Raw genomic sequence first — 72,089 nt, forward strand, 5'->3', positions numbered from 1 at the left:
CTACATGTTTGTATAAATGAAATTTCATAATATGAGTTTATTTCTAAAACTCTTGAACCTCAATCTTTCCAAAATAACTAAGAGTTGTCTCTTGCATCATGAAAATAGTTGTCTCTTCTCACGATTTATATGTAACGAGCTCGACTCGCCACGTGGACCCAAAGTGCTACTTTAGTGACGTCAATGTACCTGATACCTTATTCATCAAATATAAAACACACATACACAACGGAAATAAAATATAAAATCCTCAAATTACATTACTAGAGTTCTAACTATCTTTATACACAAATATATCTACTTTCACATAATTACATTCCATAAAACTAAACAAAAATAAAATCTTTATCTACACACTACCTACATAAAATTTACACCACTAGCCCGGCTCCTCTAGCCTGTTAGATTTGATCTCTAGGATTGTCTGAAAAGACAATTTGTAAAGTAGGGGTGAGACACAACTCAGTAAGGGAAAGACTAAATTAATGTCAGTGTGTGGCCAGCATGTATTTAGTGTACAGAAAAAAACTAGTTCACTAAATAGATAAACACATTTATGAAAACATTCTTAATTTACACTCACACACACAATTAGCCGAAGATAGGGAAGATTACCCGCCCATACAAGTAGCTTCCCTCTGCTCTAATACCATTACTTCTACTAGGGCACTCGCTTTTCTCAGCAAGCCCTCGAAATTATCTTATTAATTATTAGTATTCACATAAATTAACAGATATGTATATAAGACACTTCATATGACAAACACGTCATTTACTCCCCCCATGGCATGGGTTGTGCCGCCCAAAGGCTGGACTAAGTCTGGATGATCAACCCAAACAAAGTCAAAAGACAACATCCTTTGCAAACACATCTGCAGGCATCCCCAGTAAAGCTACAGGTCCGACACCCTTACTTCAACCTCACGCAGGCAGTCGGTTGGACCCCCTACACTTCTATCCAGAACAGTGTGGATGCACACGGTCTAACTAGTAACGGTACCGTGCTCACAATACACTGGTCCTCGGGGCTCCTAAAGCATATCATGCAATTTAGATAATAGAAATCACCATTTAAAATATCAATTCACATATATTTCCTGTTATTCCAAAAACCTGGTTCCCGACCACAAATACAATCCGACTTGCAACCATTTAAATAAAACTCTGGCCCTCGACCGTCAAATAGTAATTCTGGCCCTTGGCCAATCAAACTATACCCGGCCACTAGCCGTTATTTCAAAATCCTGCATTTCATAAACAGTTCCAATATTTTCGCAAGCATTTCTAATATTTCTCAAACAATTCAGTATTTCAAAATCTCAAATCTAGATATACAATAATTCATATCAATTAAATCATATGTCACATGATTTTCCATATTTTAACATTACCATATAAACAAACAAGTTTTCCGCCGTTCATTTTATTCAAAAATACCATACCATATATCCTAAGTTTGTAAAATTCATTTCGAACGGTTAGTTTTCAAAATAGCCTTTAAATTCCCAAATAAATAAATATCAATATATATATATATATTTATATAAACATAATAATTAACTTGATTCAAATTTCATAAGATTACTGATTTAACTTAATCCCCTTACCTGATTCCTGAAAAAGCCCGCTAACACCTCAGCCTACGCCCTACGATGTTCAAAATCCCTAATACCCTGAAATTCAAATTTCACTACATTACTCATCACAATCCTTAGAGTAACTTTTCCTAAAATTTTCCTAAACTCTGAATACCCTAAATAGCCTAATAAATTCTAAATTATTAAACTTACCCCCGATTTAAGATTTGTACCTCGAAGCTCCAATTTGAAAACCCGCTCCAGCTAGATTGTAGAGAATCTCCTGATAATTTCTGTTCGTTAATTGGACTCATGGTTTAAGAGAAATTGAGGTAAGTTTGAGAATTGGCCTTACCCTAGGAGATATGTCTACGCCACTCCCACGACAGATCCGTTCAAGTAGAAGTGTCGATGGCGGCGAATAGAGCCCAAATGTATTTTCGGATTTCCGATCAGTTAAATATCAGAGATGAGATTGAGGAGAATGGGAGAGAGAGGACGAGGAGACGGAGTGCTACCTCTGTTTTTTTTCCTTTTACCTGAAGGATCTCAAGATCCTTCAGCTTATGATATATATATATATTATATTTCATTATAATATTATATTATTATTATATTATATTATTTAATTAATAATTATTATTATTTAATTTATTTATTTATTTATTTATTTTTATTTGAATTTAATTTTTTTAATATTAATTTTTTAAAATTTTTTTTTAGATCACTACACATAATCATGTATTCAAGTTAGCAATTTCTCAAAAGCCAACAGGTATTTTGCGAAGTACATCTAGTTTTTCTTTTCTATATTACATTTGTGATTTTATTAATTTTTACTTTATTTTAAATATATATAATATATTTAAAAAATATCTTTACAAATAAATTCTCAAAAGTAAATTTATTTCTACTTAATATAATTCACACTATTACTTTATAATTAACAAGAATACATATCATATAGTAAATTAACATATGATTGTGAATTTTATTAATAATATTTCAACATTTTTAATTATTATTTTTATAGTTAATATAATTCATATTGTTATTGTTTAATTAAAAAATATATAGTATGATGCATATGTTTTAAATTTGTGTTAATATTGGTACTATTATTTATATTAAATCTTAAAATGATTAAATGGTAGTATTGTCCAAGAATTTCAACATATATATTGCGAAAAAAAAAAAAAAAATCTAAGCAACACACATGCCCAAACAATAATTCATTTCAAATATGGAATGCAAAATCAAAATAAAAATGGACAACAGTAATATATACAAATAAATTAAATACAAAATCCAAGCTCACAATGTCAATCGAAACAATAATTCATTTTAAATTAAAACTCAATCAATAATTCATTTTTTTTATAATACCGAATTTAAAACACTATAACAAATGAAAGGAAGTTTTGATTATTATTTTCTACTTAATATAATTCACATTATTACTTTCTAATTAACAACAATACATATATGTGCGTGTGAATGTGAGTTTGCATATGTATATCCGTATACATGTATAAGTATGTGAGTATGTGTATGTATAGATGTATTTGGTAAGCTTGCATGTATAAATATCATATAGTGAATTAACATATGATTGTGAAATTTTTTAATAATATTTCACCATTTTTAATTATTATTTTTGTAGTTAATATAATTCATATTGTTATTTTTTAATTAAAAATTATATATTATGATGCATATTTTCTTTGCCAAATCCACTACTCAAAATCAAATAAATTTTTAAACAAACCCTTAATTTTTAAAACCAAATCATTTTACCACTATAATTATTGTGCACAATAATAAAATTATCAATAAAAATGTAGTTCCTACAAATAATATTAGCAAATAAAACACATTCATTTAGATAAATAATAACATAACTTTTGAAAAAAAAAATTAGAAAACAAATCTAGATCTAGAAGTGCCAACAAATAATAAAATTTAAATTTATTCAAAATTTTGAAAACAAATTAATTGATAATTAAGTGAACAAAAAATAAGAATTATAAAGATTTTAGTAGCAAAATCACATTTACATATCTTTTTACACATTGAAAACACCTCACTGGAAAAAATTTTATATGCTAATAATTAAAAAAAAATTGTACTATTGTTGCAATTATAAAACAAATTAACCAACAATATTTAATAAATCAATATATAACAATTTTAATTTGATAAAATATAAATAATGAAATAAAGGTCTTACCACAGATGGGGGTTCCGGATGCAGCTTCCAAACAACAAATCAAAAGCAAAATACTAAATTATGAATCTATAATAACAAATCTTCAAAGTCAATTCAAATTAATCAAGAATAATCAATGAAAACAAAATAGATTTAGGGTAAGAAATACATACCTCATTTCTCCCCTTTTGTAGCTTACTCCAGCTCCCGAACGATCACCTGCCACAATGAACGGCCACCTGCTAGCCTGGTGCTGCTGTCGTCCTCCTCCCTGCCAAACCCTCTACTCTCTCTATTGTGACCATGCGTTTGCAGGGGGGGTGAAGGAGAAATGAAGAGTTGAAGGGTGTCAAGGCAAATCTCGTTAGACCAAACAATGAAATTTGTCATGTGTCAACACTCGATTTGTCTGATCCTTTAAATTTCGCTACTTGATCTAATGAAATTTGTTTAAATTTCGATGAACCAAACAGCGAGATTACGTGAGCGTCATTCTTGAAATAATTTTCTTGAATATAGTATTTATTTAATATATTATTTTAAATAATAATAATAATAATAATTAAAAAAAAAAAAAAAAGACCCTCCGCGGCAGCCAGTAATTTACTGCGAAAAGTGAAAAAGTGGCACAATTAAAGTCAGAAGGCCACATCATTCATCTGCCAGTCGCCAAACGCCACGGCAACCAGCGTGCGCCACCAAGTGGGCAAGTCCGCAGAAGTGGGACCCATATGATAGAGCGACACGTGTGGTGAGAGGAGGAAGGCGTGGTGAGTAAATCAGCAATGGTGTCACATCCGTGGCACGTGGCACGTGGCAGGTGGCAGGGAGAGATGGTTATACTTATGGTCTTCTCTCCTTGCTTGGTTTGCAGGGGCGCCGGTGTGGGCCTCTCCCCCCCTCCCTTCCACGTTCATCCCACGTGAACCCTCTCCCCGGTTTAGGATTCGACTATACTAACTCATTTTTCTTTAAAATAATTAAAATATTAAAAACAAAAGATAAATCGTCTACAAAACTAAATTTTTATTTATTAGTTTTATAGATATTTTATTTTTATTCTTGCTTTCTTAATTATTAATTTTGGAATAATTATCTTAATTTTTTAGATAATTACTATGTATTGAGATTAGGTAGCATTATCTTGATAATAATTGTGGTGATAATTAATTAATGACTCATTTGATTCGATAGGATAGTTATTTATTCAACTAATATAAAATATAGTTTAAATTTTAAAAATTAAGGAAATAGTTACTCATTATAGGTTCCTAATTATTTTATTCAAGATGTAATAAGAAAAGGAACAGATATTTTCATTATAAAATTTGAAAATAATTATTCTTTTATCTATTCCTTATTGTAGATTTATAAAATATTTCACATTATTATTCTATTTTATGGTAACAACTAACAATGTAATTTATTATGTAACTAATTATAACTAACCTATTAAAAGTAATTTATCCCTAAACATAGGTATTGGACAAATTAAACGTAACCAAAGTATTTCTCATGTATGTTTGATTCTCGTTCTTGTTGACTTGGATTTTTCCTCTCTTTTCTTCTCTCTTTAAATCTAGATATTTAATATTCAAGATAGACTTTATTTTGATTGGGTAAAAACTTTATGCAATTACATCAGCAAGATTTTTTTTTTTAAATTGAATTGAAGATGATTGATTTGTGCATCCTTAATTTTTAAGGTAAAAGACATTGACCTCTCCTAATGTTTGGCAAAAAAATAATGACCTCCCTAAGATCTCAAAAATTTCAAGAACCTCCCCTAAGGTTTCAAGAATTCTAAAAATCTCTTCTAAGGTTTGTCAAAAAGACATAAATATCCCCTTATATTTTACAAAGGGGTAAGTTTTTTTTAGAAGAGATTTATGTATTTTTAATGAACCTCAGGGAAGGACTGTGGAATTTTTAAAATTTTAGGAAAGGTCTGTAGAATTTTTAAAATCTCAAGAAAGGTCTCTCTATTTTTTTGTGAAATTTCAAAGAATATGAGTGTTTTTTATCCTAGTTTTTAATCAGCTTTCCCCCAAACATTGTACATGCCCTTTTTTGGAAATAAGGTGGAAATCATGTAGATGATGGGGATGCTAATGAAGATAGTTAACAAAATGTTTTTTCATTTTAAAAACATACTTATAAATTATTTATATATAGACATGGTTAATAATCTTGTAAATAAATGACAACTTGTAAGGTTGAAGGTATTTTCAAATCAATTAATGACAAAGAAAAATATTGATTTAAAATTGTTAGCCTCTAAGGAGTTTATGAGTAGACTTGATACATATGGATGAGTACCAACTTGACCCAAAAGGTTAAATCTATTGGATCTTGAACTCAACTATGTATATAAGCACCCATCATTCACTCAATTTTTCAATGTGGGATAAACTCACAAATGAAATTCTCAACAATCTCCCCCTCACTTATGTGTTCCAACTCCTTCTCCTTAAACAGAAATCGTCTCTCTCATGGTAGTAAGCTCAATTCTCTAACAGTTGCTCAATTAGGTCTTACCACCGCGCCTTACATGCCTCAAATTGCATTGCACGTGCCTTGAAACCAATCCTACCTCCCACATCTTGACCTTATTCGGATCCATCTTTCAGGCCTAAATGATCATTATTAGTCTCGATCATATACTTGGTCTTCCAACTATTAGCACGTCAAGAGAATTAACTTCACACCTCAACTTTTACAATGTCACTCACCTAAAGTTTTGGTTGGAATTCCTACATCATACACAGTTAACACAATCATTGAAAACTAATCATGTCAACTACAACTCTCATAGGTCCAACTCTGTCCTATCACATCGGCACGAATCCATCAGTGGTTTGCCGTGATTTTATTGAAATCGTCATTCTAGGAAAAACATAGAACACCGCCAACGAGTCCCCGTCTAGCAACAAAACAACTCTCGGCCTACTCTACCCAATTCCTACATCCTATACTCTAGTATGTAAACATAAATATGCCTAACCAAGTCTATAAGACCTAACAACCTGATTTTGCTCGAAGACCAAGCTATCAGACCCCAAACCCGCAGGTGGGTCCCAGGTGTGAATATAGGAACCTAACCTGTCTCTATATCAATTAAACATACATGATCCAATACTAAATGAGTGTCTGACACCGTGGGGTACACGTAAACCCTATACACATTCACATACATATTCATACTCATCAAATACGCAGCGAAAAATGTTCTTTCTATACATACATCATACCATACCAGAGTTTATACAAAATTAAAATATATGTTCCCAAAATTACAGTACATACTCCAGGTGTCTACAAACCCAACAATGATAACCCGGTTACAAAACTCGTACTTACACAAGTACTAAACGCAGCTAACCAACACCCCCGCTTTCAGATGCTAGGATGCTAATTTTGGCTACTCGAAGGACCTGAAAACATTTGTATATTCGGGGTAAGACACCTCTCAGTAAGGAAGAAAGCAGGTTATATCAGTGTGTGACATACGAGTATTATTTCAACGTAAAACATAACACAATACAATACAGTACAGTACAGTACAGTTCAATATAGTTCCAGTATTTTTCACAATCCAGTTCTAGTACATACAATACTCAAACATACGGTCAGTGTTGTCACACTAAGCACCTAATTACCCTGCGATAACCGAAGCCTCATAAAGATAACGTTGCCAATACGAGCACCTAATAACCTACGATAACCAAAGCCTCACAACAATATCGTTGCCACTACGGTGTAGCGCACTCCCATAGGTGACCATCCGGTAAGAATAAGCGATATTTCACACCCTCGGATATAGAGTCGGACACTCTCACCCACAGTAATTAGCCGAGACATGGAGTCAGCATACGGTAATTAGCTGCCCCTAACTGATTTACAAAACCTGGACCAATTTTGGAACTCATGTCCCTATACTCATCAGCGTACGGTAATTAGCCGCCCCTAACTGTTTTTACAAAACCTAGAACATTTTACATATAACATTTCATTCCACACTTATTTGAGTATACAACAAATCATATCATTTTTTTTTAGTTCAAGAATACAGTTTAATATAAATATAGGTACGGTCATCTCAATACTATAGTTTTAATACAATATATGATTTCTCCAACAAAATAGAAATGATACCCAAAACCCCTAAATTTTTTCAAAAATTGTAACCTGAAAATTCTGCGTTTTTGCCCGATAGATTTTTCCAAATAAGTAACCAAAACATACATACGATCGTAAACTATAGGTTTACCAATCCTGATGTCAAAAATAAATTGATATAAACAAAATCCCCTTACCTTTTCCTGAATACCAAAATACGAATTCTACGGCTCTAAAACTATCAATCGAGTCACCAAAACCTAAACAACAAAGAACTATAATTCACTATAATTCTTACTTCTACACATATTCCGAAATGAAATTGAAATCGGACCCTTACCTCGGTTTTGGGTCAAACCCAAAAATCCCTTAAACGAAGATCTAATCCACTATTCTTGAAGAGATTCCTCCCCTGATCCATGCAGTAACGTCGGATCGTCGAATCAGGTGACGAACAACGAAGAATCGAAGAGAGAGAGAGAGAGAGAGTTTGAGGTTTCTTAGCAACTAAGTAAGAGAAATGGATATTTATAGACCCTTTGACTCGGCCAACCTCGTCGACGAATCATCTATACATTTCGTCGATGAACCGGCTCCTTCGGCGACGAACCCTATTCTGATATTTTACAACGCGTTCAGTATCTCTTCATCGACGAGACTCTGAATTTCGGCGACGAAGAGTATGAGGGTCTTTGTCGACAAGAACAATGGCTTTGTCAATGAAGCCTGTAAAATTTACTTTTACCCTTTTGTTATTTATTAAATCTGCAATTCTCAGGTCGACTTCTTACATAAAGGACAGTTGCCCTCCATATTTAAAGACTATTAACACTATTTTTAAGGTTCATTTTATTTTTTATTCAAAATTTTTATTTGAATTAACTTTTAAAATTTTTTCAACAACATTAAACTACAGGAGGACGTGACCTACTCCATACTTTCTCATAATAAAATTTATTAAAATTTATAATCGACTTTTGTTTAACATTTCAAATTCAAATGTTTAAAAAAATGATAAATATGGAACACAAATTACCTTTTGCTATGTAATTCAAGTTTTAGACTGCATTTGGGAATACAAATTTTAAATCTTAGATTTAAATTTGAATGAATTTAAATAATTTTAATATAATTTTATATTATATATTATTCAAATTTTAAAAAAAATTCAAACCAAAAATTTCTCCAAATATAAGGCAAGAAATTTTTAATCGATTAAAAAATCCAACAGAGAGGAGGGAGAGTAAATAGTAAGAACAAATAATGGAGAGGAGGAGGACAACACATGAATCCTTGTTTATCTAGATAAGGGTTGCTCCCTGGAAAGCGAGTTAGTCTAATCACCAACTCCAATTTCCCACACTACCATTACACACACACACACACACACTATATATATATAAGCAAATAAATGTTTTTTTTTTTTTGGATTACGCATCGGGTATCCACGTGTCTGTTTTACAGTCCATGTGACCAATCCTGCACCCCTTAAAGTTGATCCCACAACTCTAAAGGGAAGGTAAATTCAGGAGTTCAGGAACGAAAACGAGTCTAGGAAGATTTGAACACTTGACCTCATGAAAGGAACTCCTGCAACCCGCACTACCACCTGAACATTATTAAATGCATTATGGGATGTCACCTTATATCATCATTCATCTGCCCTATCTCAATCTCATCTCATGCCTGCTTTAGCTTAACTGCATTTAAAAATGGACAATCGCTGTCTTTCCCTTCTTCCTCATAAATGCATATATCCTACCTACCTAACTACAGTCTACCCTAGCTATTTTGTTTCAATTTTTATGTATATATAGTATATGGTGTTGGGGGGTTTATTGGATACTACCTTTTTTCTGTCCTTCCAAAGTTTAATTGGAAACCTTCTAGACTACTACCAGCGTTTAAATTAAATTTAAATTTAAATTTGATGAACTGATTTCTATCCATTACTTGGGACGTTTGATGAGTTAATAAATATCATATATGTTTTTTTTTTTTTTTTAGTTCATTGAAAGCCCATTGATCTTAAATTACACAAATTAAACTTGAATTGCACAACATGAGATAATCAATCTCCTTCCTATACTTACACTAATTCTCCCTCTCCTAAGTTTTAAATTGAGATTTACTAAAAGAAGTAAGTTGTGGGGTAAATTATAAAGTTATGCCCTTGACTAGACATGATATAGACATCTGCTCTCTATAAGATAAGATTTGCTTCCTCTTCTTTATTGTTTTTATATGTTTACTAGATATTTGATGTCTCAATATGACAAATATTTGACGTGTATGTATGCTCAAAATGCAACTTGTCTCTTCTCAATCCCACTTCCTAGACTTTGCAGGCTGCTAATTGAGAAAGGATATAAGGGTTACACATTTTTTGTTACCTCAAATTATGTGTGCGCGCACAAATGTATTTTTGTGCTATTTACGAGTGGAAAGATCACGAGATTTTGAATATTAATTAATGAGTACACCTAAAAACTATTAACGCAGAAAAACTTATACATCCCTGCAAAATATAATTAAGATAAGAAATTTAAATATGAATACAACTTAATACAGTTTTATACAAAAAAAAAAAAAGAGTTTATCTTAACTTACTAAGTTGTAAATCTAAGCCATCAATTTTAGATTTATTGAACCCTCGGACCCCAGCGACTGAGTGAGGTGGTGAGTCCACTCAAGCTGATAAGTGACTAACTGAAGTTGCATGATTTGTCTAAAGGTGTGTGAGGGTCTCTTTAACCAAAGCAAGCACAGTTTGGGGATTGGGTTAGACTAGATGGGGATGTAAAGAAGCTTAAAATTGACTAAAGCAAATGGGTGGTGCTGCAAGAATCAAGAAGAATATTGGTAGCCAAATCATGAGGACCCATTTATCTCCTTGCTTCAGGTGGGATTGTCCCCCGGGAGGTTAGTCAGTCCAATCAACCACTCCAAATATCACCTAAACACTAAATATGTGCATGTCAACATTTGCCCAACTCATATTTGAGTTGCCAACTTAATGGGACAATGTTTTAGTCACCATCCATGACTTTCATTCCCTTGTTTATCTAATTACACATCCACTCTTTCTTTATTCTCAATCTTGAATTTTTTACTGATTTTAATATTGGTCAGCGTCATGAAAAAAGGAGAGGAGACGTTTATGACTATGTGATGAAATCACATGTGGCGACAAGCTTTCTAATTCAAGTGAAGAAATGATAGAATCGAGGATCGATTTTGAGTTAATCATTGGGTCAATCAGTTGTGTATATAGCATAGTGATTAGGGACATGTGAACAGCAGTAGGGATTTATGAAAAAGAGTGATGGTTATTTTTTTTGGTAATTAATAGAGTGATAGTTATTTAGCATAAAGGAAGTGACGAAGAATTATAAAATGAAGAAAAGGGTCAAAGAGAGGGATTTTTGGTGGACGATAGACCAATGATCTCAATTTTTTTTTTCTTTTTTAAAAGTAGAAACGGATTATTAGGAATAGTTAGTAGGAGTGATATTATTCATGATGAAAAATTGTTCCTTCAAGATTTAATTTTGCTACAGATATTTTATAACTTGAGTATATCATCTTGAAACAAGCAGTTATAAACATTTACAAAAGATTCTAGGCATAAAATATGTATTAAGATTAATTCAATCTCATATGGTCAGGGTAATTAAGCTATATATAGAAGTTTTATCTCATTTGCTCAAAACTTAAACATGTTATTTATTCCCCCCTTCTTTGGAACATGGATTATCAACATTTTCTACCCAGCCTCCCCAAACCAATACCATTGTGTATCATAACTCTTACTTTTGGCTCCGTTTTGGGTTTCCACCATGCCGAGTGCTTGTTCATTCATTTTTTTTTTTTTTCTTAAAATTTATTTTGGTGTTGGGGGTTTCAAAATTTTCATGATTGAGTACGATACATAGCTAATAAACTAATAAGTAGTAGTTTCTAACTGAAAATCATTATGTTTAATTGTATAACAAAGAAAGAAGTGACATTTGACTAGCAACCACAAAGAAAGTAAAAGTTATTGAGCATAAAGAAATTGGAGGAGGTGTTAAATGAGAATGATAAGAAGAAAAAGGTGAAAAAGAGAGGAACTTTAAACCACTACTCTAAAACTTTTCTTCTTTTAAAAGAAAGAGTAGATCATTTGAAATAGTTAATGTAATAGGATTACATTTCCTTCAAAGTAGAAAATTGTTCTTTCAACATTTAAGTACAGATCTTTTGTAACTCAAGTTTGCCAAACAAGTAATTCTAACTAAAGTTGATTCCTTCTTAACTTTAATATTGCCTGTAAATTATGAAAAGTCCTCTTTATTGAGACCCCACTATGCCCACTACTTACCTGCTTAAATAGCCAACACACACTTATCAAAGCATAAGGCTTTTGATAATTCAACTATATTTGCAAATTGAGTAGGCAAGTGGTATAAACATTTGCCAACAAATGCTAGCAAAAGTTATTGAGCATAAAGAAATTAGAGGAAGTGTTTAGATGAGAATAAAGAGGAGAAAAGGGCTAAAAAGTAATAGCAGACAATTCAAAATAGCTAATATATAGCAAAAGTACTTTTTTTTTCAAAATAGAAAATTGTTCTTTAAAGATTTAAGCACGGGTCTTTTGTAACTTAAGTTAGTCGTCTTGTAATAAGTAATTCTAACTAAAGTTGAGTCCCTCTTAGATTCAATTTTGATTGAAATTGTAAAAAATCCTCTTTGTTGAGGCCTTACCATACTCGTTGTGTATGTATTTAAACAGCAAACACGCACTTCATAGCATAAGACTTTTGGATCGTCCAACTATATTCGTAAATGAGTAAGCGAGTGTTATAAACACTTGCTAACATGATTGACATAAAATATGCATCACAATTATTAATTAAGTGTAATGCAATCTCATATAATTAGGGTAATTAAGCGATGCTTGTTCAAACATTATATCATATATATACTTAAATCATTTGTTTTCTTACCATTCCTAATAAATGCTCACACTTTCATAGGAGTAGTAATAATGAACCGCTAAACTTAAGGCCTAGTCTACCGTTATTCATCTTTACAATATTAAATTATCAAATGAAATACCTGAAGGCTCGCATATCTCCATTAATATACTGCACTGTATAATGAGAGAGAACGCATTTCTCATTTCATTCTTGTTTAGTAAGATTTGAACTAATAGTATAATATTTCTTTCTCCATCGTTCATTCTGCTGTTTGACCTTGAAGCATGGTTTCTGAGCCTACCAGTCAAACCAAGTGAACTGGAGGCCACATGCTCTTGCTCTTGCTTCTCCCCTCAAATACACGCGCAAATATAATCCAAAATAGATTGTTAATTTCATCAATTGAAGCCAGCTTTCAAGCTTATATATATATATATATATATATATATATATATATATATATATATATATATATATATACATATATATGACATTTTACACATCTTTCAAGATTTTAAAAATATGATGTTATGTTTCTTTCTATGATTTGAAAAAAAAAAAAGATTACATATTAGTAATCTAATATTTTACTTAGAAAAATTGATGATACGAGTCAAGTGATAGTATTAGCACGCAATAGTAGTACTAATAATATTAATAAGGAATTCTTGAACACAGAATATTTTCATTAAAAACCCCATTTGAATGAAGAAAAATATTTGGAAGTTTTATCATAAGGGAAAGTAGTATACATATATATATATATATATATATATCAAATTCATAAATAAAAATTAATTTTATACGCCATTAAAATTTAATTTTTTCAATATTTAATCAAATCATAATAAATTTTAATTTTTAATAGTATTTGATATAAAAGAAAATACAATGATAAATAAATTTTCTCATAAATTTTTTTTTCTCTAACCGCACAAACCCTAATAAATTGTCAATTTATTTTATGGTTCACTATTATTATTATTATTATTATTAAAACGTTGTACCAACTCCAAGTAAAACGAGTTGACAGATGGCAAAGGGAACAGGGGACCCCAAGAAGACAGAAGAACATCAAAATGAGAGGGAATGAACCTGCCCACCAATTGCTACCTCAAACTTACTATTTTGACATCAATTCTTTTTGGTACGACTCTCCCCGCTCCCCTCCACCGATTACATAAATATATATATAAATATATATATATATATATATATATATATATATATATATATATGATCATGCTTGCTAATTCTCCTTTGTCAATTCTGGTAGTCTCCCTTCTTCTTCTTCTTCTTCTTCTTCTTCTTCTTCTTCTTCTTCTTCTTCATACATTGTGTTTGGATCAGCAGTACCATCATCATAATAAACCCCATCAATTAAATTAAACTCCATCTTCCTCATTATTGGTTGCACACGGCTCTCACCCTTCCACTCAATTTTTACCACAATCTGGGTCTGGCCTTCCCATGGTCCAGCCCCTCTCCTGTGCTTTGGGCTATAATAAATTTAAATTTGCACAAATTTAAATATGTACAATTTTACATTTCATTTTATTCAAATCCACGTATTGCAATGTATAATCAAATTCAAAACTCCAACAAAATGTTAAGGCTTGAAGTCTGAATAGAATTCTCAATTAATAAACTAGATGGGACTCAGACTCTAACCACTTTAAGAAACTTATTTATTCAAAAGTTGCTTGGCATTGAACTTCAAAATATACATTAAAAAATTATAAGGTTGTCCAAAAGATGATAAATATATATATATCCCAATTAATCACAACAAACTGCATCCCTCAAAATATCACAAAACGAAACCAATTACTTTGTGGTCTCAAAGAAAGAGCTTTGAACGAAGAGAGACAAAGCGAGGGTACGGAAATGATTGAAGAGAGAGAGTGTGGCATTAGAGTAAGATTAACAAATTTAAGAGCATATTTGAAACTCAAAAAATATAGAAAGAAAAGAAAACATGTAGGAATTTATTTTTTCATGTTTAGTTATCGAAAAAAGTAAGGAGAAAAATAAAATATAAAACAAATCAATGAATAAATTTTTCATTTTAGATAGGAATAACATTCATTTTTCTTAATTTTTAATTAAGAAAAATTAATAATATTTAATATAGAAAAAACAATACAATAAAAATGCATTTCTTTTTTTCCAAAGGAAATGCTTGATCGAAACAAACCTAAGAGTTTCAGGAAGGAATAGTATTCATTCAGACCCTAATTAGATGCATTCTGACCGATTCACTGGATGGTACATCAATTCAGACCTGAGTAACTGGCCTCTGACACTGGCCTTTGGGTACTTCTAACATCAGCCTGTGCAAAATCAGCATCAAGATAACTGGTGAAGAATAAAGAAAACGCATGCAGAAATAATTCGGAGCTTTTGGGAGCTTCATGTTCTGATTATAAATGCAGGAGACCTCATAACTACCATTTTCATCTGGAACAACAGTATTTATTAACCAATCAAAGCATCTAAGCAACCAGGGAGGAACTAAATCAATCATAAAAATAAATAACTGAACACTTCTCCAAATTCCATTGAAAAGGTTGTTGCAACAGCTGTGCGCAGCACGAACTCCTGCCATCTTGGACAGTTCTTCTGGTCCACTTACACAGAATGAAGAAGTACAGGTTCCATCAGCAAAACAAATGTCATTCTAAAGTGCGACGGTGGCAGCCCCACAACGTATGGGTCCTCTATAGCTTCTCACAATCAGCAGCAAACTAGAGCCATCTGGTTCGGAACATTAAAAACATAACATTAAACAACACCCTGAATTTGTCAACTCAATCCTCACCTTCGCTTATCACAGGCTCCCTAGGAAAAAGTTCAATGTCCTTGCAACTACACTTCCTACATAGATATTTGAAATACGAGTAACTATGTTGAAGTGTCAGACTAGCCTATTTTCCAAAGATTTTCTTTTTAAAGCACCTGCCTAGAGTACCTGTGTCCCATTTCCCAAGTGTCTTAAACAGTACTTGGGTGAAGGTAGGGCTCATAGGCATTACAAGGTGTCACGGTCCAACTATTTTCACACCCTTGTGAAGGGCTGTGCAGCGCTAGCTAAAGCACTCTTGTTTAACTAGCCAGCCAATTGTTTACCAATATTCATCCATGGAACACTTATATTAGCATTCAATCAAATGGCAGCGGAAACAGTAATCAATTCATGAAAGCCGTGGCAAGCAAGCAGTAAACATTGAAGCAAACGTAATTCATTAACAATACCTTCATTGACATAGTGTGCTTAGCGAGGGAGGCAAGTAGGCTAAACATGTTGACAAAAGCTAGTGAGTTTTATAATGACTGATGAACACTCACCCTCCCCTAAAGAGCTTTCTAGGCTATTCTTACTCTGACACTAGGAAACAACAAAATGACCAAGGAGTCATACTGCATTATTTGGCTTACAATGAAATAAATACTGGAAATTAACCCTACACTAGTATTTATATGATGGAAACCCATCCTAAACACACGAGGCAAGCGGTCACGGGCAAGCATAATGCCCTGAACAAGCTTAGCTCGTGACACAAGGGCATGCCCAATATGCCTCGTGTCAGGTTTTTTTTTTTTTTTTTTCTTTTTTCTTGCTGCATATGGAAACATAAGCCACATGTCAATCATATGTCGTGTGAAATAAATACTTCACTTTGCTATCGGGTATAGCAGCCAAAAAAATTCAAAATTGTCCATAATTCAGCTACGCCCTCCATCCCATGACTAGGATGTCTAGCAATTGGCATACACCTTACTTGATATGCACCTCTAACTAATGCCAGTGACAGAATCCAGCATTTGCAACCAAACAATACTCCCAAAGATCAATTCCATCAACTTTTAGTACTACACTTCTTAACCTCAACTTAAACCTGAGGCCCCTCTTTGGCAATTAGAAGGAAGAGGTCAACTTTTCCTTCACAAGCTACACACTCTAAAGCAGCTGTCAATAGAAGACCAGAGGCTGCTATTTTCACAACAAAAATTCCAAGAAGAAAAAAGGAGAAATGTTAGGCTGAGGAAACAAAATAGTACTACTAAAAACAACTTTCTCAGAAAAGATGCACAAAACTTAACATAAATACATATATAGACCCACATACTTATATGCATAAATGTTTGTCACAAGTTCCTAGTAAAAAATAGTATTAAAGATACATAGTTATACCGACCTAGCGTAGACTGCAAGAAAGAAAATAATATATTTGATGTATACGTAAACTTTTTTAACCAAAAACAATAAAGAATGAACATTCAATTAGCAGCAGTAATTTGCTAACATTTGATTACAGTGACACCAGCAAGGAGTTAATAGTAATAATAATGTAAACATAACTCTCTACCAATGAACAACAAAGAAAGAAACCTCTATCAGCAGCCATAGCTTGTTAACTCCTTGATAACAGTGATACCAGCAATACAGAATTAGTAATGACAATATCAAACTTTTAGATCCAACAGCCATAAAAGAAGCCAAAATAATAGCTGAAGATACTTCCAGAACTTAAATTTTGAATCAATGCCACTCCCTACCAGCAAATACAACTTTACACCTATAACGTCAGTACCCACACCAGCAATGAAATCATATGTAGCAGGTGCCACACTGCATGCTATAGCTATTGAAATTAAACTAGGGAGCTCACTCATCAGTCACACAGAATAGCAAAGTTATAATTCAATCACAACTATCCTCGCACTAAATGCTTTTACAATATGAAGTGGTATAACATGAAGGAACAACATAACATTAAGAATGTACGATAACAACTACAAGCCTTAAGTCCCACTTTTTTCCTCCATTCTAACACAATCTAAGAAATATCCTCTGAAAGCTAAGTGCTACCATTACCTCACAATCTCAGTCCAAGTTTTTCTAGGTCTATGAAGTGTCGTCAATCCTTAGTCTCTTAGTCCATGTTATTCTAGGTCTACCCCCCACCCCCAACACCACCATGCACAACCAAATAACCCCTTCACACTGAAGCATTATTCGGTCTTTTAGTGACCACAAAATCTTAACAACTCTTCCCTTATTTTTTCTTCAGTGCTACATTAACTTGCAACAAGCAAGTTCATTCCTTATTCTTTAGAGTTAATGCTCCAAGCCCATCTTAGCATTCTCATTTCTGTAACTTGTATGTGGTGTTTGGTTCGTGGGATCTAAAATGCCCTCAGGCATTGTGATTCCCAGGAATCAAGATACCCAAAATATAGCACTCCCAAGATTTTCCATGTCTGGTCAAGTCTTGAGGATAAGTTGAATAAGTGACACTTTTCAAAAACACAAATGCACATTTTAGCACAAATTTTAACAAATAAAATAAAATATTAAAAAAAATACTCTACTCATTAAGAACACAATACAAAAAGAAACAATTAAAAAAAGAGGAAGATGGCGAGGGAGAAGTAGTTGTGGAGAGGAGAGGGAGAGGGCAAGGGAGAGAGAGAGGGAGTGGCCAGGTGAGATTGAGAATGAAACAAGTTATGTATTTTAGGTTATTTTTAAATTTTTAAAATATAACTATGGTGTTTTTTTTTTCAAAAAATTAAAAGGAAAATTTTATAAGACGGCTATAAGACCAACTATGTTATATGTATCAGAATGTTGGGCAACTAAGAAACAACATATCCAAAAAGTGAAAGTTACTGAGATGAGAATGCTTCGATGGATGAATGGTATAATATTGAAATATAAATTAAAAAATGAAGTTAGGTGTGGTTCCTGTAGAAGATAAGGTAAGGGAGGGACGACTTAGATGGTTTGAATAATTGCAACGTAGGCCACATAGCGCACCAATGAGGAAAAGTGAGTTAGTTGTTGTGAGGGGTAGTAGGAGGAGTAGGGGTAGACCTAAAATAACTTCGAATGAGATAGTAAGGATTTAATAGCCTTGAATTTGTCGAAAGACATTGTGCATGATCGCATAAATTGGAGGAAAAGAATTCATGTAGCCGACCCCACCTAGTGGGACTTGAGACTTGGTTTTGTTGTTATTTGTTGTTAACTATGGTCTTTTTTGTCAATTCATACTTTTGACCCCAGGCTAGGAATCTAGATGTGCACCTATTTAATAGGAATGAGATGCCAGTATATGAAGAGCATTGTGAAAATATGTATCATTATTGGGAATGGGATTCTCATTTATGAAATGTGAACTAAACGTGGGAATACCCCAAGTCCAGAATCAACAAGGATTCCCATGAATTGTTGGCTGATTCTGTGAACCAAACACTACATTAGGAGATTCAACATCAATGTAAAAAATTAAGAAAAAAATCTAGAAACAAAAACTAAAAATCAAAAACTAAAAAACTACTTGGTTATATCACCAAATTGAAACAAATTACTTAATTAAGTAGTTCACTTAAGAATAATTATATTTTTAAACTCACTATTTAGCACTCCAAGTCTCCAATCAATTTTATTGCATATGGTGGTTGAAAAAAAAAATTTATATATATATATATATATATATATATATATATGAAAAGCATTTTTTGGATATTTTTTCTTATTTTTCAATTTTTCAAGAACTTTTAAAATTGGTTTTATTTTCATTTTTTATAAATTCTTAAGATAATTTTATCTTAATTTTTCATGGTTAAAAAAAGGTTGCTCATACTCCACAAAGTAACTCTGGATAATGGCAAATGAGTGAAAATTAGAAATTTTGGCTTTAGATTCTCATTTTCACTTATGGCCACAATAACTGAACCAACGGTAGAAATTGAAAATTAGGAAGGAAAACAAATGCACTGTCACCAGTTATTTCTTCAATGTATTGCAATGAAAACAAAAAACAAATCGTAAATGGTACCAAACAGCTCTTAACTTTTCGGATACACTGTTTCTTAGTCACAAAACAGTCTAATCCATTCAGCATAGCTAGTCATATAGCTATCCTATAGATTTTTTTTTTTTTAACTGCTAGAAGTAGTCTCACTTCATCATTTTACCCAACCTACTAAACCTTATGTACTATATCTTCTTCAATTTCTCCCCCAGCTATCTCCAAAGTGCCAAAACATATTGCTAATATAATTTTAATGACCATCAAGCTTAATATTTTCTCTACTACTCCTAAAATGACCAATATTGGATTTCAAGTCTTCTTTCTTGCTTCTAATTGTGTTGAAACCTTCATATTCAAAAGATTATGTACACAATGCCAGCTTAAAATTTACTCCACCTTTAGTTTAATCAACCAATAAAATATCATATGCAAACAACATAGATTGTTGAACTTCACCTTGAATTTGTGCAGTAAGTTCATTTTTTTGTATTATTATTGCAAAAGAAATATGTTAAGATATAGAAAAGAGAGAATTACAGCGTAGGAGAGGACAGAAGATCCTACCAGCGGAAAAACAAAAGGAAAAAAAGAAAAAATTAAATAGGGAATTTAAAAAAAAAATTAAAAAATAACTAAGTAAGAAAACCTCTATTTAAGCCCTTCCCTTTGTAAGTGATAGAGCTCTATAATCTTGCTAGTTTCCACCGACCTTTAGTCACTTTTCTTGTATCCCCATCCAATCAAACTTTATTCCCTCTAGGTTAACTTGGCTCCCATGTCATCCAAAATTTTTTGAGCACCACCAACTGATGTTCTAACCTCCTCCACAAGAGTAGGTAATAACCCATCTCTACATTGATTAATCACATCCCCTCAAAAAAAGATAGTTATATCCAAACATTCTAACAAGGAAGGGGGGCAAATAAGGTGAATCCTAAATGCATCAAAAGATTCAAAAACATATTACATTTTTCACAAATCCCATCCAACAATGGTCCACTATTACATGCAAAAAGACTAAGAATTCAATATCCTCTTAAAAACCCCCATTTTTGTTGGGTTAACCCACATCGGTTGTGGAAGGGGTTGGTGGTTAGTTATTAAATGTGAAGGAAAGTCTCACCCTTTGAGCAAGCTTTTGGATTTGAGAAGGCCCTGGACCGCCCAACACTGGTTTCAAAGTCTGGTTCACCAACATTCACTAGGTGTACCGTGCTGGAGGAGACCCCGATAGTTGCCTTGCCGAGAAAGACCTCAATGTGTGAGGGGGAGATTGTTGGGTTATCCCACATTGGGTGGTCAGTCATTAAGTGTGAGGGAAAGCCTCACCCCTTGAGTTAACTTTTGGGGTTGAGAAGAACCTAGACTGCCCAACAATTTTTTCCCTTCTAAAGTTGATTTCCTCCTTCATCCAAGTCAGATTTAGGAGCAACTATGGGATTCCTAAACATAAAATTTTCCAATATCATCTATTTTTAAAAATTTTCTCCCATTGCATGTTTGAACTCATATGATGATTAAAGAGACAAACCTTTCTTACATTTTTCTTCCTTGCTCTTATAAATCTTCAGATTAACAGCCATTTCACATTCTCTTACATCCTTGCTTTCCCCAAATATACCCACCTCCAGGCACAAACCATTCCCAACCTATTCCAGATTCTGGCCTACATTGCAGCTCCTGCTCTGCCTGAAACTTTCGCCCATTACTCCAACAACCCCAAACGAACAGCCTTGCTCCTTACACTCATCCCTTTGAGCTTTGATATTGCAATACAAAGACTTTTGCACCTCTCTACAACTTGAAACACAACAACTAGAATCCACTGGACCCTTACTAGAAAGCTGATGCTGACCAGCTCCATGGGCTTTAGGACCTACCTCCTGGGCTCTGTCAGCCATGTCGATATGAGGGGCATGTTCAGTAGATTGTCCCAATTTGAATAAAAAGGAACCTTGCTTTCTTTTTCCATAACCAAGCCATCATTACCCTAAATATGGGCTTGTTCTGGGCCTGCTGGCCCAACTTAGAAAAAAAAAATGAACTTCCTCTATTCCAAGTGTCGGACCCAGTTCAAAGGACAACACCAGGCCCAATCTTCATTGCTTCCTCCTCCCCAAGAGAGACACTAGCCGCCTCTACCAACCTCACAGCCCTTTCTGTTACACTAGCCACCTAGACCGTATGAATCATCATCTCCAAACAAGAACTCATGGATTCCAGCAATGAATGCTCAAGTTCCTTCAATTACCAGTATCAAGACAGGGATCCCCAGCCAACTCACAAACCCCATTCACCATCCATTACCTTTTGAACCATCCAGGAAAAACACCGAAAATCTCTTCCATTTCTACCCGAGTCCTAACTTAAGAAACTTCCTGATGCAGGGGCAGCATCAAGGATATGCAGCAATGGGAGACTTTAGAAGAAATTGAAGGAAGGAAGGGGAAGAGAGGAGAGGGGAGATACAAGGGGGAAACTCACTCACTTCACTTCAAATTCAACAACTGCTACAACATGGCTTTCACACAGTATTTATAAAGCCTCTTCATACAAAATTACACACAAACCCTTAAAACTACATTATTTTAAAAACATACCCTAGAATACACAAATACTACAAACAAGCCCCCAACTAAACATAATATTATACTAATTTAAACTAAACACATAATAAACTGCAAACTAACAATCCCTTAACCCATTTCTTCTTAATTATTCTCCAACATGGATCTTCCCAAGGCCTTGCTTCTTGTCCTACATCAACTCTCCCCTAGTTAGAAAAAATTCAGCCTCAAAATTTGGAGGATCGTAAGTAAGATGTAAACTAGGATTCTTCAAAAGTCAGCACTTGAGTGAGACAAGAAACGATGTTCCATAGACAGCCATAGACCTAAAATTTAGAATTGGCATCAATGAAGTCATTGGAGATGACAAACTCTACAATAAGAATGTCTGAAAGACTTTGGAAGTCTTTAAACACATCCATTTTCTTGCTTGTAATGTCTTCAAGTTAAGTAACTCCAGCAGATTCTCCATCTTGGTTTATTGGTAGAGCAGGCTTCAAAATAGTCTTCTTACCATTATAGGGGAAGACGTGTTCTCAAGTCATTTGAGTCACACCCAAATCATCCAACCAAGGAGAACTAAGGTGTACATGGCCAGTCTTCATAGGTATGAAATCACACTAAACAAATTCACAAATAGTCACTCATTTAGATAGGTACCAAACATCTTTCACAACCATGTATGGTAGTGTTATCACTCTTAGATATCTTATAAGGCTCTAAATGAGGTTTTGGATGAAGTTGCATACAAGTGATGCCATAGTCGAAACCATATTCATAGGGGCATCTTCCATCAATGATTATTTTGCAAGTATTTCCTCAACACTTGAGAAAGGTGTGGAAAAGGTTAAAAATGTGTCCAAGGTATTATAAATGGCATTTCTTTGTCCAATAGTTTGTCACCATATTGCTGGATTTGTACACGTACTCACTGCAACTATATATCACCATAAGTTCTTAACATGATTGCCCACAATACTCAATCTAATCATGCAAAACCATAAACTTGACTCCCAATTTTCAAGAGATGTCTTCAATTCACCTTAGATCTTGAGTGTCATGCTGAAATAAAACAAAAGTCACTTGCAAGCTCTCAAATTGCAGCAACAAAAACATAATTTTTTATGCGAGCAGCAACAATTTCTTGCTTTTAGTAGCAAATTATCTCGCTTTCTTGCAAAATAAAAGATCCATAATCAAAATATCATGCCGCAGATGAAAATATCATGGAAGAAACCCAAAATATCTTGGATAAAAGCAATTTCTCGCAAAACTAGTAGTTGCAAGGGACTCCGGCAACTTTTCTCATGAGCATCACCAGCTTATAAGGCACAAGTCTCCGGTGGTGGCTTTCCAGTGATGATTTTTGGGGCGAAAGGAGATCAAGGAAAGTACAATGGTCCTAGTGGTGTGACGAGAAAAGCACAAAAGGTTAAAGTTTTCAGAGAGCCAACAGCTGGAGATGTTTGGCTAACACATAGGGTCCTCCTCCAATGGTTGGACAGTGAAAATATATTAGGGGCTAGGGTTTCAAGGTTTCTATTTTTGATGGTACGAATGGTGTTGGAAGATACAACAATAACAAAAAATCGAGCCTTAAGTCCTACTAGGTGGGGTCAACTACATGAATCATTTTCCTTCAATATATGCAATCATGGGCAATTTCATTGAACAAATTCAAAACTATTAAATCCTTACCCATTCTAAGTTATTTAAGGTTTACCCATACCCCTTCTACTCTTCCTCACAATAACTAATTTACTCTTCCTCATTAGCACACTATTTGGCCTACATTGTAAGTACCCAAACCACTTGAGTCGTCCCTCCCTTATTTATCATCTTGGCAACTTTTACTTTTGGATATGTTGTTTCTTAGTTGCCCAACATTCTCTGGTCTTTTATAGTCATATTATAGAACTTCCCTTTTAATTTTAAGGGTATTCCACAATCATACAGCACATTCGAAGTACTTCTCCATTTTACCCAACCACTTTAACTCTATGCATTACATCTTCAATTTCTCCTTTAACTTACATAATAGATCTAAGGTATCGAAATCTACTAGTGCTACTGACTTCTTCATCATCAAGTTTAACTTTGACTCCAATATTCCTCCTACTATGACTGGAATTACATTTCATAATAATCGGTAAGCATTCATATAGTAATGATCTAACAAGTTCTATGTTGGCTATCAGCTACCTAACACAACCCTCTTCTTTTACCCGGGCTTGGTACCGGCTGTGTGTGAAAAGATTAGAACATTAAGTGCATCACAAGCGAAGTTGGATGGTGTTGTAAGATCTTGGCTAGAAATTAAGGTTCAAAAAAAGGGACACGACTGGAAGTTCAAAATTGTTTCTCCTTCTTTTATTGAAACTTTAGGGCAGAGAATAATCAAGGAGAGAATGAAGGAAGAGAAACAAAGAGAGAAGAAGACAACAAGAAGGAAGAAAAAGGGAGAAGAAGAAGAAAGAAGAAAAAGAAACAGAAAAGCAGAAGAGAAGTTATAGAACAATAAGGAGAAGGAAGAAGAAAAAAGAGGTGGAAGAAGACGAGTGAAAGGGAAAGATGGGGGGATTGAAATGGAAGAATGAGATCGTGGTTGGGCTTTGATACCAAATGATGCAGCCATGCAGGGGCAGCATCAAGAATCTGCAACCATGGAAGAACTTAGAAAAAATTAAAGAGAGGAAGGAAGGGAAAGAGAGGAGAAAGGAGATACAAGGGGGGCACTCACGTTCACTTCAATTCAAATTCAACTGCTTTTACAACATGGTTTTCACACACTATTAATAGAAACCCTCTTCACATGAAATTACACATAAAACCCAAAACTAAATTACATTACAAACATACCCCTAAAATACACAAACTATAAACAAGCCCCTAAATACACATAATACTATACTAATTAAAATAAACATGTACTAAACTACTAACTAAACCTAACAACCCCTTAATCCAATTCTTCTTAATTATTCTTAATTATTCTCCAACATGGATCTTCTCAAGTGTTGCTTCTTGTCCTACATCACATCCCCACTTTCATTAATCAAATTGATGTCTAGTACCACACGCTACCCATTCAAACAATTCAAAAACCTCTTCCCAGCAGGCCAGAGATGGGTAAGCCATCACAAAACCAGTCAGCAGCAACTTTAGGAAATTTCAGCCACATGTTGCAAGAGTGACTGTGTTCAAGAATGAACAAATAAGGACTCTCCCACATTTTTTCCAACCTCAAACCAAAGGTATTTCCTTCAATCTAGATGGAATGTTTGCACGTCTAATCTTCTATCATAACCACGGCACAGTCCTTCATGAGAGAAAATGGGATATTTTGCAAGAGAGAAACAGAGTGTATCCCTCCCAAGAAAATCAATCAGGATTGTCCAGTAAGTTCCATCCATAATTAAAGCAAGGGAAAAAAATGACTCAAGGTACCCTTTAAGTACACCTATAGTGATTAATAATATAATATACTCTCACTTGCACTCATACCGCCAGTCATTAGTCCATCATGCATATCCTAACTCCCTTATACCTAATACCTACTCCCCCCTTTTCTGTAGAACCCACCATAAAACTTCTGTAGGCATGCAATGATAATCTTTCTCTAGGCCAATAAAAACCCTATGTATATCCCTTCAACTTTTTCTTAAACTTTTCTATTAGTCATCTCATTAGACGCATCATGTACAGCCACTATAATTGATCTACCAAACTTATTTGACAATGATATTTATTCAATTACCTTTTCCCAAGGTATAATTGTAAGACTCTCTAGTTTAATTCCACAATAGTTACTACAATTTCGAATATCATTGTTATTTTTGTATGTAGGACAAAGTGCCTTTTCTCCATTCATCTACCATTTTATTAATCCCACATAATTTTGTAAATAAGCTAGCCATTAATATTACTTCATTATCTTCTAAGCAATTAAACTTCTATAAGGAGATATCCAGTCCTGCAGCATTTTCATTTTTCATTTTTTTCAATGCAAACTTCATTTACTCTAATTTTGGAAAATATCAAATTCTTAGTATTTTTCTCATTTGTAGATTTTAAGTTTAGGCCTTCTACTTGGCTTCCAATGGTGGAATTGCTCAAAGAATGAACTCCAAGAAGGTAGAGTTGAAATTAGCATGATAAAATAAATAGCATATTAAAATAAGTTTGTCATCTCTCTTTTACATCATTTTCTAAAAAAAAAAAATACTATTGTCCTCTTTTTTAACCCATTTGATATTACCAAGGTCTCTATTCTTTCTTTACTTAGCCTTAACAAGTTTAAAGCTCTGAATGTCTTTTTTCCCATCTTTGGGGTACAAATTATTATATGCTCTAAGTTTAGTTTCACTAACATATTTTTTTACATCTTTTCCTATTTCTTTACACATTTCAAAGTTTTTCATATTTCTACATTGTTGTTGTCTTAAACCACTCCTTTCAAACATCCTCATCCTACAACCGTCTCTGTTTTACTAGTCATGCCACTTTCTCTGAATTGACCCAAAACCTCTTTCACTATATATTTAATAGAACTCTCCACACTATTCCAAAGGTGTTTGAGTCTACATGATTTTTAGTGTCGAATCACCTTCTTTTATTATTTCATCTTTAAATTTTATTATATTTTCTCCTTCAAGTTCCACCGCCTAATTATGATCCATGTTACCATTTTCTCTTTCATTTTCTAATGCATATGCCTACTTCGTGTTAGAGTAGTTAAATTTCACCTAAGATAAATTTACAATCCTTGCATGATAAATGATCTACCCTCCTAGTTAAAATAAATAAATAAGTAATTATAAGAACATTAAAAAAAATTAAAAATAAATAAAATCAAGCTAATAACAATGGCAAACATTAAATGAATGCCAAACGGACAAATGAAGAATTAATAAATAAACAAAAGCAATCAACTTTGAAATTTCCAATCAAGTCCACTCAAATGCGATCATGATGGGGTGAGCTGGATACAGCCCTACTCTTTATTTTTTTTTACACAAACAGCCATCTTAAGGCTCAAACCTCGCATTCATATTTTTTTTTTTTAAAAAACACAAGATTTTCCCCATTGTACCAATCATTGATCCCTAGACTTTAAGACCAAATTAACCCATAAGTCTTTCACCCTTTAATTTATTGCCACGTTACATTTCTCAAATAGGCTCAATTTAAGAGGCATGGCACAATGACTCGTGGAAAATTCAAAAAAAAAATAAAATTGCGAATTTAAGGGGGAATGGATGCATTATTTTAATAAAACCTACTTTGATACCAAGAAAACTGCAAGACAAAAAACCATACTTAGTATTGGAGATAGCTACTTAGTATCGGAGATAGCTGTAATAGGCATCAAACAATTAATAAAAGTTCAATCTTCAATCTCAAAATGATGAAAAAAATTGAATTAAAAGAAAGCATATGTGACCGATGGAAGTCCAAAAATAACATACATGTCAATTGACGATACACAAATTACACAACAAAGCAGACTTTACAGTAAGCCATTCCAGTGAGCTACAAATCAAAGAAAATTACATAATGCATAAAACTGTGAAAGAAAAAAATTGGTAATGCAGACAATCATGTACAGATGTCACTACCATTCTGTCCTAATTATCATGTGTGCTGCAATTGAATGAAATATGTTTAGACAGAAGGGTTTGATTTACACTCTATAAGAATTCTGAAGGAGAACTAGGATCAGGCTTCACAGCTTCAGTCAATCCTCCTGGATGCTGCAAATTCTGCAAAACCTGAGGTGGCAGTGTCCCCAGTCCACCACCCAAACCATCATTTGCTGACCCAAAAAACTGACACACAAGCCGAGCCATGACACCAAGAATCTGCATTTGGTTCTGACAAGCATCAGCATGCAACTGCATCATCTGCTTCTCATGCTCAATCTGTAAGCTCAACATCCTCTCCCTCCACTCCATCTCCTCCTCCTCCCTCTTCTCCTCCAGCTTCATTCTCTTCCGCCTCTCTTCATTGAATTCCCTTTCTAACCTCACCCTCCTCTCAAATTCCTGCTTTGCCCACATCAACTGCCTCTCTTCCAACTCCAATTCCCTCCTGTCCAACCCCTCATCCAACTCCCTCCACCAAGCCTCCCTCTGCACCTCTGCTGCTCTCTTCAGTTCTTCTCCTTCGACCACACCTTTATCCCTAGTCCACTCTCTTTCCCTCCTCCTCTCCTCCCTCCTCACCACCAGATCCCTCAACTCCAAAACTTGTGCACCCAGCAACCCCAGCCTCCTTCTATTCTCTTCCACTTTCTCCCCACCACATTCAAAACCCTTCTTCAACTTCCTCCCTCGTGGAAAACCCACATCCCCGTTTCCCCTCTCACTGCAAAACTCACCATCACTCAGTACATTATCTCCCGAACCATCACAACCGCCGCCGCCATCATCATCATCACCGCATTCCTCTAAATCCTCACAATCAATCCCAAACTCCAAACCCAGAACATCATCATCATCCCCACAACCACAATTCTCATAAACCTCCACATTCTGACATAATCTCTTCCCCTTGGCGTCAAGATCCACATCCCCAAACACCTCCTTGTACTTCAAGAAATTCTCCCAATGGTTCTCACCATCCTTCCAATCAAACTTGTCCTCCGAAACCCTAATCTTCTGCTTCACCCCCAGGTACTGATGCCGCATGTTCTGGACCTTGATGGACACGTCTCGCCAGGACCACTTAAAAGGGAAATTGATTGGGTCCTGAAGGTGATGCACCGAGTTAACGTGGTCCGCGATAGGCTTGAACTTTTTCTCCCTCGTCTTCAGCTTGGATAGGGTTCCAGAGTTGAGGAGGTCTGAGTACTTGCTGAGAAGGGTCTGCTCTTCCAGCTCTGACCATTTCTTGCGCTTCATCTTACAGGATTTAGGGTATCTTTGCTCCTCTTATGAGATTCTCCTTTTTTTTCCCTTTTTCTTTTTTTTTCTTTTTTTTTTGGAATTAGGGCTTGATTGCTTCTAGCTGGACAGAAGTGCCACTGCCCAATTGAAAATGACTGGTTTCCCCAGAAAATAAAAACCTGAACTTTAGAATGCCAAATAGCTAACGGATGGAATCAGAAAAGCATCTATTGAGGAAGAAAGTGAAGATGTAGTGCAATCCGAAAAAGAACCCGCACCAGCCGAGGGAAAAGGACTAAAGAAAAATTAGCAACAGCGAAGGAAAGTAAAAGGATAAACAACAACCCAAATTGAAAGCAGACGCATTGGGAAGCTAAAACCCAAGCACTGCTGATTGAAACCCTAGTTCAGGGGTGTACTGCTCGCATGGTATTTGGTATGATGGAGCAAAACAAAGAGAAGGCAGGCCTCGGGGGCTGGCCTTCTGACGGTAACGGAAGGATCGAACAAGGCGCCTTTATCAGTCAGCATTCAGCAAACGCGATCTGCGGAGTCCACTCTAGTCGAGGCTTTCACATGCGCAAAACTCCTTAAACGACGTCGTTTATCACCTAAAATTTACTGTTGAAACAAAATATAATTTAAATTTTAAAAATTAAGAAAGTAATTATCGTTTATCTATTCTTAATTAATCGCTCAATGTGTAATAAAAATAACTAAACATTCTCGTGATAAAATTTACTATTTCTTATTATAAATTTATAAAATGTTTCACATTATTATTTACTTTATAATAGTAATAAAATTTCTTATATAACTAACTTACGAAAATTAATTTATTCATGAGAATAAGTATTTCGTAAATCAAACGTAATCTAAGGATCTACTTGGTATCGTTGTTATTTTCTATTTCTATATAGTCAAAAAATAGGTTATGAAAATGTGTTTGTTTATATTGTCAGTTTTCTATTTATATTATTGATTTTTAACTATTTGTGAAAAAATAAAAATCAAATTTTATGGTTGATATGACCTAAAAGAAACCGCAACATTAAACTCAGTATTTACTTATATAAGGTTAAAAAAAATGAAAAGATATCATCAATACGGTAACATTCATTGGTTAAATTAGAACATCAATAATTACTCCCTAATACATATCCATAACTAAAATGTAACTCCTGCTATCTATTAGTATGAAAATCAATAAAGAGGCATCCTGTAAAACCTATAAAAAGGACCCCCTAAAAAAAGTAAAGTATCTCATCTTATTCTTACTCTTTTATTATTAAGATCATATAATCTTTTTAAAATTCTTAACTTAAGCATCAAAGTGATCTCTCAAAATACACCATAGGTCCTCCAAATCATTTTTCTCTCATTCTTGATAAGTGATTAGAGTCGTGAATGATCCAAATTCATTTGAACAAATTTTGGCAATAACAGTTGACACCGTTTGTGGAAAACTTCAACGTATTTCTTTCTAAAACTCAATCACGACCGTATCAGGCAATTTCAAGTCCAAACCTGTTATTGGGAATCAATTACCCAAGTCAATTTGGTAACGCCCCGAACCTGTAAACCCAGTCTGGTGTATTATACCTGATTAATCGTGTTTTGTGGCGCCCCGAACCCGCCTTGTGGGACTCGAGTGTCACGTTATCCATTTTCCTATACCCATTATTCCATTAATAATTACATAGTGGAAAACATAACTACAATTATCAACCAATATACTACCAGAGTTTTCTACATCTATCTACATTCCAAAATAAACCATTCATTCAACTGCATTCACATATATACATATCTCTAACATCTAATATTCACAATTATCCATTTCTTAGAAGACTTAAAACATAAAATTTAGATACAACCCAAAATATAATGGCAAGTTTATGCATTTTTTTCTCAAAAATGCTATGACACTTCAAAGCTTTCTAAGCTCGATTACATGGAGATACTAAAAAAAATAAATTTGTATTCGGATAAGACACGCCTCAGTAAAGGAAGAAATAATATATTAAATCAACGCGTGGCCAATATGAGGTTTGTAAATAACATATTATTCATCATTTGCAAATCATTAACATAATTTATGAAATCATTTCATGAGCCTAATCAAAACACGTGTAAGGTATTTTACCCACAAGAATACCTAAGGATTGGGGTGATTACTCGCCCATACAAGTAGTACTTTTCTGCTCTAATATTTTAGGCAACTCATGGTCACAACTGAAGCATATCAAGGCACTTACCTTACTCAGTAAGCCTTCAGGTGAAAAAAAGTAATCTCTTACTTACACTGTTCATACAAAAGTTTACCAGCGAAAGCTCCCGAGAAAAGGGAAATCTACCCGCTCATACAAGTAGTTTCCCTCTGCCCTAGTATGTTATGCAACCTACTGCTACACGCGATACTAATTAGGGCACTCGTCTTTCTCAACAATCCTTCGGGCGAAGAGTTTGTCCTGCCCAAACGTAACATGTTTTACAAGCATAAATAATAATACTACCATAATACATTATTTTATCTGTCATTATTTTGTAATTCTCATATGTTAATGTTCTCAGCTTTGACATTTCTTAACATTTCACTTTACGCGGCTCTTTCCCATTTCACATCGTTTACATTTCACTTTTCATTTTCATTTCATTCATTTACATTTCATTCTCATTTCATAATATACCCAGCATCATTTTTCAGCTGTTTTTGTGTTAGTTCGAGCATCTTTCAGTTATTTTTGTGTTCGTCCACATAGAAATGTGCTAGTCTGCTACCTAGCATCTTTCAACTGTTTTTGTTTCCATGGTTGCATTAACACTCACATGCAGCATATTTCATATATCGTTTTCATATTCAGTTCATTTCCTGTATATCCTGCATCTCATACATATAATATAATTCCATACATAATTCTATTTTACTCATGCCACACTATTTAACAGTAAAATTCATATATATATTTCTTGTAAAATAACTCAACCTACATTTAACATTTATATGCTGAAAATATACCTTTCCTTTTTGTATAATTATCCTGAAAATATTATTCACTTACATTAGTTCATTTTCACATATATGTATCTAAATAAATAACCCTAGATTCAAAAAACGTAATTTAAATCATTAACATTTTAAACCCATACAAAAACATATACACGTATATTCATAACATATTTCATTTTTCAAGTAATTCATAAAAATCTGGTTTAATATATATTTCCTCTTACCTGTTTCTTGAACTATGCCAACAGAGACCTCAAAACGATGCCCGCGGCACTCACTTGAACTCTGATTCAATAATCCTAGTTCAACTAAATTAACCTTAAATAAAATACTATTTTAACATTTTCTAGGCCCATAAATTCCAAATAAGTAATTAAACTCTCAAATATAACAAATTTACTTAATTCCTTAAATCCAACTTTTGGTTTGGAGTGGTGCTTAGGAAATCCAAATTAAAAATTTACTCCTGTCAAAATGATGACGATCGCGACTAGGACCCGCGGTGGTGATTGATCGTCGATTTAGCAGCAGATTTAAGAAGAAATTGAGAAAATAGGAAAATGTTACCTTACCCCAGGAGTGGTGCCTGAGCCACTCCTACGACAAATCCGCTCCGAGAGGAATGTCGATGACAGAGTTACGAATCCAACGTTTCCTTCCATTTTACGATCGGTTGAATATTGGCCGAGAAAATAATGAGAGAGAAAGACAGAGACGGAGGAAACGTGAGATATTTTAGGGGGGGCGCAACTCCTTCTCTATTTTAAAAAAATGTCTTCTTGAAGTTACTTAACTATATATATATATATAAAATTTTATATTATAATGTAATATATTATATTATATAATTTAAATAATAATAATTATTATTTAATTAATTTAATTTATTAATTTTAATTTCAATATTTTTTATTTATTTTATTTTATTTTCTCGGGTTATTACAAATTCACTCCTCACTATTAGACAATTCATTGTAAATTGTACCTTTAGACCAATTTATAGCATTCTAAAGGATGATAGAAGACATGTTTAGCATGATCTTATAATATTAAAAAAACGTAGAATATGACTTCGGGGCTATTCAAGTACAAACGAAATCGAAGAATAAGGTAGTGATACAAAATGAAACAATCTTGAAAATTTCAAATCCAACAAAGAAAGTAAAAGGAGTCAATAGTGTGGGTTTTAACCAACAACAACCCCAAAAATTTGAAGAAAAACTCAAAAAAAAAATATCAATTAGAAAAAACTAGTAAAAGAAGTTTGCAGTCACCCTTTAACAAAGGAAACCTCAGTTAGTGCTTCTGATCCCCCCTTTATCAAGGAAATAATATAGAACTCTCTACTCAATAAATTCAAGATGTCCATCATAGAAGGATATGAAGGGTCGTTAGATCCCCATAACCACTTTGAAACCTTCAAAATATTGATGTGATTGCAAGGTGCACCTTACACCATCATATACTAAGCATTTGCGGCACCTTTGAAGAAGAATGTTTGGGCATGGTGGCAGACATTGAAGCCTAGCTTGATTGGATTTTTTTCCTCGAATGGACTTCAACCCACCTGTTGAGCTTTGTTCAAAGAAAGGAAAAGACGTTGAAAATGTTCATGTGTCATTTTAACAATGCAACTCTGGAGATCAGAAACCTAGACCATGGAGTTATAATGACCGCCTTAACAATAGTTATACAACCTTGTGACTTCTTAAATTCCATAAGAAGGAAACCCCTAGCCAACACGGGATGACTAATGCAAGCCCAAAAATATATCAACCTAAAAGAGGTTATCACCAAAAAAAGAAGCAAATTGGATTTAAAGATAAAACATACTAGAGATGCTGATAAAATCGTTAAGGGAGGAGTAAGGAAATATACCTTTAATAAAGACTTATTTTCCAAATGAGGAAAATAATAAAATGGGTGAGGGACTGTTTATAGGAGAAAAAAGAGATGACACAAACTATGAGGCTTTGTAAAATGTAAATCATGTTAGGGAAAATCTACCCAAAAAGTAGGCTTTGCTCACTAAGATATGATCCATTTAATGAGCACTGCCCATTGGGTTCTAAAATGTCCATTTGATGAACACTATTTATGAACATCAAGAAGTGAGTTTTGCTCGTCAAGATATGACCCATCTAATGAATATCTTTCATGAGGTCAAAAATTGTCCATCAAATTCACCACTTATAATATAACAAGAAATGGACACTACTTGATAAAAAATTGGCACATTTGATGAGTACTACTCTTGAGGCACAAAACTATCCATTTGATGAGCACCGCTCACGAAGCAACAAGAGACACACTGATTGACAAAAAAAATTGGCTTATTTGATGAGCACCACTCATGAAGTCCAAAAATACTTATTTGATAAGCACTCCTTATAAGGCAGTAAGAGACATACATTAAGAGACAAAAAAAATTGACTCATATGATGAGCACCGCTCACAAGGTAACAAAAAATGAGCACTGCTTGATAGAGTATTGGTCCATTTGATGAGCACTACTCATAAGACTAAAAAATGCCAATCTAATGACTGAATCTCATGATGATAAAAGGACTTAAAGTAAACGTAATATACTCTTGAGTTAAAAAGGTAACTTTAAGACTCGAGAGTTTGGGGCAATTGATATAACCTAAAAGAGACCCTAACATTAAACTCTACATTAATTTATGTAAAACCAAATAGTGAAAATACAATATGGGATTAATAGAAACGAGGTAATTTGTAACATCCTGCTAATAAAATAAAATATATTCCCCTATTTTAATATCAAACATTAACTTGAATAGCGGAGAGCCAATCATACAAAATAAATCCACACATAATATAACACGAGAGTATCAAATCAACCCACGATATACAATCATCACTGTTCTTTCAAAACTACCCTTACTGATACCAAGGGTCTACAAAAACATATCACTCAAAAATACTCACTCTCAAAAAGGGCAGTACAACAGTCCCTTTACCTGCGAGCCTGCTCCGCTCGCCTAACTAGTTCACCTGAAAAACAATTCAACACTGGGATGAGCTAACGCTCAGTAAGACGAAACATGTTATTACTAGTGTGTGGCTACTGAGTTACATTTCTGTATTAATAATCTGATTTAGAAATAATATCATGGATAACTGAAATTGTAAATGCTAGTAAAAATAACATATCTTAAAACTATATAAATTTACTTTTCATAATACTACTACTATCTCTGGAAATCTCCTTATACTTATAATATCTGAGAAAATTTCCCTAGATGGTTGTATGTCATGATTTAACCCCTCATGACAGGGTTGTGCGGCGAAGGCGAGACCTATCCTAACTGGCCTACCAGGGTAAGTCAACTGAACTCCAACAGTCTGATCAGCCCCCTCAATCCATATCTGATGGAGAGCCTGTCCCGACGTGGGCACGATCGACCTCATACCACTTACATTTGAGTAAAGTGATTGTACTCTGAACTGAATATCTGTAACTACAGTACCGTGCTTTGCTGTCTGATCCATCAGGGTCTGATACTATATAGGTAACTGATATCTGTAATATACTGTTTTTATTGTGGTTTCTATAATAACCATAACCTCATAAAATTTATCTGAAATTCTAAATAAACTGACTAAAAATCTGTTTTCTGTATAATTGAACTACTGTCTGAATATCTGTATATTGGGACATTATGGTACTGATAAATGTGTTATTCTGAAATTACTGAAAATGTATATTTTTGAGTATATTGTACACTAAAAAATTTGTCATTCTATAAACATGCAAATATCATGGTATTTCTGTTAATAACTATAAACATGGTATTCACAATTCTATAAATATAATACTGTTCTGTTATCAACTCAAGCCACACAAATAAATATTAATATTATCAGGTTCTAGAAAATGTAAATATATATAATCTAAATAATAATTTGATAAAAACATATAGTTCGTACTGAAATCATAAAAGGGTTTCCTAGCATAGCATATTTCCCTTACCTGACTATTGGAAAGCCCCTACTAAATATCTGTCCTACACCCGCAGGGTCTCCCACTCAACTCCCTAAAAACAAAATTCGTCAGAATAGAATATCATTTATTTATTTGTCTACTTCATTTCCTACAACTGTTGGAAAGCCTAATTTCGATTACCCTGAACTTGGGGAGAAATTCAACTCATCCCACCGACGATCCGCCCCGGCAAACTTGAAGAGAACTCCACCAGGAGCGCCATGGTGGCCTCAGATCGTCGATCTGGCGTCTGACAAGGCCGAAATCGAAGAAAGAAGGGAGAGGAACCGTAGGAGAGAGAAAGAAAAGAGAACAACGCTGAATTTCAACATTAATTCGAGGTTTTGCACCATTTATATTGCGGCATTCATCGACGAGCCACACCATCTCATCGACGAAGTCCAGAAGGAGGTTTATCGACAAATACCATCTCCTCGTCGATGAAATTCAAAATTTGAAAGTACAGTTGCTCGATATTTTCTTGTTGACGAATCCCCTGTGTTCGTTGATGAGGCCCTAGGAAAATTCTTGGGTTATTACATCCAAAGTGCAACATCGTTGACGAAAATGAAGCGTTCGTAGACGAAGTCTACTGCCTCCTTTTGTTTCTGTTTTCATTTCTCTTCCTCTTTATTATTTAAATACCATTATTCTTCGGGTCGTTACATAATGTCCATTAATTAAAGTAAGGAGTTAGCACACTAATCTTTACTCCTATTAAGATATTAATGGTAAAAAATGTGCTCCCTGTGATCCATTGGTAAGGAAATAAATAAGGAGGAATCCCAAATGCCTATAAAAAAGGACTCCTCATTCCATTGCCAATGTTTTACCCCTTTAATATAAATGTTAATATAACAACCTCCTCACACCACTGCCAACATTATATGGCGATTTATATCAGGTACGATATAACGACCTCCTCATACCATTGCTGTGACAACCCGAATAAAAATGAAATTTGAATAATTAAGAGGGAGAGAAATAGAAACAGAAACAGAAGGAGGTCGTAGACTTCATCGACTAATGATACACGTTCGTCGACAACATTACATTTGGGGGATAAAAATAATTTTAAGAGATTGCCTGGTTTCATTGATGAATACAGGAGTTCGTCGACGAGTGCAGAAGAAAATTCGTTGACGAATACAGGGATTCGTCGACAAGAAAATATCGAGCGAGGTTTTTGGCTGCTCTGAATTTCGTCAACGAATACAGGGTCTCGTCGACGAAATTAATGCAGGACTCGTTGACGAGGTGACGTGTCTCGTCGACAAATCTGGCCCTATAAATACCTAAAAATCCAATTTTTATTCACTTTTAACGCTTCTCCCTCTCTCCTCTCTCTCTCCTACGTCTCTTTCTCACTTCTCTCTTCGATTTTGGCCCCGCCAGTCGCCGGATCGAAGATTTGAGGCTACCACAACTCTCCTGGCGAAGTTTTCTACGAGTTTTCCGGAGTGGATCGTTGGGGAAACGAAGTTGGAAATCATACCTAAGTTGAGGTAATGCTTTCTAAGCCAAATTTGGTCTTACGATAGTTATAGGAAATGATGTACGCATGAAAATATTGAAGTTTAATACTAGGAGTTTTAAGTTTCAAGGTATTGATTAGGAAATCTTACGGGGGTCAGGCTAGTATATTTTAGGGGCTTTCTAAGCATCCAGGTAAGGGAATAAACTAAAGCAGTTACTTTCCATGCAAATTATTATTAATTATGCGTAATTTTATTTTTAGAAAAACATATGTTATATTTGTATAATATGGAAGAAATGTACGTTTGGGAAATACTACTGTTATGTTGAAATGTATATGTATATATGAGATGCCAGAGAATTATGATTTTAGAATAATAAGAAGTATGATTTTATACAGCGCATGTGTGGCATGAATATTATTTTACGTGAATGTATTATGATATGAGCAAAGTACATTTTCAGGTATTATGAAAAGATATGTTATGTTATGATGATTTTGACGAATACATGATAATTGATTTATTTTCATAATGTATATACTTGAAATGATTCCGGCGCGAGGCCGTGTAATTATGTTATGTCGGCACGAGGCCGTAATTATGTTATGTTCAGCACGAGACCGTAGTTACGTTATGTTCGGCATGAGGCCGTAATGATGTTATATATGATCATGTATTATATGTTATCAGAACCCAGATGTTAGTTTAGTTCAGTTCAGGGGCTCGATACCCTAGCTTATAGATTAGATGTTTATAATTAGATTAGTGCTAACCACCCTACGAGGGGATGGGAGATGGATAGTCAATGTGACTTTTAGTAGAGTGTGGATGTCCACCTGGCAGTCTGGACTAGGGTGTGGCAGGCCCATTGTACTTACAGACATATTTGACTCGGCAGTGGTCTGCCAGCCATTGTCGGGTCCTGCCTTCGGGCTGCACAACCCGTCATGGGGGGGTAATACATGACACCAGCTAGCTATTCATCCTGGGTATATTTTCAGTATTACAGTTATAACAGATGTTTTATATATGTTATGATTTATTAACAAATATGAAATTATATGATTATCCAGTATGATATGATGAATGTTTACAGAGTTATGAAATGTACTGTATACATATAAATGTCTTAAATATTCATGTTCCCACATAGCTGTATTTAGTTTATTTTCCCTTACTGAGAAGTGTCTCACGCCTGAATATTAAATGATTTTCAAGAAACCCAGAGGGACCGGCGGGTCAGGGCCGCCATTAAGTGGGTTTAGCTTCCCTACTAGAAGGGTAAGTGTTGAACTAGGATCAGGAGATTTTTGTTGTACAATCCTAGTGTTATTATGACTTTTTGGAAGATTGTAAATAAATACAGTATTTTGAGAATGTAAATAACTCTGGTATTATGTTTTATGGTTGAATGATTGAGATTTTATTTTACTGCTACTTAGGTTTTCGCTGTGATTGACAGGTGTCCCCCTTACCCACGGGATCGGGTTGACCATTTTATTTATTATGTTACATTTCATATTGAGAAATTGAGGTCGTTACAGCTGCCAACACTATGTCGCAATTTATTTGAACCATAGAACAATACACATCCATACATAACTAATCATCCGTGCACATCGACACATTCACCACAGTATACACCATTAGACATTAGTCACAACCAAGTAAAATTTACAACCCAAACAATAATCACAAGTGAACAATAATTATAACCACGCAGCACTCGCAACCATTTAATTACGAAAATTATTTTTATACCACACGATTTTTCCCAAATATGAAATATAATTAAAATCAATATTTTCCAAATGCCTAACTATTATGATAAATCATACCTATACTATCTATATAGATATATATATATATATTTGTATACTCGAATATAATCGGTTTAAAATTAATAAAAAGCTGCTGTAACGTTTTTCCCTTACCTGCTCCTCGAGATTGTGCCTAAACCGAACAAGAAAACAAGACCCTGTATTAAAAAATCCTAACTTAATTAGTTTAGCCCCAGTATATTTATCATTTATCATCTCCTAGGCTCGCACACTCCCAATACTTTATTTCATATTAAAAATACCCCTACTTACCTTCGTTTTGGAGTGGAATTCAAGTACTCCAAATTGAAAATCTACTCCGCCTATGTTGCAGAAAATCTTCCCAGGGACCTCATGGTGGTTCCTGATCGTCAATCCGGACTGAATTGAGTTCGAAATCGAAGAGAGAAGGTGAGAGAGTCGTAGGTAGAGAGAGAGTGGCACGAGGAGAGAGAAATTATCGCTTAAAATGAAAGCTCCTCTATTTATAGGTAGGCCTTCATCAATGAGACATGTGGATTTGTCAACGAGCCCAAGAAGAACATTCGTCGATGAAACCATGAGTTCGTCGACGAATCTCAGAAATACCCAAAACCTCTCTCAGTAAATCTTCATTGACGAGACACATATACTCGTCGACGAAACCCAGAAGATCGTTCGTCGACGAGAAGATCACATTCATCGACAAGTCCCTACTTGATACTTTTTTTAAAATTTCTTTTCCCTTTCTTTTATTTTATTTTTTCCTCTTATTAATTTTCTTTTATTTTTCTGAGTTTGGGTTATTACAAGAATGGCGTAAGAATTATTATAGATAAAAACTTAAAAGATAGTGTTGTTGATGTAAACAAAGTAGGGGATAGAATTATAAAAATTAAGATGGTATTAAGTCAAGAGATAATAGATATCATTAATACTTATGCTCCTTAAGTAGGCTTAGTAGAAAATCTTATGAGACAATTTTGGAAAGATATAGATAGTATTATACAAGGCACACCATGGATTAGAAAATATTCATGGGAAGATATTTGAATGGACATATTGGAAGTGATAATAAAGGTTATCTCATACATAGATAATATGGATATTGAGACAAAAGTGAGTCTGAGGAGATGATCTTAAACTTTGCTATTTTATATGATTTTATTACAATAAATACTTGCTTTAAGAAAAGATAATAACATTTAATAACCTTCAAAAGTTGACAAAATAGAAGTCAAATAGATTAATTTTTTTAACTAAGAGGATAGATAGTTTATCATGCACTGATTGTAAAGTTATTCTAGATGAAAGTTTAACCACACAACACAGAGTCTTAGTGTTAGATATATGAATTAAAAAATAGAAAAAATGATAAAATATACTAGCGTAAGAAAACTAAGTGGTGGAACATAAATGGATAAAATATAATAAAATTTAATGATAAATGATCAAAGATAGGGATTTGACTATAGAGGATGAGATAGATACAAATACTTTTTGGAATAGACTAGCTAGCTTTATTAAAAAATATAGTTAAAGAAATTTTAGGTGAATCAAGAGGAAGATTTTCGAATAGTAAAAAAAGTTGGTGGTGAGATAAGATGTGCAAAAGGTCGTAAAGTAAAAAATAATTTGATATAAAATGTGGCAAAAATATAAAAACATAGATAACTTTGAAAAGTATAAAGAGATGAAAAAAGATTCAAAAAAGGTTGTTAGTGAAACTAAACACATATCATTTAATATATACTTGCTAAAGCTAAAAAAAGGAAGGGTAAAGACTTAGGAAATATAAAATGTATAAAAAATGAAGATGATATTGTCTTGGTTAAGGACGAAGACATGGAAGATAGATGATGAAGTTACTTTAATGAAAACAAAATAGAATACTTAAACTTGTAATTGACCAATTGAGTAAGAGCATTCAAAATAAGGTTCCACGATGTATGTTGTTTGCAGATGATTTTGTGTTAATTGATGAACTAGGGGCGGAATAGAGGCTAAGTTAGAATTATGGAGAGAAACTTTGGAATCTAGAGGCTTTAGGATAAATAGAAATAAGACAGAATATGTAACGACCTCGACCTATTATGTGGGCTCGGAGTGTTACTTTAGTGACATCTATGTACCTCATACCTTGTTCATCATATATTAAACACATATATGCAGTAGAAATAAAATACAAAATCCTCAAATTACATTACTAGAGTTCTAACTATCTTTATACACAAATATATCCATTTTCACATAATTACATCCCATAAAACTAAACAAAAATAAAATCTCTATCTATACACTACCTACATAAATTTACACCTCTAGCCCGCTAGACCCGATACTGAAAAGATAGTTTGTAAAGTATGGGTAAGACACAGTTCAATAAGGGAAAGACTAAGTTAATATCAGTGTGTGGCCAGCATGCATTTAGTATACCAAAAAAAAAAATACCACTTCACTAGCAGATAAATATATTTGTGAAAACATTCTTATTTTACACTCACACACACAATTAGACGAGGATAGGGAAGATTACTCGCCCATACAAGTAGCTTCCCTATGCTCTAGTACCATTACTGCTACCAGGGCACTCACCTTTCTTAGTAAGCTCTCGAAGTTATCTTATTAATTAACCGTATTAACATAAATTAATAGATATGCATATAAAATACTCCCTGGGACAAACATGCCATTTACATCCCCATGGCACGGGTTGTGCGGCCCGAAGGCTGGACTAATGTTCTGGGGGATCCACCTAGATAGTAGTTATCTATACTCTCCGCTAACATACCCCACGGGTACACGTAGCTCCAACTGCTGGTCCGATTGCCCTCACACAAGGGTGCATTCACCTCACGTAGGCAAATCGGATAAGGCCACCCTGCACCTCTCAGCACAGGTGTGGGCGCACATGGCCATATAACAAATCTCTAGCAACGATACCGTACTCACAATACACTGGTCCCCAGGGTTCTTAAAGCATATCATGCAATTTAGATAATAGAAAATAACATTTAAAACATCATTTCACATATATTTCTTGTTATTCCAAAAACCTGGCCTCCGGCCACAAAATACAATCTAGCATACAACCATCAATTAAAACTCAGCCCTCAGCCGTCAAACAAAAATCCTGACCCTTGGTAAATCAAAGAGTACCCGGCCACTGGCCATTATTTCAAACTCCTGCATTTCATAAATAGTTCCAGTATTTTCACAAGCATTTTTAGTATTTTTCACAACAATTCCAATATTTCTCAAACAATTTAGTATTTCAAAATCCCAAATCCAAATATACAATAATCCATACAAATTAAAATCTGCCACACAATTTTCCACATTTTAACATATTCATATAAATAAACAAACTTTTCACCGTTCATTTTATTCAAAAATACCATACCATATATCCTACATTTGTTAAATCTATTTCGAATGGTTGGTTTTCAAAATAGCCTTTAAATTCCAAAATGAATAAATAAATAAGTAAATAAATATATTTATATAAATATAACAATTAAATTGATTCAATTTTCATAAAATTACTGACTTAACTTAATCCCCTTACCTAATTCCTGAAAAACCCGACAACACCTCGGCCTACGCCCCACGTGTTCAAAAACCCCTAAAACCCTTAAATTCACTACATTACTTATCACAATTCCTAGAGTAGCTTTCCTTAAAATTTCCCTAAGTACTGAATACCCTACATAGCGTAATAAAAGTCTAAATTATCAAACTTACCCCCGATTTAGGATTGGTACCCTGAAGCTCCAATTTGAAAATCCGCTCCAGTTAGATTGTAGAGAATCTCCCCACGAGTCTCTTGACAATTTCCGTTCATTAATGGGGTTTATAGTTTAAGAGAAATTAAGATAAGTTTGAGATTTGGTCTTACCCTAGGAGATATGCTTACGCCACTTCCACGACAGATCCGCTCCAGTAGAAATATCGGTGGCGACGAGCAGAGCCCAACGGTGTTTCCAGATTTTCGATTGGCCGAATATCGAAGGCGAGATCGAGGGGAGTGGGAGAGAGTAGACGGAAGAATGGAGGCGTTGCTTCCGTTTCTTCTGTAAATCTTCCTTCCTTCCTGAAGCAGAAGGAAGGTTTATGTTTATATATATATATATATATATATATATATATATATAATATTTTATTATAAAATTATATTATTATATTATTTAATTAATAATAATTTATTTATTTATTTATTATTATTTTTAAATTTTAATTTTAATTTAAATTTAAATTTTTTAATAATATTTTTTTAATTATTATTATTTTTATATATTTTTTGGATTATTACAGAATATATGAAATGTAATTTTAGTAATAGTAGGAGGAATATTGGATACGAAGTTAAACTTGGTGATGAAGAAATAAATAGCACTTGTAGACTTTGATACCTTGGATTTATTATACAAATTGAATGAGAATTTGAAGATGATATAATGCATAAACTTAAAGTAGGTTGTATGAAATGGATAATTGCTTCAAGTGTGCTATGTGATTGTAGAATATCCTCAAAATTAAAAGGGAAGTTTCATAGGACGACTATAAGACCAGCTATGCTATATGGATAAGAATGTTGGCCAACGAAAAAACAGAATGTCCAAAAAATAAAAGTTGTCGAGATGAAAATACTTAGATGGATGTGTGGTATAACACTGAAACATAAATTAAGGAATGAGCATATTCATGATAAGTTAGGTGTAACTCTCATAGAAAACAAGATAAGAGAGAGACGACTCAAATGGTTTGAGCAGTTGCAACGTAGACCATATAGTGCACCAATGAGAAAGAGGGATTAGTTACTGTGAGGGGCAGTAGAAGGAGTAGGGGTAGACCTAAAATAACTTGGAATGGGATAGTAAAGACTTAATAGCCATGAATTTGTCAAAAGAAATGATCCATGAACGCATAAATTGACATAAAATGGTTCATATAGCCAACCCCATTTAGTGGGACTTAAGACTTGGTTTTTTTATTGTTGTTATTATTATAAATATCAACAAATAATAATTTATGATTATAAAATATTTTTACTATATTTTAATGTCCATAAAAAAATTATTGTAAACTTAATCTTGAAACGATAACAATTAATTAAAATAATTTTTATTTGTTGTATAGTATTTTTTAAAATGTGTATTGTTTTGCGATATTATTATTTTAATCATATCATTGTAATATTATTTGACAAATGAACATTTTTTAATTAAGTTTTTAATTTATTTTAGTTTTACAAATGTTAATTAAATAGGTTGTTGGTTTGTGGCTTTTAGCTTATGTTTTTAGTTCTTTATTTTCATTTTTATAATTTTTAATAACGATACTAAACGGTCCCTAAAAGTTTGAGGTACTGTTTGATTATTGATATGCCCATAATAAATCACGCTAATAAGGGCAGGTCAACGCCTGTCTCATACTTTCTCCAAGTCTGACTTTCTGACGAGTGATTAGCTCCGACCTAATAAAGAGAAGGAGAGATTCACGCCGGCGCCCTTAAAAACAGAGTAATAGGCGCACGCACTTATGGCCGAAGAGCGATTCGCGCCCCCACGCAATAAATCCGAGCCAACCAGCGGTCAACTCAAGCCCCTATAAGTAGGGACTGTGGATACAAGCAAAGGTAAGTGACAAAACACTATTCTACTGTTGCGTTTAGCCTTCCTAAAAGCCTTCCTCTTACTTAGGCATCGGAGTGATCCCCCGGAGTACACCCCGGGTCCTCCAAGCCTTTGTTCTTTCTTTCTTTCAGGTCAACGAGAGTCGACGGAGCATCCCATCCATATTTTTTACCCCGCAACAGTTGGCGCCGTCTGTGGGAAGTTACTTTTAGGAGGCGATATTATCTTGCTCTTGACTTTCAAACATTCAAGCAATGCCAACCTCACGCAATTCCACCTCCTTCCCTGATAACAAAGAACCATCCCAATCCATCCAATGGACCTCCGATTCATCTGGTGTCAGTAGGGAGGAGTTCCTTGCCTTCCAGAAGGAAATGAAGGACATGCTCAACCAACTCTTACAACAGAAGAGTCAAGAGGGGCACGTCCTTCCCCAACCGCAAAAGAAACCCAGCGCAGACAAACAAGCTGACGAACTAAGGGAGAAAGAAGAGAAAACTCAACCCAGCAAGAAGGTAGAAGATGCAAATAGCGTGGACGTCAACCAACAAAGATCCACCGAGCTCGAGGAAAGAATAAAGAAGATAGATTACATAGAGAAGATGATGAAAGAGGGCAGAACCAGGCCCTATCATGGGGAAACATCCCTAAAGTGCGCGGAATCTCCGTTCAGCAAAGAGATCATGGAAGCTCCATTGCCCAGCAGATTCAAGATGCCCACCTTTGAGAGATATGAAGGTTTGTCTGACCCCATTGATCACCTGGAAAATTTCAAAATGTTAATGCAGCTGCAAGGGGCCCCGGACGCCATCATGTGCCGAGCGTTTGCTACCACCCTTAAGGGTACCGCCAGAGACTGGTATCGAACTCTTCGACCAGGATCTGTTGGTTCCTTCCAAGGGATGGAGCAAATGTTCATTGGCCACTTCCTTAGTAGCCGAAGAGTTGCCAAAACAATAGGCCATCTAATGAGTATGGTGCAAGGAGACCGGGAGACTTTAAAGAACTTCATGCACCGTTTCAACACAGCGACCTTAGAAATCCGCAACTTGGATATGGGGGTAGCCTTGGCCGCCCTGACAACGGCTCTCCAACCCGGAAGTTTCTTATACTCCCTTGGAAAAAAACCTCCAGTGGACATGGGGGAGCTAATGATTCGAGCAGAGAAGTACATTAACCTGGAGGAGATGATGGACACGAGAGGAAATCGTCTAGAGCGAAAAAGGAGAAACAACGGCAGAGAATCTGGAGACGCGTATAGACCTACAAAAAGGCACGAAACTAGTGCGCTGCAAACAGGTCAAAAGAGTAGAGGACAGCACAACAAGTTCTCCACCTACACACCTCTAAATATATCGCGCTCAGAGTTGCTGATGCAGATCAAAAAGAAGGACTACGTCTCATGGCCTGAACCTATGCGAACGCCTCTACATAAGCGGAACATGTCCAAGTTCTGCGCATTCCATAGGGATCACGGCCACGACACAGAAGAATGCATTCAACTGAAGAAAGAAATCGAAGTCCTAATAAGAAGGGGACATCTGTCAAGATTTGTCAAGAAAGAAAATTCACAAAGAGAATCAATCGAGCGGAGGAGGCACGGCGCAAAAGAGAAGGAAGAGCAAGCTATTGGGGAAATTGCGGTGATCTTCGGAGGATCCGCCAGTGGAGGAGATAGTGGAAGTGCACGCAAAAGATATGCTAAACAGGTGCTGACGACAGAAAAGGGGGAAACCAGTAGCAAACGAAACAAGAAAGGTGACACCATAACCTTTGACAGCGGAGATGAAGAGGGAGTGCAGCAACCGCATGATGACGCACTAGTGCTCTCCCTACTCGTAGCCAATTACATGGTGAGGCGTATACTGGTAGACAACGGGAGCTCGGCCAACATCATGTTCTGGTCGGTCTTGGTAGGGATGAAGATCAGCAAGGAGCGATTGAAGCCCGTCTCGACCCCTTTGGTAGGATTTGGGGGAGACACTGTTCACCCCTTGGGAACCATCACTTTACCAGTGACAATAGGGACGACCCCGCAGCAGGTAACAACGTTGACAGAGTTCCTGGTGGTTGACCGACCTTCGGTGTACAATGTCATCTTGGGTCTTCCATTCCTTAACACAGTTCGAGCGGTAACATCAACGTACCACCTCAAAGTTAAGTTCCCTACACCACAAGGAATAGGATATGCCAAAGGAGATCAGGCCGCTGCTCGGAGTTGCTACGTAATGGCCTTAAAAGGGAAGATGGAGGCCAAAGAAGCTCTTACGGTGGAAGACCTGGAGGTCAGAGGAGAGTATCCCCAGATCAGTACATTACACGAAGATATCAAACACATACCACTGCAAGGCCACCAGGAGAGAAGTGTACAGATCGGGAATCACTTGCCCGATACTGTGAAAGCAGAGTTGACTGAACTCTTAAACGAATTCTCTGATTTGTTCGCATGGTCGGCAGCAGATATGCCCGGCATCGACCCTGCTGTGATAGAGCACAGGTTGCAAGTCAACCCGAACCACCGACCTGTAAAACAGAAAAAAAGGAGCTTCGCGATGGAACGGATCAAAATAATTGACGAAGAGGTGACGAAACTGTTGCAGGCCAACTTCATCCGAGAAGTGGACTACCCCGAGTGGCTGAGCAATGTGGTCCTGGTCAGAAAGCCCAATGGAAAATGGCGCACCTGCATAGACTTCACGGACTTGAATAAAGCGTGCCCAAAGGACAGTTTTCCCCTCCCTCGAATTGATCAGCTAGTAGATTCGACCTCGGGACACGAGCTCCTCAGCTTCATGGACGCTTACTCAGGGTACAACCAAATCCCTATGAGTCCCGCGGATGAGGAAAAAACTTCTTTCGTCACCGAAAGGGGTTTATATTGTTACCGGGTGATGCCCTTCGGCCTAAAAAATGCGGGGGCCACATACTAGAGGCTAGTGAACAAGATTTTTAAAGAACAGCTTGGAAAAACAATGGAAGCTTATGTGGACGATATGTTGGTGAAGAGCATGGAAGCAGGGCAACATTGTAAAGACTTGAAGGAAACGTTCGAGCTCCTCCGTCAGTACCACATGAGGTTGAATCCCTCGAAGTGCGTGTTCGGCGTTTCTGCAGGTAAATTCCTGGGCTTCATGGTGACTCACAGAGGTATAGAAGCAAATCCGGATAAAATACAGGCGCTCCTGGAGATGGAAGCTCCAAGGACTAAAAAGGAGATACAAGTTCTGACCGGAAGGATAGCCTCCCTCAGTAGATTTATCTCCTGCTCAGGGGATAAAGGTTTACCTTTCTTTAGAGCGCTACGGAAGAAGGGAGGATTCGAATGGGGGGAAGATCAGGAGGTAGCCTTCGAGCAGCTTAAGCAATACCTCGGATCCCTTCCTCTCTTGACAAAAGCAAAGAATGGGGAAGACCTCTATCTATATATAGCTTCCACAGAGAATGCAGTCAGCTCGGTTTTGGTCCGAGAAGAGGGTAGAAAGCACCAGCCTATATACTACACAAGTAAGGTGTTAAGTGGCGCCGAGAAGAACTATTGTACGGTTGAAAAAGCCGCCTTCTCCATCATCTGTGCAGCGCGCAAGTTAAGACCCTATTTTCAAGCCCATAGGGTTGTCGTGTTAACAAACCTGCCCATGAGACAAATTCTACAGCGACCGGAGAGTTCGGGGAGAATGACGAGGTGGTCGGTAGAATTAAGTGAATTCGACATACAGTATCAAACGAGGCCTGCGGTGAAGGCTCAGGTACTCGCGGATTTTACAGCAGAAAGGCTCCCCGAGTCATCCACCAAGTCAGAGGAGTGGACACTGCACGTTGACGGGTCCTCTAATGCTGCTGGAGGAGGAGCTGGTTTCATCCTTTCTGACCTGGAGGGCAATGAAACTCTATTCGCCCTAAAACTGGAGTTCACAGCAACCAACAACGAAGCGGAGTACGAAGCCCTGTTAGCCGGCCTGCGACTGGCGGAAGCATTAGGGTTGGCACAGATCAAAGTACTGAGTGATTCCCAGCTGGTGGTAAAGCAACTCAAAGGGGAATTCGAAGCTAGGGATCCAAGAATGAAGAAATATCTCTCCAAGGCAAGAGAATACATAGAGGCATTCGTCCAGTTCGACATAGAACACGTACGGAGAGCAGAAAACAAAAAGGCGGACGCACTAGCGAAATTAGCCTCGGCAACCGGTTCGGAATGGAAAGACACTATCTATCTTGAACGCATAGGAAAACCCTCATACGAGGAGGACAGAATTAACTCAGTGGCGTCCGAATTCAGCAAGGACGATTGGAGAGCATCCTTATTCCTGTACCTCCAGGACGGATCGTTACCAAGAGATAATAAGGAGGCTCAAAAGGTGAGGAGGAAAGCGGCAAGATATACGTTGATGGGCCAGGAGCTCTACAGGCGATCCCTGACACTGCCCTACCTCCGATGTCTAGGCAAAGACGAAGGGGAATACATACTACGAGAAATCCACGAAGGAGTATGCGGAAACCATCTTGCCAGCAGGGCTCTAGCTCACAAAGCTATGCGACAGGGATTTTACTGGCCCACAATGAAGAAGGACGCGGTCGAGCTCGTAAAAAAATGTGACAGATGTCAAAGGTGCGCAATTGTACCACGCGCCCCCTCAAGTCTACTCTCTCCTCTAACCAGTCCCTGCCCTTTTGCTCAGTGGGGGATAGATATCCTTGGACCTCTTCCACAGACGACTGGCCAGAAAAAATTCTTGTTGGTAGCAATAGATTATTTCACTAAGTGGGTAGAGGCCGAACCCCTAGCCACCATAACAGAGCGGAATATTACACGCTTCGTGTGGACCTCATTAGTTTGCCGCTATGGTATTCCCTTAGCGATAGTTACAGACCACGGGAAGCAGTTCGACAACGAGGGCTTCAAAAAGTTCTGTTCAGACCTATCTATTAAGCTTCTCTTCGCGTCAGTGGCGCACCCCTAGAGCAATGGACAAGTAGAGAACATGAATCGGACGATTCTGCACGGACTGAGGACCCGACTCGAATCCATGCAAGGTAGATGGGCAGAGGAACTCCCTTCCGTTATATGGGCATACCACACCACCAAGAGAGCAGCAACAGGGGAAACCCCGTTCATGCTTGTCTTCGGCGCAGAAGCAGTCATCCCGGCAGAGGTGGGCATACCCTCTTGGTGAAGGAAATACTTTAACGAGCAGACCAACAGTGAGGAGCTCAGGTCAGAAATAGACCTACTGGAAGAGAGACAGGATCAGGCGAGTTTAAAAGTTGCAGCGTACCAGCAGAGGGTAGCCAAGTACTACAACAACCGCGTCAAAATAAGGAATTTCCATTCAGGAGACTTAGTCCTGAGAAAGAGGCGAAACAACTCGTCCGAGCAGGGGTCGCACAAGTTAAAGCCTAATTGGGAGGGCCCATACAGGGTCACAGAAGAAATAAAACCCGGGACATACAAGTTGGAAGATGTAGGGGGGAAAGAAATTAAGAACACGTGGAACTCTGAAATGTTAAAGAAATACTATTCTTAAAAAAAAAACCGCTTCTTGCAGCGCTGTAATAAAAGTGCCGCTTACAAAAGTTGCACTACATCAATAAAGGATGAAAAATTCAAAATACATATTCTGTTCCTACAAACTAATTTGCTTTGCTCCCTTCTCCAGCTTCCTCTTCCTCCTCCCCTTCTTCATCCTCTTCCAGATCCTCTGTAGACTCGGGGCTCTCCTCGCCATAGCCATGAGAGCTTACACCGTCAAGAGGGATCTCGGGATGTTTAGTCCTTACTTGATCACGACACCTCCTGAATCCAACTCGGTAAGCTTTAGAGGTGTCGATAACAAATTGGTTGGAGTCCTTGTATTTTTTCATTGCAGTTCGGGAAGCAGAAGCAACAGCAGTAGCTTCTCGGGCAGGAATTTCCTCCCTACGAAGGCGATCGATCTCTGCCTTCAAAGCTTGCTCGCGGAGCTCGGTCTCGTGCAGTTGGTTCTGAGCGAGGACATATTTTTCCCGTGCATCCAGTGTCTGGCGATACATCTCCGCGACTTTCTCCTCCTGGGCCAGAGCCATCGTCGCCAGCTGGGAAAAAATGCAAGGCATGGAACAGTTAGAAAGAGCAGGCATAAGTAAAAAAAAAAAAATTATAAAGCAAGTAAAGTGTCTACCTGATACGAAGTATGGCGGATTTTCGCCGAGAGAGCGTCAGGAAGGGTACACTGGGCCTGCACAAAGTCTTCGGCGTGAACAGCCCGACGGAGAGCAGACGCAGAACGGGTCGGCTCGTGAAAAATGGCTTCCACTTGAGCCTGCGAGTGCGTAGGAGGAGCAGCAGGGACTTCGTCAGTAAGGGCGCCGGAGTCACCTACTGCAGGGGCTTCCCTTTGAGAGGACTCTCCTTCGATCTCTCTTCTCTTCTTCCTACTCCTACTCACCCTCTGCTTTCTAGCTTCTCCCATGAGCGACTCATACCTGGTGAAGTCCATATCTGCAAGTATAAAAGAAAAATGGAGTAAGAACACCAACAGTAAAAATAACACCTGAACATACACATACACAAAATCAGGTAAGAGAATGACTTGAGGGAACGGGGCTGATTCCCCATTGCACAAGGACGCGCTCCTGGAGCAGCTCCTCATGAGGGATAATACCCCGTTCAGCGAGTGTACGAAGTTCTTTCAGGGTGGCTTGCTCTTCGGGGGAAAGTCTGGGGAGGAGATGTCGCACCCGAACTACAAGGGAAAAAAGGGGTGAAAAGGAGAAAAAAATGGGTTAGACGGATAACCTACTTGTAAACCCTGAAAAAGAGGCCGGAGAAAGATAACAACGTTACCATCAAGAGGAGAAGACCAGACAAAGGATCCGCTGTAATTCAACTCTCCCGAAACAAAGAAGTAACGGGTCTTCCAATTATGGATGGAAGAACTGCCTGGTGAGAAGAGTTTATAACCTGGTAGAGAGTTAAAATAATACAGCTCCTTCTCTGCAGAATGAGACCGCATTTGGAAGCAACTTCTAAAAAGTGGGACGGTAGGCTGATGGCCCAAGCGGAGCAAGAGCACAGCAAAACAGGTGAGAGAAAGATAAGAGTTCGGAACGAGTTGTGATGGTGCTATGCGGTAAAAACGTAGTACGTTAGAAACAAAAGGGGAAAAAGGGAGCCTAAGACCCAAGTCTAGATAATCGGTATAGAGGCAGAGCTCCTTGGATTGTTGGTCAAGAGCTGACTCAGTAGCAGAGGGTAACCTAACAGTAATATTCGATGGTACAGCAAAGAAATAACGGGTGTTCTGCAGGTCAGACGTGGAGAGCTCACAACGAGCGCTCCGAACTGTTGTAGGTACCCTAAAGGGCTGTGAGGACGTCTCCATAGAAAAATGGAAAAGCCTGAAGGAAACACTACCTAGACCTAAGGGTCAAGTGGAGCAAGCAAGTGGAGCAAGCAACAGCAAAGATCAAGAACAAAGGAGGCCAACACAGATCAAGACAGTAAAATTTCACACAAAACAACAAGGCAATCTTACAAGACAAGATCAAACACACAAAGCTAGCGCAAGAACAATGAAGAACATGAAGAACAACAAGACAAAAATACTATTGAAAGGAAAACATACCTAGCACCGAATAAGGGACTTGTGGAATGGAGAGGAGTAGAGAAGGAAGCAATCCTCTTGGAATGAAGACGAGTGCGGAATGAAGGAGTCCACTGGCCTTTATATAGAGAGGAGGGCACGAATCCCTGTGGCGGGAATCTCAAGGATTTTTATTTACGAGAAGGAATGCGTCTCGAGGGAGGCATAGGAAACAGAAAATCTCTGACAAACGAACAGATGAGGCTTCCCGAGGACAAACGCCACTTCGGAAACACCAAGTTGCTTCGGACACAGCGACAGACGGATGGCCATCAATAATGCTTTCCTCCAACCCACTTTCCAAGGTAGGACGCATTTAATACCTGCTTTTTGATATCTCTCGCAGGACAAGAGCGTGCAAGTGCCTCGGGAAAGCGCGAAGGACGACCCAATAAATGAGCACGACTCATTGGCGCAAGGCCCAAAATGACGAGCATGACTCGTGAGGTCAGAACGACCCAACAAATGAGCACGACTCATTGGCGCAAGGCCCAAATGACGAGCATGACTCGTGAGGCCAGAACTACCCAACAGATGAGCACGACTCATTACACCGAGAGCCTAAACTGACGAGCACGACTCGTGAGGCCAGAACAACCCAACAGATGAGCACGACTCATTACGCGGAAAGCCAAGCAACGAGCATTATGTGTAGCGTCGCACAGCCGCGTAGGTTGGCCAGCTCGGCCTAATTGTCCAAAAAGCTCAGAAGAAACAGCTCGGCAAGAGCCCTGCTTCAAAAAGCTCGGACAAAAGAGCTCGGCGTGAATGCTTCCTCGAAGAGCTCGGTCCGAACAGCTCGGCAGAAAACAGCTCGGCACGAGTCCTGCTTCAAAGAGCTCGGATAAAAGAGCTCGGCGCGAATGCTTCCTCGAAAAGCTCGGCAGAAAACAGCTCGGCACGAGTCCTGCTTCGAAGAGCTCGGATAAAAGAGCTCGGCGCGAATGCTTCCTCGAAGAGCTCGGTCCGAACAGCTCGGCAGAAAACAGCTCGGCACGAGTCCTGCTTCAAAGAGCTCGGATAAAAGAGCTCGGCGCGAGTGCTTCCTCGAAGAGCTCGGTCCAAACAGCTTGGCAGAAAACAGCTCGGCACGAGTCCTGCTTCAAAGAGCTCGGATAAAAGAGCTCGGCGCGAATGCTTCCTCGAAAAGCTCAGTAGAAAACAGCTCGGCAGAAAACAGCTCGGCACGAGTCCTGCTTCAAAGAGCTTGGATAAAAGAGCTCGGCGCGAATGCTTCCTCGAAGAGCTCGGTAGAAAACAGCTCGGCAGAAAACAGCTCGGCACGAGTCCTGCTTCAAAGAGCTCGGACAAAAGAGCTCGACACGAATGCTTCCTCGAGGAGCTCGGCCCGAACAGCTCGGCAGAAACAGCTGGGCACGGGTCCTGCTTCAAAGAGCTCGGATAAAAGAGCTCGGCCCAAACAGCTCTGCACAAAACAGCTCGGCACAAACAGTCGGCATGAGCTACTGAAGTATCCTACCCAAAAAAAAAAAAAAGGGGGTGGGAAGACAAGGAAGTATTAAAACCGAAAGATGCAAACACAAATAATGATTCAAAATTCTATCCAGAAATTTGAAACTAAGGGGGGGACAACTGATATGCCCATAATAAATCACGCTAATAAGGGCAGGTCAACGCCTGTCTCATACTTTCTCCAAGTCTGACTTTCTGACGAGTGATTAGCTCCGACCTAATAAAGAGAAGGAGAGATTCACGCTGGCGCCCTTAAAAACAGAGTAATAGGCGCACGCACTTATGGCCGAAGAGCGATTCGCGCCCCCACGCAATAAATCCGAGCCAACCAGCGGTCAACTCAAGCCCCTATAAGTAGGGACTGTGGATACAAGCAAAGGTAAGTGAGATACGATTATTCTACTGTTGCGTTTAGCCTTCCTAAAAGTCTTCCTCTTACTTAGGCATCGGAGTGATCCCCCGGAGTACACCCCGGGTCCTCCAAGCCTTTGTTCTTTCTTTCTTTCAGGTCAACGAGAGTCGACGGAGCATCCCATCCATATTTTTTACCCCGCAACAATTATGATTCTGAAATTAAATTTGCATTTGTATAGATTTTAGAAAATATTTATATAATTTTATATTACGCTGTTAGAAATTATACAAATTTAATTAAAACTTGAAAACTTATGCCCCTAAATATAAAGTGGGGGCATTTCTTTGATCTAAACTCTTCTTAATTAATGTTATGCCATAACTGATTTACTAAACAAATAAACTGATTAGACATCAGAATAATTTGTAGCATTTCTAAACTTTCTTAAATTTCTATTAATATAACCTAATATAAAAACATCTCTACTTCGGTTAGTGAGAAATTTAGAGGTTGTTTTTAATTCATCTATTATAAAAATAAAATGACAAAAAACTAAACACTCAAATGATTAATATTAAAAAAATATTTTTTGTATAGCAACAATTTATACTATTTTATTTATTAGATTAATTAAATATTTAACAATAAAATATTATTTATATTAAATTAAACATATTAGTTTATGTGACTACCAGGTAATGTTATCAAATATATTTATACTCTTAACAGTTGAGAAGAATAAAATTAAATAACAATATATATTCAAATATTATACACCCAACGACACTAGTTTAAGTGATTACCTGTTAATATTGCCAAATATATTTATACTCTTGAAAGTTGATGGAGATAAAATTAAATAATAACATATATTCAAATATTATATACCAAATGATTCACAGAGAGGACTCCATTAGAAAACAAAATGGAGTTATCTTGAAGGAAATGGAATACGTCGTTGTAGTAACACTTTCCATTATCCAATTCGTCGTGACAACAGGAAACTTCAAATTTTCAAGCATACTTCTAAGGAAGCTCCATGAAATAGAGTCATAGGCCTTTTTCAAATCAACTTTAATCATGCATCTAGGAGATGTTCTCTTTCTAGCGTACTTCCTCACAAGCTCTTGCACCATATAGATGTTTTCAATCATGCTTCGTTGGCTAATAAAAGCTGTTTGAGCTGGGCAAACCAGAGTGTCCAAGCAAGGTTTAATTCTATTAACTATGATTTTCGAGATGACCTTGTAAATAATGTTGCAGCAAGCAATTGGTCTGAAATCACAAATTGTGTTAGCATGACTGGACTTTGCAATCAAAGCTAAAACTGAGTGATTAATCTGCTTTAACATCTTTCCTTTCCTAAAAAATTCTTCAACTGCATAGATAAAATCAACTCCAATAATTCCTCACACTTTTAAAAAAAAAACATGAAGGGTAACCATCAGGGCTAGGGGACTTGTCATCCCCAATGCTGAAGAAAGCTTCCTTGACTTCCTCTTTTGTAATGTCTCTTACCATTTGGTCTGCCGTGTCATTAATCATTATCCACTGTCTGACCTTCTGAAATAGTTTGAGGATCAACTTCTGCGCAATTCTCTTCAGAACTCAAAAGCCCTTTATAAAAGGCCACAATTCATCAGCAACCTATTGAGTGGAAGTGGTTTGTTCACCATTACTTTTTATCACAGCAGCAATGTGATTTCTTGTCATGTGTCTTCTCATCAACCAATGGAAAAAGGAAGTACTTTTGTCACTATTTTTTAAGTACTTATGTTTAGCTTGTTAGGCTAAAAAATCCCTATTAGCCTCCTCCAGTCTAATAGCCATATTCTTTTTTAAGATCATTAATCTCTGAAGTTCAGAATCCTCAGGAGAGTCATGAAGTCTCTTCTGAATCTCAATTAAGTCATATTAGTCCTTGCAGCCCTTGTGGAAATATGGGAATAATGAAGTTCGTTAAAAGATCTTGCAGTTTTTTAACAAGTCTGAACATTCTGCAGCCTTGTGTCTTAACCTTCCAACCATTCCTCACCAACTCCAGAAAATCATCATATGTAGTCCACATGTTAAAAAATTTAAAGGGTCTTCGACCCAGCCAGTCATCATCAGCAACGGTAACTAGACATAAAGAGTGATCAGACAAGTGGCCAGGAAGCTCAAAGGAAGCATGAGGTCTCTAACTACTACTATCCCATTTAGAATTTATCAGGGCCCTATCAAGCTTAGACCAAACTCTTCCATTAGTCCAGGTTAACAGATATCCAGTAGATCTGATGTCTGAAATCCCAGCTTCCATAAAACAGTCCCTCATATTTTTAATCTCATAATCAGTCACCTTAACCCCATTTCTTCTCTCATCAGCCATTAACACATTATTAAAGTCGCCCATTAGGAGCCAAAGGCCAGTACAAGTGGGTTGTGCCGCGCACCCCACTTGTGTCAAACACCAATACTATAACTATTGCTAGTAAATATATAAGAAACTAAAGTAATGCAGAAACTAATAATAAAAACAGTAAAAAAACAAGATAAGAAATTAACGAGGTTTGGTATAGAATTACCTACATCCTCAGGCGCCGACGATCAATCCACTACTTCTTGACAAAGTACAACTTTGAGATGTGTTTTACAAATGAAGAGTTGAGCTCTTTATATAGTTTCAACCTTCCAAAAAACACTTCTCTCCAATGTGGGACAAATAATACAAAAAATTCAAAACAACTTTTTATAACAATGTGGAACTATTCTACCAATGTGGGACAAAAAACAACAAATCTCCACCTTGCCGATAAATTCAACAAATTTTTTAGTAACCAACATTTTTTGGAATTCCACATCATCGGCGGCGCCTTCCAAAAATATTCAGACTTGCAAGTTACTGTTCAAGTCCAAACAATGTTTGAACTTGATTGTTGTCACAATCTTAGTCAACATATCTATGGAATTTTCAGTTGCAGCAATCTTCTGAAGAAGTATCTTGCCTCTATCAATAATATCCCGCATAAAATGAAACCGAACGTCAATGTGTTTCGTTCGTGCATGGTAGACTTGATTTTTTGTCAAATGAATAGCACTCTGACTATCACAGAACACAACAATGTGCTTCTGAACAACTCCCAAATTTTTAAGTAAACCCTGTAACCAAATAGCTTCCTTAACAGCTTTTGAAGCTGCCATGTACTCTGCTTCTGTTGTAGACAAGGCAATGGCAGACTGTAAGATTGACCTCCGACTCACTGGACCATTAGCAAATGTAAAAACATATCCAGTAGTTGATCGACGTTTATACAGATCACTTGCAAAATCAAAATCCACATATCCATCAACGCGTTGATCAATAGTATTATTTTTCTCAAATACTATACCAACATCAATCGTATTCATAATATATCTCAAAATCCATTTCACAGCTTGCCAATGTCCTTTACCCGAATCATTGATATACCTGTTTATCATACTAACAGCTTGTGAAATATCAAGTCTAGTACAAACCATTACATACATCAGACTACTAAAAACACTTGCATAAGGAACCTGTGACATATACTTACGTTCCTCATCTGATTTAGGAGATAAAACTGCTCTAAGTTTGAAATGAGGAGCAAAAGGAGTGCTTACTGGTTTTGACTACTCAGACATACCAAAACTCTGTACTTCCTTCTTCAAATACTCTGAGACAAACTAACTCTTCCTCTCATTCTGTCTCTACGAATCTCCATGTCAAGTATCTTTGTCACGCCCTGAACCCAGAAATGGGACCTAGGGGTGAAAATGTAATTTAACCTGTCCCTATATCATACAAACCATCCAAAGGCACAGGAAAATGGATGAGGGTCCGATCCCATGGGGTTTCCAAGCACCCAATACACACCCTCATATAATCATATACGCAGCGGAAAAAGGTTTTTCTATATACACACAATACCATACCAGAGTCTATACAAGAACAGAATCAAGACTCCAACAAACAATGTACAATCGGGTGCCCAATCTATCTCAAAATGGCAACCCATAAAAACAAAAGTCCTAGCACTTGGGTAAGCACTTACCCAAGTGCTACCCGCAGTACACTGGCCACTACGCTTCCAACGCAAGGACGCTAGTTTCGGTTACTCGAAAGACCTAAAAAATATGTACGTACAGTAGGGGTGAGACACATCTCAGTAAGGCAAACACAGATTATATTGGTGTGTGACATTCGAGTGTTATCATGACAGCAATACATACACAGTTAAATACAGTTCCAGTACTAATTTCACAATAGTGCATACACGCACACACACATGATCAAGCAATCCCGGTGTCATCACACCCTTCGGCCCGAAGCCGATCCGCGATATCCGGTGTTGACCCGCAGCCAACCCACGAAACACGGCCCCACCGGCACATGACTAGTCCTAGACTCCCATGGCATCGTATTGGCACAAACTAGTGGATCCACATCCTTCGGTGATCAATCGGTAAGGCTCACGCCCTTGGATATAAAGCCAAACACTCTTGCCAAACATGGCTTAGCGATTTCATACGCCCACGGATATAAAGCCAGACAATCTCAGTACCTGGAACAAATTCGGAACCCCGTTTCTACTTGCAGTTCAACCAAAATACAACACATGCATGCTCATATAACCAAATAAACCACACCTATTTCGTAATCTAAAATCATGGTTTTCTAAACACATAAATAGTTTAAACAAAGTCAAGGCACAACCATCCTTATTACACGGTATAAATCAACATATACATACAGTTTTTCCAACAAAACCAGGGATGCAGCCAAACCCCCTTTTTCCCAAAACTGTAATAATGAAAAACTCATAGTTTCACTATAACGCCCCGACCCGCCACATGGGGCCCGGGGTGCTACTTTAGTGACGTCTGTGTTCTTATTACCAAACTCATCATATAAAATGCAGCGGAAATAAAAGATACAATCTCCAACAAAAATCCATTACCAGAGTACTATAATACCTTTATTTACAAAAGGTTCCAAAATCCTTAATACAAAACAACGTGCTATACTTAAACAAAAACCAATTCAAACTACACTCACCACATATAAAAAACTATTCTACCATCTCAGCCCCTCTAGCCTGCTAAGAACATTTCTCGGAATTTCCTGAAAAGATAGTTTGTAAAGTAGGGGGTGAGACATAGCTTAGTAAGAGAAAGACTAAGTTAATGTTAGTGTGTGCTAGCATGCATTTAGTGTACAGAAAATAACCAATTCACTAAATAGATAAACACATTTATGAAATCATTCTTATTTTACACTCACACACACAATTAGCCGAGGATAGGGAAGGTTATCCGCCCATACAAGTAGCTCCCTTCTGCTCTAATACCATTACTGCTATTAGGGCACTCACCTTTCTCAGCAAGCCCTCGAAATTATCTTATTAATTATTCGTATTCATATAAATTAACAGCTATGCATATAAGATACTCCATGTGACAAACACACCATTTACATCCCTATGGCATGGGTTGTGTGGCCCAAAGGCTGGACTAATGTCCTGGGGGATCCACCCAGACAGTAGTCATCCATACTCTCCGCTAACATACTCCGCGGGTACATGCAGCTCCAACTGCTGGTCCGATTGCCCTCACCCAAGGGGGTGCATTCACCTCACGTAGGTAAATCGGACATGGCCACCTTACACCTCTCAACATAGGGGTGGGCGTACACGGCCACATCACAAATCTCTAGCAACGGTACCGTGCTCACACTACATTGGTCCCCAAGGTTCCTAAAACATATCATGCAATTTAAATAATAGAAAATACCATTTAAAACATCATTTCACATATATTTCTTGTTATTCCAAAAACCCAGCCCCTGGCCAAAAATACAATCCGGCATATAGCCATCAATTAAAACTCGGCCCTCCGCCGTCAAATAATAATCTTGGCCCTTGGCCAATCAAACGATACCCGACCACTGGCTGTTAGTTCAAACCCCTGCATTTCATAAACAGTTCTAGTATTTTCACAAGCATTTCCAGTATTTTTCACAACAATTACAGTATTTCAAAATCCCAAATTCAGATATACAATAATCCATAAAAATTAAATCATCTGCCACATAATTTTTCACATTTTAACATATCCATATAAATAAACAAGCTTTTCACCGTTCATTTTATTCAAAAATATCATACCATATATCCTACATTTGTAAAACCCATTTCGAACGGTTGGTTTTCAAAATAACCTTTAAATTCTAAAATAAATAAATAAATAAATAAATATATTAATTAAATCAGTTCAAATTAAATAAAATTTATGACTTAACTTAATCTCCTCTACCTGATTCTTGAAAAAGCTTGATAACACCCCAGCCTACGCTCCAGGTGTTCAAAAACCCCTAAACCCTAAATTCAAATTTCACTATATTATCCGTCACAATTCTTAGAATAACTTTCCCTAAAATATCCTTAGGTTCTGAATACCCTAAATAGCCTAATGAAAGCCTAAATTATCAAACTTACCCCTGATTTAGGATTGGTACCTCAAAGCTCTAATTCGAAAACTTTGTCACGACCTACTTAATTACCGCACATTTTTTTAATATAATAATAAAATCAATATCACATATTCCAACTTAGCATATCATAATCCACCTGGACCCGTGAGTACCAAGGATACATTAGAACACAAAACGGAAGTCTAAGCAGCATGAAACACATAATCACAATATTATAAATACAAAACATCCATCACATTACTATAAATACCAGAGTCACTATATCCACCGTATTTCCATATATACATCCTAAAAATAGGATCTAGGGACATTTCCCATAAAATTTAACTATCCCTACAAAAACTTACCCTTCAAAAAGGGCAGACAACAGCTCTAGATCAGCGGGGCTTTTCTCACTTTCCTATCTGGGGCTCCTGAAAAGTTTATAAAATTTTGGGGTGAAACACCTCTCAGTAAGGGAAATAAACTAATACCAGTGTGTGGCAACATGAGTATTCCGTGTTTATACCATACATAACATATCTAGTAACTGTTTGTCAAATCTGAGAAACATATATATATCATCAAAAACATGGCAGAATATACTGCATTTTCATAAATATATCTTATCTCATATAATAATAATAACACAAAAACATTCCTGGTAGGTTAGCTGGTTGTTGTCATGTATTACCCCCAGATGACTGGGTTATGTGGCCCAAAGGCGGGACCTGACAATAGTTGGCCGACCACTGCCAAGTCAAAAGTACAGTCTGTAAGTCTGATGGGTCTGCCAGACCTGGTCCATACACTAGGGGCGATCACACACTTCTTAAAAATCACACTGACCATCAAATCTCACACCACTCCGTACATCGACGTTAACACAGATATCATGATCATGAAGATCATGGACACAGCAACGGTACCGTGCAAGTGCTAGCCTAGACTAAGCCAACCTGGTTCTGATATCATATAACATATACTGAAACTATGATACATGGATATTTCATATCATTAATTATCAAATCAATCATGTCATTTTGCATATATACGCATATCATGAAAATCATCGACCCGTACGCCGGTATTACACATTTTACCATAGCTCGGCCTGCACACCGGCAAATCATAGCACAGCCCGTATGCTGGCATATCATTTCCATAGCTCGGCTCGTACACCGAAAAACATATCCATAACACAGCTCGTACGTTGGCAAATCACATCCATAGCACGGCCCGTACGCCGGCAAAATATATCAATAGCTTAGCCCGTACACTGGCAAATATATAAAAATCTCGGTCCGCATGCCGATTTTCCATTATAAAAATCCGTATCATAATCACATTCCAGAAAACTGTATTTCATAACATTTTATATTCATGCCACACTAATAGATTTTCCGCATATTCAACATACAATCATTTTCACAGTATTTTCCCAAATATAAATCATATATTAATATATTTATTTTCCTGAAACCAAATGCTATAACAATATACATATTTTTCATAAAATACTAGCTTAATTTATCCCCTTACCCGATTCCTGAAAAGCCCCTAAGAAAATCTGTCCCACACCCGCAGGGTTCCCAACTCAACACCCTGAAAACACATTCTCCAGAACTAAAGTTCAATATTTCTAAGCGTATAACACTTTCTACAACTGTCAAAAATCCAAATATTGAGTAGAAAGTCTTACCCTGGATTTAGGATGGTTTCCACCTTGCTTTCACCAACGATCCGCTCCGGCAGATTTTGAGAGAACTTCCCCAGGAGCGTCGTGGTGCCTTCAAATTGTCGATCCAACGTAAATCTAGCCCGAAATTGACGAAAGAGAGAGAAAACCGAAGGGGAGAGAGATTTCTTAATTTGAAAGTAAAAATTTGGATTTTTCATATTTATAGAACTAGATTCGTCGACGAGCCACGTCATTCGTCGACGAATCCTTTAATAAATTCGTCAACAAAATTCAGTCCTCGTCGACGAAATTTAGTCAGCTCAAACCTCTCTTGGTATTTCTTCGTCGACAAAATTTAGTCTTCGTCAACGAATTCTCTTAAACCCTCGTCGACGAATCCCTTGTATTCATCGATGAATTTTCTTATACCTTCGTCGACGAATCCCCTGTATTCGTTGACGAAGCCCTGATGATCCCCCTTGGTTATTCCTTCCAAAGCGCAATTTCGTCAACGAAGTCGACTTCCTCCTTCTGTTACTGTCTCCATTTCCCTTCCTCTTTATTATTTAAATCCCATTATTATTCGGGTCGTTACATTGCTCCGGCTAGATTGTAGAGAATCTCCCCACGAGTCTCCTGGCAATTTTCGTTCATTAATGGGGCTTATAGTTTAAGAGAAATTAAGGTAAGTTTGAGATTTGACCTTACCCCAGGAGATATGCCTACGCCGCTCCCACGACATATCCACTCTAGTAGAAATGTTGGTGGCGGTGAGCAGAGTCCAACGGTATTTTTGATTTTTCCAATCGACTGAATATTGACTGAGAAAATAAGAAGAGAGAGAAGGAGGCGTGAGGTGAGAGAAGGACGAAACTGAGAGAGAAGCAGAAAGTGAGATGAGAGGCGTGAGGAAGCCGGAGAAGATGCGCAGGAATTGAAATCCCAAATTGAATTTGGGATGAAGCTTCCTGAAGAAGCATTAATCATCATTTATATATTATACTTTAACATATATATATATATATATAACTTGTATTATATTAATCCTATATATATATATATATATATCTTTGTTTCAATTAGTTTTTTTTTCATACTATTCCTTTAATTTGTTTATTTCATTAATTAATTTAATTATATTTAATTAATTAATTGATTAGTAATACTATTTTTTTTTTTTTTCAGGTTACTACATTCACCTATTAGATTCCCCCAAATGAGTAACCAAAACACACACAGGACCGTGGACCACAGTTACACAAAGTCCGATTTCAAAAATAACCAACATAAACTGTATTCTCTTACCTTTTCCCCGAATGGCAAATCCCAAACTCCGAGGCCCCTAAACAGCGAACCAAGTTCCAAAACCTACAACGTACAGTACAGAATATACTCACAACACTGCTCTCTACAAAACTATCGAATCAGAATTGAAAACCGAGCCTTACCTCGATTTTACGTCAAAACCCGAAAATGGCCGAACCAAAAATCCGATCCGTAGAACTTGTAGAGAATTCTTCCACGATCCCCGTGATAACTTCGGATTTACGATTCTCGCTTCCTACGACGAAGAAATCTAGAGAGATGGAGAGTAGGAAGAGTTTCTAGAGAGATAGAAAGAGAAAATGAGATTTCTTAGTTGAGAAGTAATGAAACTGGATATTTATAGTACCCTTGACTTAGCAACTTTCGTCGACGAATTGCGTGCTCGTCAACGAGGCCATATAGACAGCTCGTCAACGAGATGATGGCTTCATCGACGAGCCTGGGATTTTCGATTTTCTGAAACCCCTCGGCTTCTCCTCGTCGACGAACTCTGGATTCGTCGACGAGGCCAGCTTAATTTACATTTTTGCCCCTCTCTTAATTAATTAAACCCATATTTCATGGTTCGGGTTCTTACAAACTTCTTTGCTTCACCAAGATCTTTCATCTCAAACTCTTGATTTAACTGACTTTTCAACTTGTTGATTTCTTCCCCTATTTTTTGAAGCTATCAACATACCATCAACATACAAGAGTAAATATATAAAAGATCCATTTGTAGTCTGCGAAAATAAACACAATGATCATGTTTATTTCTGATATACTTCTGAGTCATCATAAACTGATGAAATCGTTTGTACCACTATCTTGGAGACTATTTTAAACCATACAACGATTTACCCAGTTTACATACCCAATTTTCTTTTCCAACAACCTGAAATCCATTTAACTAAGTCATATAGATTTTCTCTTCCAAATCACCATGTAAAAATGCAGTTTTTACATTGAGCTGAACTAGTTCATGATCAAATTGTGCTACCAAAGCCAACAAAATTCGAATGGAAAAATGTTTAACAACTGGAGAAAATACCTCATTATAATCAATGCCTTCCTTTTGTGCGTAGCCCTTAGTTACCAATCTAGCTTTGAAGCGAACATTATTTGCATATGGAAATCCTTCTTTTTTTACATAAACCCATTTGCAACCAATTGCTTTCTTACCCTTGGGCAGTTGGGCTAGCTCCCAAATCTGATTCTGATGAAGAGACTGCATTTCTTCATCCATCGCTCTTTTCTACTTGTTTGATTCAGAGTTCCTTATTGCTTCTTTGACAGTGTAAGGAACATTATCATCCATAACTGGAAGTGCATAGGCCACCATATCAGTATACCGAGCAGGTTTTTGAATTTCTCATCTTGGCCTCTAAGAAACAATTGATTCTTGTTGCTGTGAAGATTCTCGAATTGAAATCTCCTCTTCTTGTACATTATTTTCCACCGTAACTGGAGAGTTACCTTGTGTAGTCTCATTTCTCACCGGGTTTCCCAAAATTGTCTCAACCTCCACTTGTTGTTGAGTACCACTGGTCTTCTCTTCAACTCGTGATTCCTTGCGTATTGTTTTCTTCATAATCACAAGTTCATCAAAAGTCATATCCTTGCTTAAAATCTTTTTTTTTTTTTTGTCTCTAGACGCCAAAGATGATATCCTTTGACCCCTGCACTAATCTCCAAGAATATTGCTTTCTTGACTCGTGGATCCAACTTAGATTCTTTAACATGATAATAAGTCATAGTACCAAATACATATAAAGAATCATAATCACTAGCAGGCTTTCCAGACCATACCTCATTGGGTGTTTTTCCCCTATTGCAGATGATGGTAGACGATTGATGAGATGACACGTATATCTAACAACTTCAGCCTAAAACCTTTTGTCTAACTTAGCGTTAGACAACATACATTGAACTTTTTCCAACAAAGTCCGATTCATGCACTCTGTCACCTCATTCTGCTGTGGTGTATCTCGAACTATAAAGTGTCAAGCAATACCTTCATCCTGATATACTTTCATAAACGAGTCACTCGTGTATTCACCACCATTATTTGATCTGAGCCGTTTAATCTTTTTGCCAGTTTGAGTTTCAACTAATTTTTTCCACTTAAGGAAAATATCACACACTTCATTTTTATGCTACATAAAATATGCCCAAACTTTTTTGTAAAAATCATTAACAAAAGTGACAAAATAATGCATACCACCCAACGAAGGCGTTTTTGTGGGGCCCTCTACATCTGTATGGATGTAGTCTAAAATACCTTTAGTATGGTAGATTGTAGTGCCAAATTTCACTCTAGTCTATTTTTTCAGAATGCAGTGCTCACAAAATTCAAGTTTGCACACATTTGCACTCTTTAACAAACCTCGCTTAGCTTATTGTTGCAAATATTTTTCTCATGCATGTGCTAATCGCATATGTCATAACCTGGTTGTATCTGAACCTGCATCTTTATTCGAAACAATAGCTGCTGAGTCAATAATTGTACTACCTTGTAAATAATATAAGTTATTTTTCCTTATTCCTTTCATCACCACCAGTGTACCTGATTTAATCTTTAAGGTTCCATCTTTCAAAGTGATAGTGAACCCTTTAGATTCTAAGGCACCTAATGAAATCAGATTATTCTTTAGGCTTGGAACATACCTAACATCAGTCAAGGTCTTAATAGTTCCATCTTGACATTTCAACTGTATTGATCCTATTCCAGTTGTTTTACAAGTATTATCATTTCCCATAAAATAACCCCACCATCTAATTCTTAAAAATTAGAAAACCATTCCCTATTGGAACACATGTGATAGGAACAACTATAATCCAAAATCCACTCACCAAAATAATGTGACGAAGATGTTCCAACAAGAGAAAAATCTGACTCACTTCCATCATCATTGCATTAGAATGTGCTTTGCCCTTATTCTTCTGCTGTAATTTAGGGCAATATTTCTTTCAATGCTCTCTCTCACGACAAAAGGCACATTCATCTTTAGCAGGTCTCCCACGAGATTCACTCCTCCCATGAGATTTACTCCTCCTTCCAGGCATACAACTCTAAGAACGTCCCCTTATTGTTAGTGATTCTGCTGTTTCCTTATGGACCCTCTGATCCTTTTTTCTACATTCAGTACTAATCAATGTAGTACAAACAACATCATAAGTAACTTTATCTTTCCCATACAATAAAGTGGTGGTCAGATGTTCATAATCATCAGGGAAAGAATTCTGTAACAATATGACTTTATCCTCATCTTTCACCTTTTCATCCAAATTTAACAAATCGGCCAAAATTTTATTGAAAGCATTTATGTGGTCATTAATCAAAATACCTGATTGATATTGGAAGAGAAAAATTTCTTTTTCAAATAGAGCTGATTTTCTAGACTCTTGATCATAAATGTATCTTCCAATGTCTTCCACAATTTCTTTGCAAATGTCTCCCTTATAACACAATATTTCTAATTTTTAGCGAGACACAAACGAATCGTACCACACACCTGACGATTGATCTTTTCCCAATCTATGTCACCCATATCTGCTGGTTTATCATCCAAAATAATATCTAATTCTTCCTGATACAAGATGTCCATCACCTCACATTGCCACATACCAAAATTATTGGTACCATCAAATTTATCCACCTCAAATCAAGCATTAGCTATCGTCTTCAATGATGATGTCGAAGCCGAAGGGGTTGGAGTTCGTGTGGACAGAATTTATTCTACTGCTGCACTAGTTTCTGCCATCTTCTATATATTCAATAGCAACCAACAAAGAAAAAGGCCTAGGATGAATAGTACGTACCAATTGTGTCTACTCTATTTTATTCTATGAAATTTTACTTTGACCAGACCGACCTCCAGGGAGCGACTGAGCCGCAATGGTCTCTAAGCACTCGCTTAAACAAGGTCTTTTTTAGGCATCAAACGTGGAATCAAGGATCCTAATAGAGGAACACCTCCGTATCGACAATATTCAACCTAGCGCTGATACCAATTGTTGTGCCGGGCACCCCACTTGTGTCAAAGACCAATACTACAAATATTGCTATTAAATATATAAAAAAGTAAAACAATGTAGAAACTAATAATAAAAATAGTAAAAAGAACAAGACAAGAAGTTAACGAGGTTTGGTATAGAGTTACCTACGTCCTCGGCCGCCGACGATCAATACACTACTTCTTGATAAAGTACAACTTTGAGGTGTGTTTTACAAATGGAGAGTTGAGATCTTTATATACCTTTAACCTCAAGTCCAAAAAACACTTCTTTCCAATGTGGGACAAATAATACAAAAAATTCAAAACAACTTTTTATACCAATGTGGGACAAAAACAACAAAGTGTTACGAACCCCTACCAAATCACTCCATAAGGGTCTTCTAGCCACGATAGAGTGGAGTCCATAGATGAAACTCACTATGAAGCAATTAGAAGAGATTTGACATTTAATATTGCAATGAATGGCTTGTTTATTACAATCAATAATCTGCATATGGACTCTTTGAGGGTTCCATAACACTAGAATTCTCCCAGCATCATGACAATTAAAGTTGTTAAATTGACTCCAATTCTGCAACTTCTTATTCATCATATTTGCTAGCTTATCCATCAATAATTTAGTTTCAAGAATACCAAACACATCAATATTATGTTTTCTAATGGAGGTGATAACTCCATTTTGTTTAAAGGGATTGTTTAACCTGGCCCCTTATATTCCAAGTAGCTATCTTCATGTTCTAGTGTAGGGGGTTAAACAATCCTGGCACGGGGAGGTGATAACTCCATTTGAGGGTTCCATAACACCAGAATTCATATAGAGGACTTTTTTAGGGTTCCATAACACCAGAATTCTCCCAGCATCATGACAATTAAAGTTGTTAAATTGACTCCAATTCTGCAACTTCTTATTCATCACATTTGTCAACTTATCCATCAATAATTTATTTTTTAGAATACCAAACACATCAATATTATGTTTTCTAATGGAGGTGATAACTCCATTTTGTTTAAGGGGATTGTTTAACTCGGCCCCTTATATTCTAAGTAGCTATCTTCATGTTCTGGTATAGGGGGTTAAACAATCCTGACACGGGGAGGTGATAACTCCATTTGAGGGTTCCATACCACCAGAATTCACAGAGAGGACTTTTTGAGGGTTCCATAACACCAGAATTCTCCCAGCATCATGACAATTAAAGTTGTTAAATTGACTCCAATTCTGCAACTTCTTGTTCATCACATTTGCCAGCTTATCCATCAATAATTTAGTTTCAAGAATACCAAACACATCAATATTATGTTTTCTAATGGAGGTGATAACTGTGATACCCCATGGATGAAAGACTTAAAAAGATTAGATGTTACTACCCATATCAATAAGGTGCACCTTTCTTTTTAGGAGCTTTTCCATAAGAACTCCACAGTTAAGCGTGCTTGGCTTGGAGCAATATTGGGATAGGTGACCTCCTGAGAAGTTTTATCAGGAAGTGTATAAGTGAGGACAAAACACATTGAAAAGGACACGTGTTGGTTTGTGGAGCCAGTCATTAGTCCGATAAGGCACGCCCCCTGCTGTCTGGTCCAGGTGGAGGAAGAGAGACATAGTGCTCCCTGATAGACCCAGGTTGGGCCGTTACAAATGGTATCAGAGCCAACACCCAGCTGAAAGTGTGATGAGATTCACATCGCCTGGGTTTGGAAATGTGGGTTCACAACGAGGACGTTACGTTCTATAAGTGGGGGAGAATGTGATGCCCCATAAATGAAAGACTTAAAAAGATTAGATGTTACTACCCATATCAACAAGGTGCACCTTTTTTTTTCAGGAGCTTTCCCATAAGAACTCCATAGTTAAGCGTGCTTGGCTTGGAACAATATTGAGATGGGTGACCTCCTAGGAAGTTTTCTCAGGAAGTGTATAAGTGAGGACAAAACACATTGAAAATGACACGTGTTGGTTTGTGGGGCCAGTCATTAGTCTGATAAGGCACGCCCCCTGCTGTCTGGTCCAGGTGGAGGAAGAGAGACATAGTGCTCCCTGGCAGACCCAGGTTGGGGCGTTACAAATGGTATCAGAGCCAACACCCAGCCGAAAGTGTGATGAGATTCACATTGTCTGTGTTTGGAAAAGTGGGTTCACAACAAGGACGTTACGTTCTATAAGTGGGGGAGAATGTGATAACCCATGGATGAAAGACTTAAAAAGATTAGATATTACTACCTATATCAACAAGGTGCACCTTTCTTTTCAGGAGCTTTCCCCTAAGAACTCCATAGTTAAGTGTGCTTGGCTTAGAACAATATTTGGATGGGTGACCTCCTAGGAAATTTTCTCAAGAAGTGTATAAGTAAGGACAAAACATATTGAAAAGGACACGTATTGGTTTGTGGGGCTAGTCATTAGTTCGATAAGGCACGCCCCCTGCTGTCTGGTCTAGGTGGAGGAAGAGAGACACAGTGCTCCCTGGCAGACCCAGGTTGGGGTGTTACAATAACTCCATTTTCCAAGTGGCTACCCATTTTCTATTGGAATGATGTCTTTCTAGGTAAATTTTGTGAAGCAACTAAAAGACTTTTCATCTGTTCAAGTGACTTGATATAATTTTTAACAACTCTCTTCGTCTATCTTATGCACAAAAAGGACTCAAGCCTTCTCTTCCTTGTGTTGCCTACACCTCCGCGAGCCTCCTTCCCCACTAATTCTCAACAAAAATGAATGAATGCAAGTCCTTCACTCCGCCAAGTATTTATTACCTTCATCGCCTCCATTAGTCCCTCGTATCTCTTAAATCTCAGCAAATGAATGTATAAAGATAAGTCAAACCAATTACTAATAAAATAAATATAAAGATTGGACAATTAGTGAATACTGAAATATCAATTTACACATTCCTGTTCTAAAAGAATGAAATACTAAAAAAGAATTACTAAATTATGCATTTAGGGAAGGGAATACTTGTTGATAAGAAATAATAAGTTAAGTGTTGATGTCAAGAATAGATACAAGAAGATCAGATTTCTAAAGATAGAGACAAAAATGAAAAATTGAAAAAAAGAGAGATAATAATGCATGTTGTCACATGCAATGTTATAGGGATGCTCATTAAATTTTATTATTTTAGTATATTAATACGTTTCAAAATAGATGCCAACATTCACCTCATAATAATTTTTTAATATTCATATGATAATATAATATAAATTTTATATTGTAATTATAATTATAATTATAATTATAATTATTAAATTTAGTTGTTTCCTTCCCCTAAGTCAATATTTAATACATGCATTAACTTGGACAGTATGTTTTTTCTTTTCCTAAACCTAATATAAATTCATAAGAACGACGTCATTTTGAACTTTCTGCTAACTACGAAGTGCGAAGAAGCCGGGGTTACGAGATTATCACTTTATCGGTTAAAAAGTAGTAGTACTGCTTAGACGTCATTTTGATGAACACATTTCCGACTACCCGACGGCGCATCGTCTCCGTCTTCCTCCTTTCTCAGTTCCTCCTGTAGCAACAAATTCTGAGTTTCGCTTGACAGCCATTAAAGGCCTAACGTTAACAACCAATTCTACACATCAAAACCATCCCAACTTCCCTCTGCTAATCTTCAAACATTACAGCTAGAATTGTATTCATTTATTTGAATTAAAAATTTTCTCCTTGGCATGGGCTGCTCTTCATCCCTCCCGGGTAAATACCCATGTTGAATTCCCTTTCAATTCTCATTCTTCTCTTCTTCTGCCTAAATTTTAACTTCTAGGGTTGTACTTTTCATTGTTTGAATGATAATAAGGGACATTCTAGAACTAATTTCATATGAAAAATCCAACATCTGATCTGTTTATTGGGTAGTTTAAGTTTCCTTTTACGTATAAAGCATTGAATCTGTGACCTTTTTTCTGGTGGTTGTTAAATTTGATTAAATGGCGTTATTTCTTTTGCAGATAGGGCTTCTGGGCGGTTGGCTGGACTTAATTCGGAGGGTGCTGGAGTGTCTGATGCTAAAAATTTGCGTGTCAAGGTATGTTAGTTGTACAATCTTTGCTTGCAATAAAATCTTATGTTCATTTGTTGCTGGGTAG

At 36.6% G+C, this 72,089-nt stretch overlaps 2 protein-coding genes across 5 annotated transcripts in view; one reads left to right on the forward strand and one right to left on the reverse strand.

Annotated features, from left to right (window-relative positions):
* Window positions 1-14,957: 14,957 nt before the first annotated feature.
* On the reverse strand, window positions 14,958-29,688 carry LOC131165411 (uncharacterized). Of its 3 annotated transcripts, none has more exons than XM_058123200.1 (2): window positions 27,948-29,688; window positions 14,958-15,202 (listed from the first exon to the last, which is right to left on the reverse strand). In XM_058123200.1, the coding sequence occupies exon 1, from the start codon at window positions 29,160-29,162 to the stop codon at window positions 27,951-27,953; it is 1,212 nt and encodes a 403-aa protein (XP_057979183.1). In that variant the 5' UTR covers window positions 29,163-29,688; the 3' UTR covers window positions 14,958-15,202; window positions 27,948-27,950. The 3 variants fall into 3 exon arrangements, with proteins under 3 accessions (XP_057979183.1, XP_057979181.1, XP_057979182.1); XM_058123198.1 differs by lacking the exon at window positions 14,958-15,202 and adding an exon at window positions 15,253-15,626; XM_058123199.1 differs by lacking the exon at window positions 14,958-15,202 and adding an exon at window positions 15,974-16,863.
* Window positions 29,689-71,334: 41,646 nt separating this feature from the next.
* LOC131165412 (ras-related protein RABF1) overlaps window positions 71,335-72,089 on the forward strand; it is a 20,493-nt gene continuing 19,738 nt past the window's right edge. Inside the window, exons 1-2 of one of the 2 annotated variants that reach the window (XM_058123202.1) lie at window positions 71,335-71,697; window positions 71,952-72,028. In XM_058123202.1, the coding sequence (XP_057979185.1) occupies window positions 71,673-71,697; window positions 71,952-72,028 (102 nt within the window). In that variant the 5' untranslated portion in view covers window positions 71,335-71,672. The remainder of the gene's footprint in view (window positions 71,698-71,951; window positions 72,029-72,089) is intronic. The other variant, XM_058123201.1, reaches the window with a different exon arrangement.

This window comes from Malania oleifera, chromosome 10 (genome assembly GCF_029873635.1).
Source record: "Malania oleifera isolate guangnan ecotype guangnan chromosome 10, ASM2987363v1, whole genome shotgun sequence".
Lineage (NCBI taxonomy): Eukaryota > Viridiplantae > Streptophyta > Magnoliopsida > Santalales > Ximeniaceae > Malania > Malania oleifera.

What these genes read in the sequence shown, in the direction of transcription:
- LOC131165411 (XM_058123200.1), bottom strand. Translation starts at nt 29,162, where the DNA reads ATGAAGCGCAAGAAATGGTCAGAGCTGGAAGAGCAGACCCTTCTCAGC.